General features: G+C 38.7%; 1 protein-coding gene across 1 annotated transcript; it reads right to left on the bottom strand.

Annotated features, from left to right (window-relative positions):
- Nucleotides 1-34,355: 34,355 nt before the first annotated feature.
- Nucleotides 34,356-65,579, bottom strand: pcsk6 (proprotein convertase subtilisin/kexin type 6). Its single transcript, XM_030129791.1, has 21 exons — nt 65,252-65,579; nt 62,678-62,782; nt 58,284-58,394; nt 57,986-58,129; nt 57,135-57,211; nt 55,996-56,084; nt 54,950-55,122; nt 54,645-54,857; nt 52,941-53,041; nt 49,156-49,259; nt 48,914-49,031; nt 47,349-47,537; nt 43,617-43,753; nt 42,814-42,978; nt 41,361-41,463; nt 39,749-39,945; nt 39,145-39,232; nt 38,301-38,404; nt 38,072-38,201; nt 37,261-37,373; nt 34,356-35,096 (listed from the first exon to the last, which is right to left on the bottom strand). Exons 1-21 carry the CDS (start codon nt 65,414-65,416, stop codon nt 34,999-35,001), a joined length of 2,724 nt encoding a protein of 907 aa, XP_029985651.1. The 5' UTR covers nt 65,417-65,579; the 3' UTR covers nt 34,356-34,998.
- Nucleotides 65,580-72,089: the final 6,510 nt, after the last annotated feature.

Raw genomic sequence — 72,089 nt, 5'->3', positions numbered from 1 at the left:
TCTGGGGAGAGGGAAGTCTGGGCATCCCTGCTTAGACTGTTACCCCCACGACCCAGCCCCGGATAAGCGGAAGAGAATGGATGGATGGATGGATAAAGTCATTTTGAATACAGCTAAAGTCATTTAAATATAGATAAAGTCATTTTGAGTACAGTTAAAGTCATTTAAATACAGTTAAAGTCATTTTAAAAACAGTTAAAGTAATTTATATACAGTTAATGTTAATATAGTTAAAGTCATTTAAATACAGTTAAAGTCATTTTAAATACAGTTAAAGTTAAAACAGTTAAAGTAATTTATATAGAGTAAAAATCATTCAAATACAGTTAAAGTCATTTAAATATGGTTAAAGTCATTTAAATACAGTTAAAGTCATTTAAAGTCATTTACTTTTTAGGAACATTCTGGTTCTTCTTTTAGAGCCTTTTAAATGCTGGTGGTGTTTTATATTATATGTATGTTCTTGTTCAGTGTTTTATCTCTGCTTTTAGAACTGACTGTGTATTTTCTGTATATATTTCAGTCTATTTTTCATATGACTGTATGTTCTATTGTCCTGATCCTCTGTCTCCTAAACCTAAACCTAAACCTGTCTGGGACACCACACTCTGGAAAAGACATTTTTAATCTCAATAAGCTTCTTTCCTTTTTAAATAAAGGTTATAATAATAATAATAATAATAATAATAATAATAATAATAATAATAATAATAATAATAATAATAATAATTCCTACACTAACACCCTTCTACCAAGTGAGTACAAAATACACACTAACACATTTAACATTTGACCTAGACCCAAAAATAATAATAATATGAACCAGTGTTGGTGTTAATCACTGACAGATAACAGGAGGACCAAATAAAAATAAATTACTAATACAATTTTTATGTAGTATTTTCAAAAAAAGAAAATCAATTGTTTCAGATTCAGATTCATTCAGATTCAGATAAACTTCTTTGATCCTATCTGGAGGGTTCATTTTCAGTTTACCACAGACATCAGCTCACATCCGAAGTGCAATGTGACAAACAAAAATGAATAAATCAGTGCACAAATACAAGATCATTGAAAGCAACTACGAATAATGTATTTAAATTATCAACAATAAATAACAAATAAATATTTTTTTTTGCATTAAAAATATGGCTTGTTTAAATTACTAATATGTCATTTAAAGGGTTAAAATATTTCGTTTATTGACTTTTTCATATTTTTGTTTTTGGCTCCAGTTGATGAAATACCAAAATAATTAAAAAGTTCAAAACAACCTGTATGAAGAACATTTTGACATTAAAACTGTTGAGCGCAGATGATGTGCTGTAGGTGGTTCTAAAAGACTTCTATGATACTGACGCTTTAACACTCACCTGCATTTAATACAAGGAAAATAAATGCCAATAAACAGTAATACACATCTGCACACACCACTGCTTCCTCTACTGACCCTCAAATAAGGTGAATTTAACTGTTCACATAAATGTGTCTAATAGAAAAACCACAGTTTGACCCAAACTCTAGTTTTTCTCTGAATAGTTGTTGTTGTCAGAGGTATTTTTTCATAGTTAAATTGGTATATGACACAAAACTGTTATGGAAAGACTTTTGAGACCAACTACAGTCACATGACCAAAACAAACAGATGTTGATGGATGTTAGAACAAGAGAAGAAGAAGAGTTGAACCCAAACATGTGTGTGTATGTGTGGACACACCAGGAAAAAACATCATTTTAGAATTTAGTAGGAGATAGAGGGGGAACGAGCATTCTAGATTCAAAACAACACAGATTTCTGTTCATGTTTATGGAATGACTTCTACTGACGTCTACCAGAAGAAAGAAACTAATCAGCACATTTGGGATTGAATGGAAAAACCAACATTACAAACTTCTACTTTGAATGATGGACGATGGACCAAAGGGACAAGTGATAAAGACTAACTCTGACCCAGATTAGAGGATCAGACTGAGTTCAGGGGTCAATAAATAAAACACCACTTTGACCTTTAACCTTTTAAAGAACATGATGAAGACCAAGGATCAGCAACAAATGCACATTAATCAACATTTTCTGAGTCGAAACAAGTGATTTATGAACAAAAATGAAACTTATAGGATTGAACCGTGTCCAAAGTGTCCACAAACTGAAGCAGAGAAGTGACAGCTGAATGAAAACAGGTGAGAGGGGGTGGAGCGAAGAGGCTAACCACACACAGGTGAAACAGGAAGTAGAGACCAGAGCAGACGAGGAGATAAAAAACTGACAAAATAAAACAGGAAACAGACTGGAAACCACAACGGTACCGAGGGTCCAGACCCATTTTACCTCTGAGGGTCCAGATCCATTTTTCATCTGGTACTAATTGTCTTTTGTCTTTTTGTCTCAGTCATGTCCTAACCCTAAGCCCTAACTGTGACCCCTAAACCAAACCCTAACCTCTAATCCTAATCCTCACCTTTAACCTTAATCCTAACCCCTAACCTTAACCCCTAAACCCTAACCTTTAACCCCTAACCTTAACCTTTAACCCCTAACCCTAAACCTTAACCCCTAACCCTAACCTTTAACCCCTAACCCTAACCTTTAACCCCTAACCCTAACCCTTAACCCTAACCTTTAACCCCTAACCCTAAACCTTAACCCCTAACCCTAAACCTTAACCCCTAACCTTTAACCCCTAACCCTAAACCTTAACCCCTAACCCTTAACCTTTAACCCCTAACCCTAAACCTTAACCCCTAACCCTAACCTTTAACCCCTAACCCCTAACCCTAACCCTTAACCCCTAACCCTAACCTTTAACCCCTAACCCTAAACCTTAACCCCTAACCCTAACCTTTAACCCCTAACCCTAAACCTTAACCCCTAACCTTTAACCCCTAACCCTAAACCTTAACCCCTAACCCTTAACCTTTAACCCCTAACCCTAAACCTTAACCCCTAATCCTAACCTTTAACCCCTAACCTTTAACCCCTAACCCTAAACCTTAACCCCTAACCCTTAACCCCTAACCCTAACCTTTAACCCCTAACCCTAAACCTTAACCCCTAACCTTTAACCCCTAACCCTAAACCTTAACCCCTAACCCTTAACCTTTAACCCCTAACCCTAACCATTAATCCCTGACCCTAACCCTTAACCCCTAACCCTTAACCCCTAACCCTAACCTTTAACCCCTAACCCTAAACCTTAACCCCTAACCTTTAACCCCTAACCCTAAACCTTAACCCCTAACCCTTAACCTTTAACCCCTAACCCTAAACCTTAACCCCTAACCCTAACCTTTAACCCCTAACCCTAAACCTTAACCCCTAACTCTAACCTTTAACCCCTAACCCTAACCATTAATCCCTGACCCTAACCCTTAACCCCTAACCCTTAACCCTAACCTTTAACCCCTAACCCTTAAACCCTAACCCTTAACCCCAAACCCCTACCCTGTAACCCCTAACCCTTAAACCCTAATCCTTAATCCCTAGCCTTAACTCTCAACCCCTGACCCTTAACCCCTAACCCTAACTCTTAACCCCTAACCCTTAACCCTAACACAAACCCTTAACCCCTAACCTTAACCCGTTGACCGTTCTCCTCGTGGACCTTTTCCACAGCAATAAACAACCACAGTGAATCAGTTGAACCCTCCTCAGACAGAGCTGTCAGTCACAGGAGTGGGTTGGACTCCACTCACACTCTCATTAGTGCATCTGTCTGTCAGTCCGTCCGTCTGCTGAAGGGAAAACTCCTGTTTCCTGTTTCGTCCTCTGCCGCCGCCGTGCTCCTCCTCCCACTCTGCAGGAAAGTGACAGCCCATCTAATTGGGATTAATCAACTGGCAGATCCAGTTGAGTGGCGGCGTCGCCATCTGAAGAGAAATGGCATTGACCCAAAGACAGAGAGGTGTGGATGGCCCGGGGCAACGCTGGTACCCATTCATCTTCCTCAGCAGAACATGATTATTCCACCACAGAAGAAGAAAAAGCAGCAGAGCATGATTATTCCACCACAGAAGAACAAGCAGCCTCTGGAGGGTTCCTGGGTCAAGAACAAAAAGCAACTCAACTAATCAAAAAAGAAAGAAAAACAGCAGCACTTGACAGTTTTTCCCACCGAACAAGACATAAAAAAAGAAAAAGAAGCTACTGTTGAAGTGGCGGCAATGACGGAGGAGGAGGAGGAGGAGGAGGAAGAGGAGGAGGCGCTACATTATTCTTTTTTATTCTTTCTCTCGCAGCCATCGTTTTGAATTACAGAAGGAATTTTTCTGCTGAGAGTCAAGACATGAGGAGGAAAAATAAATAATTAATCTGAGAGAAATTCAGGAGGAGAAGGAGGAAGAGGAAGAAGAGGAGGAAGAGGAGGAGGAGGAGGAGGAGGAGGAGGGGGAAGAAGGAGAGGAAGAAAAGGAAGAGGAGGAAGAGGAGGAGGAAGAAAAGGAAGAGGAGGAACAGGAAGAAGAGGAGGAAGAGGAAAAATAATTAATCTGAGAGAAATTCAGGAGGAGAAGGAGGAAGAGGAAGAAGAGGAGGAAGAGGAGGAGGAAGAAGGAGAGGAAGAAAAGGAAGAGGAGGAGGAGGAGGAAGAAAAGAAAGAGGAGGAAGAGGAAGAACAGGAGGGAGAAAAGAAAGAGGAAGAAGAGGAGGAAGAGGAAAAATAAATAATTAATCTGAGAGACATTCAGGAGGAGAAGGAGAAAGAGGAGGAGGAGGAGAAGGTGGAAGAGGAGGAGCAAAAGGAGGAGGAGGAAGAGAAAGAGGAAGAGGAGGAGGAAGAAAAAAGAGGAGGAAGAGGAAAAATAAATAATTAATATGAGAGAAATTAAGGAGAAGAAAGAGGAAGAGGAAGCAGGGGAGGAAGAGGAGGGGGAGGAGGAGGAAAAGGAGGAAGAGGAAGAAGAGGAGGAGGAGGAAGAAGAGGAATAGGAGGAAGAGGAAAAATAAATAATAAGAGACATTCAGGAGGAGAAGGAGGAAGAGGAAGAAGAGGTGGAAGAGGAGGAGAAGGAGGAGGAAGAGGAAAGAGAGGAGGAGGAGGTGAAAGAGGAAGAAGAGGATGAAGAGGAGGAGGAGAAGGAGGAAGGAGAGGAGGAAAAGGAGGAGGAGAGGGAGGAAGGAGAGGAGGAAGAGGAAGAGGAGGAAGGGGAAAAATAAATAATCGGAGAGGAGGAGGAGGAAGAGGAAGAGGAGGAGGAGAAGTAAGAAGGAGAGGAGGAAGAGGAGGAGGAAGAAGAAGAAGAAGAAGAAGAAGAAGAAGAGGAGAATGAGGAAAAATGAAAAACTCATCTGAGACATTCATTATTATTTTAGTCATTTCCCTCACGGTGAAAAACTTTGAAAATGACTCCATCACAAACACTGATACTGGAGGACAAATACCAGTACACTGATACTGGAGGACAAATACCAGTACACTTATACTGGAGTTAAAGTGTGTTTAATATACTCACCTGGACACTGGAGGATTAAAGTGTGTTTAATAGATCTAAACACAGATTTTTACTGTAAAACTCCATTTCTGTTGTTGGTGTTTTCTGTTACAGATGTCACATCAGTTGTTTTTACAGTGTACGTGCTGTGTGTCGGCTGTGTTGATGTCTCCTTCATGGTGTACTGAAGAGACCCTTTACTCCCCGGAGGCCGTTGATTCGCTGCTGTCTCCATCTCTGTGTTTTTACTGCAGCATCATTTACACAAACGATTCCATTTCCGATAATTAGCAACGAGCTTCAAGACATAAAAGAGCAGAGTTTCCCTTCTTGAATGTGTAACAGTGGAAATGGAAACAGCGCCTGTTGTGTTTATAGGCTCGGACTCTTTAATTCTAATTTTTTAATTCAGTTACTGTCACAGTCACACCAGTGTCTGAGGAACTGGAACCTTTCATTTAATGGGTTAAACGTGTTCAGTCGAACATTGCTGTATGTGTTCAGTTTGTGTTGTGTAAACTAACCTGAATGGGTTAAATTTCTGTTTAAGTTCAAATAAATAAAATTTAATTATGAAAAACTTGGCTTCATTTGTAAATTTGTTGATTTTTTTTCCTCTCATATCTTGATTATATTACATTTTGTTAAAAAAAAAAAAAAAAAAAGCAACTACAAATGAGCAGCACTTTAATTCATAAATGTGATCTAACATATGCAAATATTAAACATATATGTTGTTTATGTTGGGATGAATTAAACATTTGTTGAGTATTTTAACATAAAAATGTTTAATTAAAAACCCCCAAATGCAGCGCATCCACCAGACCCATGAACACTGGCTGAAAAAACAAAATATGAACGTCACACAAAGGTTAAATCTATCTATCTATCTATCTATCTATCTATCTATCTATCTATCTATCTATCTATCTATCTATCTATCTATCTATCTATCTATCTATCTATCTATCTGTCTGTCTGTCTGTCTGTCTGTCATTCATAAAATGACTAATTGTCGTATTATCAGATTATATTAACAATAATCATCTTACAGATTTAACCAACTTTTTTGTAGCTAACATTAGCTAATGCTACTTTCAATACTAACTGGTTTCAAGTTAATGAAAAAGTTTTATGTCAGCATCCAACTATCTTGTTACTGTAATTGTAAACATATTTAAGTATATCTTATTTTTCAGATTTTGTAACAGTTAATGTGAAGGTTTTCTTTTTTTCAGCCAAATTTGTGTGAATGTTAAACTTTGACTATAACAAAAGGCTAAATTAGCCAGTTAGCTAATGTTAGCTGCTGTCTGTCTATCTATCTGTTAGCATGATTAGCATGGGTTAGCACTGGTTAGCATGAGGCTGTGTTTCTGTTGGAAGTTTCACTGTTGACTTTGACCTCAGCTGGAGCTTCACAGGTGAATTAATTCAATAAAATCACAGATGAACATGACTAATGGCTGTTGTTTGATAATCCAGTATGTTTTCATCATATCAGTTTCATGTGGACGTTGGTCTTGTTCGTTTTTATTTCGGTGAACTGACTGCTTGTAGCGTTCGTTTGAGTTTCTTCTGTTAAAACATTCAGACTCAGATGAAATCCATCAGGAGTTTCTCTGACCTTTGACCTTTGCCTCTGGTCCAGAGGAGTTGGATCTGATTTGTGTTTCAACTCATCTCATACTCAACCCGACTCCGCCGAGTGTTTCCTCTGATGAGTGCTTCTTTAATCCCGTCAGGTCGTCTGCTTCGGCGCTGAAGGGGGAGGGGTTAATGCAGGCGACGCCATCGCTGAGCGGAACAATTCAAGATTGCCGCTTTGAGGGCGAACACGAATGTTATTAACAGGAAATAAAGTGGTGGATCGACGGCGTCTCTTCTCCTCGATTAGACAAACTCAGTCATCTCACTGTCGGAATGGGCGTCGGCCTATCTCAGCCCGCCATCGCCGCCTCTCCAACCTTGGTTCTTCATAATCCATTACGCTGTGATCAGAATGCATCTGTTGATTGATTCAAATGTGTATTAGATCAGGGAAGCAGGAGGTAGATTTAGACTAATGGAGTCCCAGGTCCCGGTCCCGCCACAGATGGATGATGGGAACAGCGGCGGTGGTGGCGGCGGCAGCGGTGGGCCGTACGTCGACACCCGGCACTTCATCAGTCCTAACGCTCTGAGATAATATTTGAAGTGCGATGGATGTTCACATCCTCTCTTTGTGTTTTCACTTGTTTTTTTTTTTTACCCAGAGTGCCTCAGTGCGTTGGTCGGAGGCTGTTTTCCTCAGGTGGAGTGAATAGATCATGTTGTTGCTACAGTAACGAGGCTTGAAGAGAGAGGAGGAGGAAAAAGTGTTGAAGGAGGAAAAGGTGGAGGAGGTAGTGGTGGAGGAGGAGGAACAGGAAAAGGTGAAGGAGGAGGAAGATGAGGAGGTGGAGGAGGAAGAGGAGGAAGTGGTGGAGGAGGAGTAATGTGAGGAAGAGCAGAGGGTGGAGGATGAGGAAGAGCAGGAGGTGGAGGAGGAGGAAGAGGAGGAGAAAGAGGAGGAGATGGATGTGGAAGAGGAGGTGGAGGAGGAGGTGAAGGAGAAGGAAGAGGTGGAGGTGGTGGAGGAAGAGTTGGAGGAGGAAAAGCAGGAGGTGGAGGAGGAATAGGAGGAGGTGGGTGAGGGGGAGGAGGTGGTGGAGAAGGGAGAGGAGGTGGAGGAGGAAGAAGATGAGGAGGTGGAGGAGGAAGAGGAGATGAAGGAGGAAGAGGAGGAAGTGAGGAGGAGGAAGAGGTGGAGGAGGAAGAGGAGGAGGTGAAGGAGGAGGAAGACGAGGAGTTGGAGGAGGCGGACGATGTGGTGGAGTAGGAGGAGGAAGAGGAGGAGGCGGTAGAGGAGGAGGAGGGGGAACAAGAGCAGGAGGTGGAGGACGAGGAAGGAGGAGGAGGCGAAGGAGCAGGAAGAGGAGGAAGTGGATGAGGAAGAGGAGCAGTAGGTGAAAGAAGGAGGAAGAGGTGGAGGAGGTGGTGATGGAGGAGGAAGACAAGAAGGTGGGGGAGGAGGAGGAAGGAGGAAGAGGTGAAAGAGGGGGAAGAGGAGGAAGTGGATGCAAAAGAGGAGGAGGAGGAGGAGAATGAGGAGGAGGAAGATGAGGAGGTGAATGAGGAGGAGGAGGAGGTGTTGGAGGAGAAGGAGGAAGAAGGGAAGGAGGAGGAGAATTTATGATTTTTGATTTTGATTATGATTTTTTCTGGAACAGACTGAACAACATGGATTTGAATTTCGTCCCAGTAGTTTTAGTTTGGGCTTTTGTTTCTAAATCCAGCTGCTTTTTGGCACCTGTTTAACTCCATACGGCAGTTCCACTGTCGGAACAAAGGAAAAACAGTAAAAAAAGAAAAAAAAACATCACCACAAAACTGGAAACAACAGGACAAACAAAACATAACATGCGCGCACTTGAAAACCCTTGGTCTGACTCACCAGACTCAGTCCCAGCCAGTGTGGCTGAAGCTAAAAACAACAAGGAAAACGGTGTAAAAAAAAACAAAAAAAACCAACCAAAAACAAACACAAAACGTCTATTTTCATAGTGAGTCACTCTCACTCACTGCTCTGTTTGACCCCCCATTCCACAGGGGGCAGGGCTTGAACTGAGCATGCTCAGATGTCTATGGCAACAACAACATCTATTCTATCAACACGACTGGAAATGTAACTATTGAACAAACGGTTGAATTTCTACGGACATTTAAATAAATCCTCCCTTCAGAAGGTGTCAGCACAGACACATCAGCGGTTAAAGGGTTAAACCGAGGCCAAACCTTTACGTTTCCTAAAATGATGCCGATCCTGAGTTTGAGACACATAGTTTTAAAGTTGAGGAACTCAGATGTGTCCATTTACAGGAGGAGCATGAGGCACATTTGAGTCTAAATCTGTACTTTCACTTTCACTTTCCTTCATTAAACATTTGCTCTGGAGTCGTCGTCTGTGTTTAATCAGAGCAACTCCAATAAATCCAGTTAATTAAACTGGATTCAAACCCAACCCGGTATGAGTAAAAAACACATCTGTCTGTGGAGACGTTCTGCACTTTCTGGATAATTTCCTACAAATGACTGTTAATTATGTTGGAGGATAAACAATTAACGGAGGGAAACCAATCATGTTGAGGAGGTGGATGAAGATTTGCAGACGTCGAAGCAGCTCCGCACTCGTCCCATGAATAAAAATAAAAGCAGCCCGGCCTGAAAAACATCCATAATTCTGTGCGTCCTTATGTATTTATCAAGATGAATAATCAAGATGGAGGAGCCCCCCGCCGGCGAGCCGCCAGCCCCGGATCCTTCACCGCCGGTGGCTTCCACGCATCAATACTGGTCCGATCAGCGGCCCATGAGTAAACAGGAAGAAGCGCTGGCCTCGGCATATTTAAAACGCAAACGCTTTAGCGGCGCCTATTAACCGACCCACCCGTTATTTATTTCCCTTCCTTGTTATTAACGCTGGACGTGATATTATTCTAATTATATCAGGCCCAATCAGCAGTACGGCCGTGTGCGCCTCATTTCCATTAGCGTTGTCTTTCACACTGTGATACTAATTCAATGAGACATCAAACATTTAAATGGAGGCCAGATGCAGAGGTCAGGAGTTTGGCTTGTTTTTCTTGCCTCCTACTCTATTATTGCCGGGCTGTAATTGTGTTTGTCCCCCCACCGGATGACTGATCGAGCCCAGGACGCCGCCGCCGCCTTCATGTGTTGGTTCCCTCTGTAAAGCTAATATGTGTTTTTGTTTTGGACGAGGATGTGGACAAACCTGCATCCAGCATTCTGACAAAGAAAGACACTCAGAGGAGGAGAGAAGATGAAGAAACACAGACAGAAAACTAACTGAAAAAAATTAATATGGAAACAATAATAACAAATAAACAACACATAACAAAAAGATTAAAAAAAGACCAACAAAAAGAAAAAAAAAACCAAAATAACTGATAACAAAACAACAAAAAGAATAAAATAATCAACAAATCATCAAAATAATCAGCAAAATGAATAAAATAATCAACAAAATGAACAAAAAAAATGAACAAAAACAACAAAATAACTAACAAAAAGAACCAAACAACCAACAAAATGAAAGAACAAAAAAAAAAACTAACAAAAAGAACCAAAAGATCAACAAAATGAAAAACAAAGCAAAACAACTAGCAACCCCCCCACACACAAAATAACCAACTAGAAGCACTCGGAGAGCGCAGACCTCCGCCAAGGCTGATCAGTGGCCCCCCCCGTGGGCCCCCCCACCCCCGATCGCCACCAAAATTTAATAATTTCTTCCTTATCCCATTTCCAACAAACCCTGAAAATTTCATCCAACTCTGTCCATAACTTTTTGAGTTATGTTGCACACTAACGGACAGACAAACAAACAAACAAACAAACAAACAAACAAACAGACAAACAAACAAACCCTGGCAAAAACATAACCTCCTTGGCGGAGGTAATAAAATGAATTAAATAATCAATAAATAATCAAAATAATCAACAAAATGAAGAAAATAAACAATAAAATGAACAAAATAATTAACAAAATGGACAAAATAAACAAAATCAACAAAATAATCAACAAAATGAAAAAAATTATCAACAAGAAAGCAAAATAACAACAGAATGAATCACGTAACTAACAAAAAGAACAAAATAATAAACAAATGAACAAAACAATCAACAAAATGAAAACAAAATAACTAATAAACAAAATGAAGAAAATAATTTAAAAAATGAAAAAAAAATATTAACAAAATGAACAAACTAACCAACAAAATGAACAAAATAAGTAATGAAATGAACAAAATACTCAACAAAATAATGAACAAATGAACTAAATAACCAACAAAAGAACTAAATAACCAACAAAAAGAAAAAAATAATAAACACATGAACAAAACAATCAACAAAATATACAAAATAACTAATAAAATAAATAAAATAATCAACAAAATGAACAAAATAATCAACAAAAACAACAAAATATTCAACAAAATGAACAAAGCAATCTACAAAATAGCCCAAATAATCAACAAAATAATCAAGAAAAGAACAAAAAAGAACAACAAATTAACAAAATAGCCAACAAAATGAAACAAATAACCAACAAAAAGAACAAAATAATAAACAAATGAACAAAACAATCAACAAAATGAACAAAATATTAAACAGAATACACAAACTACCTAATGAAATGAACAAAATAGACTAAACAGACTAAAGCTCCTCCCACACATACAGACTAAAGCTCCTCCCACACACACTCCCACACAGACTGAAGCTCCTCCCACACACACACACACACACACACACAGAGACTAAAGCTCCTCCCACACTTACACACAGACTAAAGCTCCTCCCACACTTACACACAGACTAAAGCTCCTCCCACATTTACACACAGACTAAAGCTCCTCCCCATATATAACTCTGTATATAACTCCATGTATAACTCCGTATATAACTCTGTATGTAACTCTGTATATAACTCCATATATAAGTCTGTATATAACTCTGTATGTAACTCCATATATAACTCCATATATAAGTCCGCATATAACTCCGTATATAACTCCATATATAACTTTGTATATAACTCTGTATGTAACTCCGTATATAACTCCTTATATATAACTCTGTATGTACCACCATATATAACTCCATATATCAGTCTGTATATAACTCCGTATGTAACTCTGTATATAACTCCATAGATGACTCCACATATAAGTCCGTATATAACTCCATATATAACTTTGTATATAACTCTGTATGTAACTCCATATATAAGTCCATATATAACTCCGTATGTAACTCCATATATAAGTCTGTATATAACTACATATATAACTCTGTATATAACTCCATATGTAAGCCCATATATAACTCCATATATGACTCCACATATGAGTCCGTATATAACTCCATATGTAACTTTGTATATAACTCTGTATGTAACTCCATAGATAAGTCCATATATAACTACATATATAACTCTGTATATAACTCCATATATAACTCTGTATATAACTTTGTATGTAACTCCATATATAACTACATATATAAGTCTGTATATAACTCTATATATAACTTCATATATAACTCCATATATAAGTCCGTATATAAGTCTGTATATAACTCCGTCTGTAACATTGTATATAACTCCATATATAAGCCCGTATATAACTCTGCATCTAACTCCATATGTAACTCCATATATAAATCCATATAAAACTTTGTATATAACTCCATATATTAGTCCGTATATAACTCCACATATGACTCCACATATAAGTCCATATATAACTCCATATATAACTCCTTATGTAACTCTGTATATAACTCCATGTATAAGTCTGTATATAACTCGGTAAATAACTCCATACATTAGTCCGTATATAACTACGTATGTAACTCCACATATAAGTCTGTATATAACTCCATATATAACTCCTTATATAACTCCACGTATAAGTCCGTATATAACTCCATGTATACATCCGTATATAACTCCATGTGTAAGTCCGTATATAACTCCATGTATAAGTCCGTATATAACTCCGTATGTAACTCCATACATAACTCTGCTGCTCCACCATGTGTGGTTGAACTCCATTGGCTGCAGTGTGTGTCTGTGTGAAGGAGGGGGCGGAGTCTTCATAATAGTATTTAATTTATCACTTAAAGTGTCGAGCGACCTCTGGGCGTCCCGGTTCCTCCATCACCTCCTCAGCTGCTCCCTTTAATTGTCCAAGTAAATGAAAATCAACTGGCCTCGTAATGAATGGAAGCCATTACTCTGAACAAACCACACACACAAAACACCACACACACCAGAACACACACAAAACCACACACACACACACACCAGAACACACACACATACACAGACACAAAACACCACACACAAAACCACACACACACACACCAGAATGCAAACCAGAACACACACACACACACAAAACTACACACACACCAGAACACACACAACCACACACACACAAAACACCACACACACAACCACACACACAAGAACACACACCAGAACACACACAACCACACACACACAAAACACCACACACACAACCACACACACACAAAAACACACACCAGAACACACATAACCACACACACACACACACACACAAGAACACACACCAGAACACACACAACCACACACACACCAGAACACACACAACCACACACACACCAGAACACACACAACCACACACAAAACCACACTCACACCAGAACACAAACACACACACACACACACACACACACACACCAGAACACACAAACACACACACACCAGAACACACAAACACACACATACACACAAACACACACATACACACACACACACACACACACACACACACACACACACACACTAGAACACACTAATACAAATGCCAGAACACACACACACACACCAGAACACACACTAGAGCACACACATGAAAAACACACACACACACACACACACACACCTGCATGAGGCGAATTATCTTGTATTTTTACATTTGCATCGTTGTACGTCTTAATGTAAATGAGAGAAACATTAACTCATTAATACATTGAAAAGACGATGGTGAAAATCACACGAGAAACATGACAAGATGATGATGCTATACATAATGTTACATCAGGGTTTCAAACATATGGCACGTGGGCCAAAACTGGCCACCAAAGTGTCCAGTCCAGCCCAAAAGGGTCTAATCCCACCCCAAAGGCTCCAATCCCACCCCAAAAAGTCTAATCCCACCCCAAAGTGTCCAATCTCACCCCAAAAGGTCCAATCCCACCCCAAAGGGTCCATTGTGACTGCCAAAGGGTCCAAGTTGGGCACCAAAGGGTCCAATCCCTCCCCAAAGGGTCCAATCTAGACCCAAAGGGTTCAGTCCTGCCCCAAAGGGTCCAATCCCTCCCCAAAGGGTCCAATCCCTCCCCAAAGGGTCCAATCCAGCCCATGGGACAAATCTGTTAAACACAAAAATTACACTGACCAGGTCCAACCAAGACCAGCACCATCCCAAAATGGGACTATCCAGGACCAGGACCATCCCAGACCAAGACCAACCCAGACCAGATCCAACCAAGACCAGGACCAACAAACACCAGGACTAACCAACACCAGGACCATCCCAGATTAGGACCATCCCAGACTACAACTATCCAAGACTAGGACTATCCAAGACAAGGACTATCCTAGACCAGGACCAACCCAGACCAGGTCCAACAAACACCAGGACCAACCATCACCAGGACCATCCCAGACTGGGACTATCCAGGACCAGGACCATCCCAGACCAAGACCAACCCAGACCAGGTCCAACAAACACCAGGACTAACCAACACCAGGACCATCCCAGATTAGGACCATCCCAGACTAGGACTACCCAAGAGCAGGACCATCCTAGACCAGGACCAACCCAGACCAGGTTCAACCAAGACCAGAACTGACCAATCAATCTTTATTTTTAACCAACACCAAGACCATCCCAGATTAGGACCATCCTAGACCAGGACCAACCAAGACCATCCCAGATTAGGACCATCCCAGACCAGGACCAACCAGGACCAGGACCATCCCAGATTAAAACTATCCCTGACCAGGACCAACCAAGACCAGGACGGTCCCAGACCAGGACTGTCCCAGACCATGGCCGTCCCGGACCATGACCAACCCAGACCGGGACCATCCTAGACCGGGACTGTCCCAGACCATGGCCATCCCAGACCAGGACCATCCCAGACCATGACCATCCCAGACCAGGACCAACCCAGAACAGGACCAATCCTCCATCACGGTTTGGCGGCAGCAGATTTGTGGACAGTGTAATGAAAAGCTGAGAGTCTCTGTACTTAAGAGTTCATTACACGCCGTCATCAATCCTTCGTCTTTGTGAAGCTTTACATTCATCAGGAAAATTAAAAAAGTGTCATGTCTGCGGTGATTTGTATTCTTCCATCAAAAACACACAGCGTCGAGGTGCTTCCATTTGCATATTCTCAGGATGTAATAATAAGTCATCGGAGCAGGGATGAGACGGAGGCTCTCAGCAGGAGGTGGAGAGGAGGCGGACAAAACCACGACAACAGCCACGGCAACAACCAAGATGATGACCTTGGCAGTGACCATGACAACGACCACAACAAGGACCATGGCAAAAAGGACCACAGCAACAACCAAGATGATGACCATGGCAATGACCATGACAACAACCATAACAAGGACCACAAGGACCGGGCAACAAAGACCACAGCAACGACCAAGATGATCACCACAGCAATGACAACTACCACGACGACCACAACAATGACCACAGCAGCAACCATGGTGACGACCACAGTGATGACAACTATGGTGACAACCACCAAATGCAAAGTTAACATCAGGAAAAACTATTGTCAACTCTTGAACGTTCAACTTCAGCAGGTTTATTTGTGTCATCAGGTTTTTCTGTTTCAGATGAATATTGTTCAAGCAACTTCTGAAAAAGAAGAAAAACTCAACACAGATCTACAGTTTATAGAAACTTTATAGAATATACAGTTTACAGACAGTATATAGACTATACAGTTTATAGAAACTATACAGACAATACAATTTATAGAACTATGTAGAATATACAGTTTATAGAAACTATACAGACAATACAATTTATAGAACTATATAGAATATATAGTTTATAGAAACTATATAGAATATACAGTTTATAGAAATTATACAGACAATACAGTTTATAGACAGTATATAGAATATTCAGTTTATAGAAACTATACAGACTATACAGTTTATAGAAACTACATAGAATATACAGTTTATAGAAACTATACAGATAATACAATTTATAGAACTATATAGAATATATAGTTTATAGAAACTACATAGACTATAGAGTTTATAGAAACTATATAGAATATACAGTTTATAGAAACTATACAGACAATACAGTTTATAGACAGTATATAGAATATTCAGTTTATAGAAACTATACAGACTATACAGTTTATAGAAACTACATAGAATATACAGTTTATAGAAACTATACAGACAATACAGTTTATAGACAGTATATAGAATATACAGTTTACAGAAACTATACAGACTATACAGTTTATAGAAACTATATGGAATATACAGTTTATAGAAACTATATAGACTATACAATTTATAGACAGTATATAGAATATATAGTTTATAGAAACTATATAGACTATACAGTTTATAGAAACTATATAGAATATAAAGTTTATAGAAACTATATGGACTATACAGTTTATAGAAGTATATAGAATATGCAGTTTACAGAAACTATACAGACTAGACAGTTTATAGAAACTATACAGACAATACAGTTTATAGAAACTATATAGAATATACAGTTTATAGAAATTATACAGACTATACAGTGTACAGAAACTATATAGAATATACAGATTTTAGAAACTATACACACTATACAGTTTACAGAAACTATATAGAATATACAGTTCATAGAAACTATATAGAATATGCAGTTTATAGAAACTATATAGAATATACAGTTTATAGGCAATATGTACAGTAGAATATACAGTTTATAGACAGTATATAGAATATACAGTTTATAGAAACTATATAAAATATACAGTTTATATACAGTTTATAGAATATACAGTTCATAGAAACTATATAGAATATACAGTTTATAAACAGTATATACACTTTATAGAAACTATATAGAATATACACTTTATAGACAGTATATAGACTATACAGTTTATAGACAGTATATAGAATATACAGTTTATAGAAACTATATAGAATATACAGTTTATAGACAGTATATAGAATATATAGTTTATAGAAACCATAGAGACTATACAGTTTATAGACAGTATATAGACTACAGAGTGTATAGAAAGGCTCTGACATTGAAATCAGTGGAGTATTGATGTTACCATGGTGCCAGAGTAAGAGAAAGTCCTAAATTTCCTCATTGGGTTTTGATTGTGTGAGAGCAATGAACTCTGGGAGGGGTAGTCCACAGGCCTTTATGCCTTTAACTTTTCTATCCACATACAGATCATTTCTCATCTTTAAATTCTGCACCTGAAGGTATGTGATGATAAACACAGGGGGTGTCTGGTGGTGGGTGGAGTCAAGGGACGCGTCCTCTGGTCACCGGGGAGACGGGGTTATTACATCGATGATATATGTTTTGGAGAAGAGGATCAGAGATGGAGGACACGGACGACTGAGTCAATTTACATGACGGCTTTGTTAGAGAGTTAATGACAGATGAACCAAGGAAACCACAACGAAAAACCAAGAAGACGGAGGAGAATCTAGAGATGAAGGTGGAGGACAGAGACCATGAAGATGAAGGTAGAGGACCGAGATGATGAAGATGAAGGTGGAAGACAGAGACCATGAAGATGAAGGTGGAGGACCGAGACAATAGAGATGAAGGTGGAGGACTGAGATGATGAAGATGAAGGTGGAGGACTGAGATGATGAAGATGGTGGAGGACTAAGATGAAGGTGGAAGACAGAGATGATAAAGATGAAGGTGGAGGACTGAGATGATGAAGATGAAGGTGGAAGACAGAGATGATGAAGATGAAGGTGGAAGACTGAGATGAAGGTGGAAGACAGAGACGATGAAGATGAAGGTGGAGGACGGAGATGATGAAGATGAAGGTGGAAGACAGAGACCATGAAGATGAAGGTAGAGGACCGAGACAATAGAGATGAAGGTGGAGGACTGAGATGATGAAGATGAAGGTGGAGGACTGAGATGATGAAGATGAAGGTGGAGGACTAAGATGAAGGTGGAAGACAGAGATGATAAAGATGAAGGTGGAGGACTGAGATGATGAAGATGAAGGTGGAAGACAGAGATGATGAAGATGAAGGTGGAAGACTGAGATGAAGGTGGAAGACAGAGACGATGAAGATGAAGGTGGAGGACGGAGATGATGAAGATGAAGGTGGAGGACGGAGATGATGAAGGTGGCGGACGGAGATGATGAAAATGAAGGTGGAAGACAGATGATGAAGGTGGAGGACAGAGACAATGAAGATGAAGGTAGAAGATGGAGATGATGAAGGTGGAAGACAAGGACGAAGACGGAGACGATGGAGGTGGAAGACGGAGACGATGGAGGTGGAAGACGGAGATGATGGAGGTGGAGAATGGAGATGAAGGTGAAGATGGAGGATGGAGTTGATGAAGGTGAAGGACAGAGACAATGAATGTGAATGTGAAGTCAAAGAATCCAAGAGATTAATCAAGAAATAATGATGAAAAACAGAAGGAACAGCCCAAAAAATGTCAGAGCAAAACAAAAACAATTTAAAGATGAGATAAAAGAAAACCAAAGAAAAACATGAGATTAAATGAAAGAAAAATGATGCAAAAAACATCAAGACAAGACAAAAACAGTCAAAGATGATTGGATCAGTGCTCTATGTTCTACAGGGAGTGAACCCTTCAACGCCACTGCCTGTTGGCATCCTGTTGGTCCACCCCATCCTCCTTTTGGTCCACCCATCCTGTTGATTCACCCCGTCCTCCTGCTGGTCCACCCCACTCTCCTTTTGGTCCACCCCACTCTCCTTTTGGTCTAGCCCACCCTCCTTTTGGTCCACCTGTCCTCCTGTTGGTCCACCCCATCCTCCTGTTGGTCCACCCCATCCTCCTTTTGGTCCACCCGTCCTGTTGGTCCACCCCGTCCTGCTGTTGGTCCACCCCACTCTCCTTTTGGTCCACCCCATCCTCCAATTGGTCCACCTGTCCTGTTGGTCCACCCCGTCCTCCTGTTGGTCCACCCTGTCTTGCTGTTGGTCCACCCCACCCTCCTGTTGGCCCACCCCGTCCTCCTGTTTGTCCACCCTGTCGCCTCCTCCTGCCGATCCTCGTTCAAACACCACAGTCGACCTGTTTTTCTGTCTCTTTGTGTGAGTCCCTGTTTGTCGCTAATGGGAACGTCTTGTTGCATAATCCATGAAAAAGGCCTGGAGGTGAAGGAGACAACAGCTGTAACGGCTCAGCGTCCTCAGGGGATGAAGACGGTGGGAAAACACGGAGCTGAAGGCCGAGGCTGGAATGGCGGTGACTAATTTTATATGTAAAAAATGAAATACATTTAACAAAGCACTTCACAGACAGAAAATGACAAATAAATAATAAATAAATGTGAAAATTAAAAAATACTGAAAATCTTGTCGATGTCAGTGTTTTTCAACCCTCATGACTGAACCTGAGATGCGAACTGAACACAATGATATAGAGAAGCATCATGGGTAATTGACCAGCTGTCAATCAAATCATGTCTAATAATATAGTATGAAAACAGTTTTTTATTTGCTTTTTAAAAATAAATTTTCTAACCAACTTCAGCCCTGCTCAAAACAAAAATTTAACCATTTTCATGATTTTAACCCTTTAAATGCCAGTTTGATTATTTGAATTATGAATGATTTATTACAAAAATACAACAGCTTATTAGGGCCACATAAGAAAATAAAAACGCTTGTCACTAAAATAATAAATTCGTAAAATATCAAGGGTAGAACATTTAAGGGTTAAATACAGATAAAATACAGTTTGTTGACCAGAGGGTGGAACATTTAAGGGTTAAATACAGATAAAATACAGTTTGTTGACCAGAGGGTGGAACATTTAAGGGTTAAATACAGATAAAATACAGTTTGTTGTTTCCTGATTCTTCTCCTCCGTCTCTGTTTGGGTTTCCGTGTGGTTTTCATGATCATATTTAGCGTCAGATGGGATCTATCGCCGATCTCAGACGTGCTCTTGTATATTAATTGCTGCAGATGCTGAACATGATGATTTTCATCTTTGTTTTACTTCATTTTCCTTCTGTCGAATCCCCGTCTCTCATCGGGGGCGTTCGACGGCAAGCGTTTCGACGGTGCCTTGAATCCGTCGGCCCGTTCAGTTTGTTTTGAAGCGCCGAGCAGTCGCCGCCGGCAGTGACGGCTCACATTGTGCGTTTCCTTGGTTGGCTTTAATTTTAATGATGCTCTTCCTCAAGCTGAAGTCAAGTGTTCCACAGTGGAACCGCAGCGGCGTTAGTCCTTTGAAATCACATGCAAGTATATATTTAATTTGGCTGCTCAGTGGCTGCAGGCCAACACACACGCTCCCATTAATTGGCATCGCATCACGTTCCTGCACCTTCATTAGACTGAAATAAAAGTTTGTGTGGAAGACAAAGCTCCTCTGTGAGTTTTCTGCACTACTTACCTGAAAGTTTCTTGACTTTCTCCCACTCAGTGTAACTCAGCGGCAGCGGCGGCATTCACGGCGGGGAGCGCCGAATCCCTCGGTAAACCTCCAGCGGATGGCATTCCATCTAGAATGTAAATAACTTGGTGTGCCATAAATAATGTGTACAAGTATAACTCACTTCATATTTTCCACCGGAGAACTGGGAAAAAGATCAAAATAACCTTTGACCTTTTCGAGGGATTCATGGCCAATGATAAACAGTGGTTTTATTAACGTTCTGCTGCTGTTAGTTGATGGTTTTGCATATTTATAATATACACAATTTGCAAAACTAGAAAAAAAAAAAAAGAGCTGTAGCAGATAAATGAATACGTCCAACTGTTTTACCCCAGTATCAGGTCGCCATAAATTGTATATCAGCCATTTTTTATTTCACAACAAAAGCACTTGAACACGACACACTTGTAATTTCAAATTCACTCTTGGAAAGGCTCATCTTTCCGACAGGACCTGAAGGCATCATAAATGCATGGGGGACCTATGCATCCTCACAGGCCACCGTTCACAGCTGCTTCTGCTCGACAAATGCTTCCACAAAGGCTACGTGTGTTTGGCTGTTTGCCTCTGCGCCTTCATCTTTGTATGTTAATGGGAGAAAAGTACACTTTACAAAGGTTTGTCATTCTCCGCCGTCACTCGCTGACATCTCTGGGACACGTCAGGCGTTCAGCCGGATCAGCAGCGGCAGCAGGGACCACGCGCGGCGGATGGAGATGAAATATTTATGCTAATTGTCGCAAAACTTCCCACAAAAGACGACAAGAGGCGAGGTGACGAGGAGCTGTCAAGCGGGGCTGTCATTATGACGAGGAATCAAAGGGCCGCCGACGCAGCAGCTCCGGTCCCGGACGGCGCCCGCCAAGGTCGGAGCCCCTTTAAAAATATTTATAATGAAGGCCTGGCATCAGGAGCGTGTCAGGGCGGATTAGCCAACACAGGCGTCACCTTCGGGCTAACTCCGCTAACGTCTACCTGACTCCTCAACCTCTTCCATCGTCTGTGGAGAAGCCGAGGCCCCACATGAAAGCCAGGATGTAAACTCTGCATATTCCCCAAGAACAAACGCAAAAAACATTCAACATGTGCAACTCAGTCGGCGGGCATAAATAAAAATTTTAAAGTTCCAGCAGCGCCGCCGCCACCGTCATTTGCATTTTCTTTGGAACAGAAACAGAAAAGCATCGAAGTGATTCTTTTGTCTTTGTTTTGAGTTTCACAAACAAGTGTTTTCGGTCGATTTTTTTCATGTTTGTAATGATGATTCAACAAGGAAAGGCAGGAAATATTTGTGGTGTTGTGCGTCAGTGTCAGTTTTGTGTTTCTGTGTTTTGTCGCAGGGGGTTGATGTGTGCTTTGCCGGCGGACGGCAGTCGGTCCTCGGGCGCCGCCGTTATCAAAGCTCCGCTGTAGAACCCTCCTCCAGGGCCCAGACTCAAAGACGCTTGATCTCTGAGCTTCATTAGCAGCGTCTTAATTGTTGGCTTTGCAGAATGGGCGGGGGGGGGCTGTACATGTGGCACCCGGCATTCATCGCCATTCATGACTTGAAGCCGTGATTTGAGCCGATAGGACGCTAAATGATTTTCAAGAGCGTTGTCTGAATTATGCATGAATGATCTTTATCTTTACATGTTGAGAGAAAAGCCGTCTTCCTGGAAATAATGTGTCAGGTGTGAACTTCCGCTGCGTGACGTTCGTGATGACGAAATCACGATTCAGAATCAGAAAACTTTATTAACCCCAGGGGGAAAATATTGGGTTTTACAGTCCCTCCATTCAAGTAGAATAAAAAGTAGCAGGATCGAAATTATCAACAGAAAATAAAATAGAAAAAGTATATATCAAATATACATATTAAAACATTCTATTAAGACACAAACAGCAATTTGTACAATATATACTAGACAATATATTATTAATTTGATAATTAAAGAAAAATACATAAATAAGTGCAATAAATATTTATGTTTTATTAAAAATGATGCAGTCAGGGTGGTTTTTTAAAGTGTATTTCATTTGAAACATTTTCACACAGACATGTAGTATAACAAAATAAATATGCTGCACCTGACATTGTTACCGAAACAGTTATAATAAAAAACAAACAAACAAACAAAAAAAAAAACACTTTGCAGAGCTACAAATAATGACACTAATTACATCAAGTTCAACAACTTCAGCCTGTAGTAGTCAGGTATGTTTTTTGTTTTAACCTGGTTCATACATTAAATTATTGTCCTGATTGGAAACAGATGCACCTGTTTTTTCAGATACATTTATTTATTTTATGGAATGTCGTTGCAGTTGACTATAGAGAACAAAATGCATGGCTGGGTCTCAAGAGGATAAACTAGAACAGAATTAATTAATTAAAAAACAGGTACAATTAAAACACTGAATTTCAGTTACACAGTGATCGCATCTATGATTTAAACACAGATTTTGGCTTTATCCAGTGATGTCAGAGCCAAATAGTTCCACACTATAGTCCGGTGGAATATTCATTTTATATTTTTGAATATGTCACTGTTACACTGATCCCACATGGGAAACACTGATTCAAATACTTTCAGTTTAATATATGAATAAGTATATGTATGTATAAGTGTATGTATGTGTAATTATATGTATGTTTAAATGTATGTACGAATAAGTATACGTATGAATAAGTATATGTATGTATACGTAAATGTATGTATAAGTGTATGTATGTATAAGTATATATCTGTATAAGTGTATGTATTAATAAGTATATGTATGAATAAGTGTATGTATGTATAAGTATATGCATGTATAAGTGTATGTATGAATAAGTATATGTATGTATAAGTATATGTAGGTAAAAATATATGTATGCATAAGTATATGTATGTATATGTATGTATAAGTGCATGTATGAATAAGTATATGTATTTATAAGTGTATATATAAATATATGTATAGGTGTATGTGTAAGTATATGTATGACTAAGTGTATGTATAAGTATATGTGTGACTAAGTGTATGTATATGTATGACTAAGTGTATGTGTAAGCATATGTATGTGTGTATTTAAACACACCCTCTTCACTGTTTTTACACATAAAATCAGACCCTTCACTTTCTGCTCCCTTTAGAGAAAACAGCCATGTTTCTGCTCATTATCATTAAAACTAAACCCGAGGCATGATGGGGGGGGGGGGGGGGGGGGGGGGGGGGCATGAGGGTTAGAGGGAGGAGAGGGGTGGTCTTCCCCACAGAATAAACTCATTTTTGACAGTATTTATAAAAAATATATGTATGTGGTGTGGAATAACATGTACATTGTATGGACATAAATATTGGGACTCATGTCTCCAGCTGTCAGATGTTCTGCTCATGAGGATCAGACACAGAAACATCAATATTTCACTCTAGTTTAATGGTAGATTTTTCGTCCTCAGTCAGATGTGATGATAGTAGATGGTTAGACGAGGAAGAAAATTATTATTTACAGTCAGAGCAGGAAAAATATTAGAGACATTTAGAGAAAGAACACTGAAAATCATTCATGGATTAAAAAAAATAATAATAATAATATTGATATAAATGAAGTCCAAACCATCTCTGAGGCATTTCGGAAACAAAGATAACAATTGAAACCAAACTAACCATTAATCGTGTTCTTTTTCATACATTTAGTTCAGCACTGCTTCCTATTGGCTGAGAGCAAATGCTAATCGCTCAAATCCTCGTATTTTTAAAGGCTGGAGTTTCTATAAATGTTATTTCATGATGTGAAGAAAAGAAAGAAAAAAAACAACAAAATTTGCGAGCACATGTCTGACAGAAACTTTGACCATTGCTTCAATTTTAAGATAAGACTTTTTATCCGAGCGTTGGAAACATCACAGTTTAACAGGAACAACAAACAATCAAAAAGAAAAAGAGAGAACTGCCACAAACCAGTGAAAAATGGAATTAAGAGAAAATTAAGAAAAAAAATTAAGGATGTATTGATGTAAATGTTGGCGGTAAAAGTCATGACTTTGACCTCAGGGGTGTTCTCACCTTAGATGGTTTTGGTGTCACCGAGGTCACTGTGGTTGCTGTGGTCACTGTGGTCACAGCTGTCACCGTGGTCGCTGTGGTCACCATGGTCACTGTGGTTACAGCTGTCACCGTGGTCGCTGTGGTCACTGTGGTTACCATGGTCGCTGGTGTCACCGTGGTCGCTGTGGTCACCATGGTCACCATGGTCACAGTTGTCACCGTGGTCCCTGTGGTCACCATGGTCACCATGGTCGCTGGTGTCACCGTGGTCACTGTTGTCACTGTGGTCGCCGTGGTCACCATGGTCATCGTTGTCACCTTGGTCATCGTGGTCACCGTGGTTGCCATGGTCGCTGTTGTCGCTGTTGTCACCGGGGTCACCGGGGTCACCGTGGTCACCGTTGTCACCGTGGTCGCCGTTGTCACCGTGGTCGTCGTTGTCACCGTAGTGACCGTGGTCGCCATACAGCGCTGATGTAATTACTTCGGCGGTCTGTGGCTCCTGGTGGCATACGCGATGATATTTGGTTCATGTTGGAGTGGCGGTCGTGGTGATTTCTGCCACTGTCTGAAGGTCTGACGAGGCTGCGGTAGAGAGGGGGATGATGGGATTGAAAAGGAGAGGCGGCGATGGGATTATGTTGCCGTGACGATGGAGGATTAGCTCTGCTTTAAACAAATAACACTCGTGTAGGTCAGCAGATCATCACAGAAGAAGAAGAAGAGGAGCTGAGCAGAGTCTATTAATGCCAGAGGAGTCTGTTCAACAGTTCATTAAACAAACCAATGACTCATTGAACCGACGGTCGGAAACTGTTTACGATGTTTCAGGACATTGTTCAGCTAGTCCATTCAACAGTTCATTAAACAAACCAATGACTCATTGAACCAACAATCGGAAACTGTTTACGATGTTTTGGGACATCATTCCACTAGTCCGTTCAACAGTTCATTAAACAAACCTATGACTCAAACCGACAATCACAAACTGTTTACGATGTTTCGGGACATCGTTCAGCTAGTCTGTTCAACAGTTCATTAAACAAACTTACAACTCATTGAACCGACGATCGGAAACTGTTTACGATGTTTCAGGACATCGTTCAGCTAGTCCGTTCAACATTTCATTAAACAAACCTACAACTCAAACCGACGATCAGAAACTATTTACGATGTTTCAGGACATCATTCAGCTAGTCCGTTCAACAGTTCTTTGATGCCACCTTGTGATGATGTGTCGAGAACAAATTGGGAGAAAAGAAAGACGTCATTTAACAAAGAAACGTCTGCGCTGTTTTAGAGCAGGGGTGTCAAACATACGGCCCATGGACCGGAACCGGCCCCAAAGGGTCCGATCAGGTCCACGGGATGAAGACATTACACTGAAGATATGAAGAATCAGTGATGTTCTAGAGCAGGGGTCACCAACCCTGGTCCTCGAGGGCTACTATCCTGCGTGTTTTAGATGTATCCCTCCTCCAACCCACCTGATTCAAATGATAGGCCTATCATCAGGCCCTGCAGAAGCTTGATGATGACCATCAGGTGTGCTGGGAGAGGGATACATCTATAACATGCAGGATAGTAGCCCTCAAGGACCAGGATTGGTGACCCCCATTCTAGAGGATGCTCAGGCCTTGGACAAACTTTCAGATCGAACCTCAGTCTTGTTCAAATCCTGTCACATTTTGTCTATTTCCACAAACAGCAAACAGATCATCATCTATTTATGATTTTGAGTTTTTTCAGCACAATCATACAAACACATCTACATTATAAAAGCCAAGTGGCCTCTGTGTGTGTGTGTGTGTGTGTCCGTACACAGCTGACTGCTACAGTTTGTCATCCTTCTGTGTTTTTGCTCAGTGAACAGACTAGTGTAAACAGTAAATTGATCGCACTAATATTTTGGCAGATATGAGTCATTTTTAATACAGTATCCCTATAATCACGTTGCTATGTCCAGAACTCTTTGGCGGTGATTGCTGGACAAATGCGGCACAGCATGTACGAATACACAACAGCATAAAAACTAGCTCATGTAGAACCTGTGGAACCCCACAGGTCAACGCACTCGTTTTCACATAAATGTGCATCATCACATTGGTTTCGTACTTGACTGTTCCACATGAAAAAGACCAGGAACTGTGATGGAGTTCTGGGCGTCGCCATATTGGGGGGGTTTTTGGAGCTGAAGTGACTATATTTGGACAAAAAGGAGCAGTGCCTAAGGGGTCAGAGGTCAGCTAATGCTAAGTGCTAGCTTACTGACCCTGTAAAGCTTTTGTTCATTGAATAAAAAATTTGTTTTATTCCTAACAAACATGTTTAATAAGTTTTACTAATTGGATGTAAAGTAAATATTTTGCAGAAGTGTTTGATGAAGTTGATCATTTTATAGAATCAGTGCATTAGCATTAGTTCACCTGTGTCACTTCTGACTCCAGAAAGTTAATGCAGAAATGATAAAATGATAAACAATAACAGTTCACAAGCCATGAGTCTGTGTTGATATCAACCAAATAATGTTTTTTTTTAACCCATTGTTAATGTTCTAGTATGAGTATATTAAACACACTTTAAATCCTCCGGTGTCCAGGTGAGTATAATAACCCTTTCATGCATGAATTATGAGAACCTTAATCAAGATTTTTTTCTTAATTCCTCTTTGGACATTAAAAAAACAGTGCGATTATTATTATTATTATTATTATTTTTTTTTTTAATGAAGCTATTTTTCATGGAGTTGCAAAAATGTCCACCAAGCTGGACACCATGTGTTTAATTTCTGAAGCAAAGAAACATGTATTTACTGATATAATGTGTGAAAACTATGACATAAAAACATTAAATGCTGCTAATTTGATGCTTTCTCACATTTTAACATAAACTGCAAACAAAAAGTTATGGATATTTTTAATTTTTGGGCTATTTTTTTCAGTTGGGATTCTTGCACAACGCTTTTTACTTTTTTGTGTGTGAACTGAAAAACATTTTTTTAATGACCAGACATAGTTTTATTTACAAATGGCAAAAATCTTTAAAAAAAAAAACAAAAAAAAAAATCCTTAACTTTTTGTTTGTACTGTACTCTAATACTAGTAATGACTCACTCCATGGACATAATATGCAAAAAAAAAAAACCAAAAACAAAAAACTTTTGTTGTTAATTACAGTCTAATAACAATACCAAGGAACTGATTTACACTCGAACATGTTAGATCAGGTTTATCAAGAACAGCAAAGTTACAGTAATGTTTTCAATGTCAGTGTATGGGATGATGCATTAGTGTCCAATGTGTTGGCTGATATGGAACTAACACAACAAACCCATGAATATACAAGAGAACAGCTGGAGAAGAACTGTCCACTGTAGTGACCAGTATGCATGAAAGGGTGAAACACTGTTTACCCCCCCGGTGTCCAGGTGAGTATACAAAAGACACTTTAACCCTCCAGTATCCAGGTGAGTATATTAAACACACTTTAGCCCCCAAGTTTCCAGGTGAGCATATTAAACACACTTTAACCCTCTGGTGTCCAGGTGAGTATATTAAACACACTTTAACCCTCTGGTGTCCAGGTGAGTATATTAAACACACTTTAACCCTCCGGTGTCCAGGTGAGTATATTAAATACATTTTAACCCTCCGGTGTCCAGGTGAGTATATTAAACACACTTTAACCCTCCGGTGTCCAGGTGAGTATATTAAACACACTTTAACCCTCCGGTGTCCAGGTGAGTATATTAAACACACTTTAACCCTCTGGTGTCCAGGTGAGTATATTAAACACACTTTAACCCTCTGGTGTCCAGGTGAGTATATTAAACACACTTTCCACTTCCTGTTACTGAAGCTCAGATTATTTTAATTCAACAGTTGTTCATTTGTGTCTAACTGTTTAAATTCTGATCCATCCACTAAATCCATCCCATAATAAACAGTGTTAAATTTCTCCACTAACACCCTTCTACCAAGTGAGAAAAATACACACAGTTGACAGGGGGAACTAAGAAATAAATAAATAATACAATTTTTATGTAGAATATTGGGGTGAAAAAAACAAAAGTATTTAGTGTTTTTTGCATCAAAAATATGGGTTAGAATGTGCCAGTTATTGAGTATTTGGTATTTTTGTTTATGGATCAAGTTGATAAAGTAAAAAATGTTTCTAAAAAAGTTAAAAGCAAACTGTATGAAAAACATTTGACATGATTACAATCAATCCCTGTTTTTTAATGTCATTTTCTATCAGGTGTTTGATTCTGATAATGAAACAGTGAATAATATATAATGAATAATAATATATGTGAACAATATGTAATGAATAATAATAATAATAATAATAATAATAATAATAATAATAATAATAAGTGAATGATATATATATATATATAAAATCAATAATAATAATGATATAAGTGAATGATACACAATCAATAATAATAATATAAGTGAATGATATATAAGTAAGTAAGTAAATTTTATTTATAGAGCACTTTTCACAGACAGAGTCACAAAGTGCTTTATCAATTCAAATCAGAATCAAATTAAGTTTACAGAGACCCAACAGAATCCTTCAGGAGCAAACACTTGTGATTGGTGATATAATCAGTAATAATAACAAGTGAATGACATATAATCAATAATTATATAAGTGAATGATATATAATGAGTAATAATATAAGAAGTGAATGATATATAATCAATAATATAAGTGAATGGTATATAATCAATAATAATAATAAATAATCAATAATATTATAATTGTGTCCTGTTTTCATTGTGTGTGTTTCTGCTGGGTTTTTTTTTTTTTTTCAGTTTTTTTATGAAAACAATAGAACATGTGTTTTCACTAAATGCAAATTACCGCCTGTAGCTGGAGGTTAAATTAACACTTTTAATTAAAAAATTAGTGTCAAACAAACAATACAAAACATACCAACCATTAAATAAAAACAACCCGAAGCAGCGGCGGCAGCAGGAGCGTTGATCTTTGATGTGACTTGAGTGGATTAATGATCAAATATTCATTAATTTAAGACTCACATAAAACACAAACATGAGTCAAATGAACAAACACTGACTCTGATGGAACAAAAATCGTGCGCGCACACACACACATTATTATTATTATTATTATTATTATTATTATTATTATTAAGCCCTGTAAAAAGCCCTGGTTCAATACATCAGTTTATGAATATTTATTTAATTATTATATTGATAATATATTGTCTAGTACATATTGTAAAAAATTACTGTTGTAATTGTGCCTTAATAGAGTGTGTGTGTGTGTGTGTGTGTGTGTGCGTGTGTGTGTGTGTGTGTGTATGAACAGTGTTTGTGTGAAATAAACCATATTAAATCCATGAAATGAAGCCGGCGCCTGTTTTCAGTTTGACTTCATGTCCAGTCGTTTGAACAGAAATAATCGTCCGTTTTTTTCCTCTCATCCTGACCTTTTCCTGGGTCCGTTCTGAATATTTCTCTGAACATTTCTGAATATTTCTGAATATTTCTCTGAATATTCATTATTTCAGAGTTTTTCACCATCACATTGGGTTCAGTTTTACTTATTTAAATGATTCTTGCGTCCGTAATAATAATAAAATAATCATCAAACCCTGACGTTGAACTTTCATTTCCAAACCCATGTGTGATTTTTCATTCTATTTTATACATAATTGTATTTATTATTTATTATTTTATCAACTCTGTAGTATTTAATTTGTTTCAAGGATACAAAGAGAAAAAGAAGAAAATGTGAAAGTATTTGCTAAAAACTTGTCAAAGTTGATTTTTTTTTTTTTTTAACATGGTTTTGGTCAAATTTCATACACAGTTCTAGCTTTTATTTTGACGTGAAACAAATGTCTCATTTAATAGAAATGAATAAAGTGCCATAAAAATAATGTCTGTTAAATATAAATATTTGGGCCTTTAATTCAGCTTAAACTCACCTGAACTGAATCTACAGAACATTATGAGGTCAGTCTCACTATTTTTCCCAGTGACTGAAGATTCAGTCAAAAGTAACGTGAACATTTCATTTGTTTTTTACACAAAGAAAAAGATGAAAATGTTTCTTGTTTTGGTGAAAAAATTGTTGGAATCAGTGATATTTAAGTAGGATTTGGTCAAATTTCAGACAGAATTTTAGTTTTTATTTTTGACTTGAAGCATAAATGTGTTATTTAATATTGTACAAGTGAATAAAATACAATAAAAATAGTAGCTGCATGTCTGTTAAAAATGACCGTCTGTGTTTCAAACTGAAGCTACACATTTCACTCATTATAGTTGTTGGTTTTATTTGGTTCCCACTGACTGAAGATAAAGTAAATTCAACATTATTTACTTTTCAGACAAAGTAAAACATTAAAATATTTGCAGTTGTCAAAGGGAAAGTTTCCAAATTGAAGTTGTTGATTTGCAGGAAAAATATGTATTAAAATATGTATTATTCTCAATCCTTTTCTCCTTTTCTACCGGTGTGAATAATAATACTAATAATAATAAAAGAAAGCCTGTGGCGCCCTCTGGTGGTCACCATAACAAATAGCATCACCACCATGTGGACAGTGTTTTATTCCTGAAGGTGAAGCTGCTCAAACACAACAGGAAACAACAGATTTAATCCAAACTGAAAAGATTTAAATACTGTCAAACTGAAATGAAGCTGACAGAGGCATGATGGGAAACGGAGTCCAGAGTGAGTATTCAGAGGCCGAACAGAGCAGACGCCCTCTGTTCTTTAGGATACAAACTATAAATAAATAAATAAATAAATAAATAAATAAATAAATAAATAAATCAGATACAAACTATAAATAAATTTAAAAAGGATACAAACTATAAATAAATCAATTTAAAAAAATGGATACAAAGTATAAATAAAGAAATAAATTTTAATAATAAAACAGACACAAACGATGAATAAATACATACATACATACATACATACATACATACATAAATAAATAAAAATGAATACAAACTTTAAATAAATAAAATAAATAAATAAATAATACAAACTATGAATTAATAATAATAATAAGAATAATAATAGGATATAAACTATAAATAAATAAATAAATAATAATAAATTTAAAGACGATTACAAAGTATAAATAAATAAATGATAATAATAAAAAACGATACAAACTATAAATGAATGAATAATAAATAAATAAATAAATAAATAAATAAATAAATAAATAAATAAAGATACAAACTATGCACTGCAAAAAAAGAAAAGTTAAGTCAACTCAAAATTTCAAGGCAAATTTTAAGTTTGGCAATTAAACTTACTATTTTAAGTTTTGCTTTTGAGTTTGCTCAACTCTGAACATAGAATAGAACACAGAACAGACACACACACACACACACACACACACACACACACACACACACACACACACACAGCATCCATCAGGTTAAAAACAGGATTAAAATCACACCAGTTCATCCTCATACACTGTAAAAAATGGAGTCGTTACACATTCGACTGGTTTTTCTCATTCATGCAGCCTTTCAATGCGTTTTTACAGTTTCACAACCTTGATTTAAATCCATAATCATAGTAACTTTCACTTTTAGTCTGTTTTACAAGCTTTTAGTTTATTTTAACCACATTTTAGTTTCGCCTTACTGTCTTTTTTTAACTGGTTTGACCATTTTGTATTCAGTTTGAACCATCTGTTGAATTAGTTGTAGTTTCAGTCCAGTCTTTATTGTCTTTTACTGATGGTTGAAGCTCCTCGTGCATCAGTTAAAGGGTTAAAGCAGATGTGTCCAATATGTTGATCGTGAAGGGAGTACAGGTGGATCCCATGGTATTGATAAAACCAGAAGTCAGTGTTGGGGTCAAATGGTGTCATTATTACCTGTCCTCCTGCTGGGGTTGGACGTCTGAGCTCCTCGGTTACCGACTGAATTCTCCATCTGTTCCATGTGTCTGTAGTTCAACCTTCTGTCAAATCTGCTGATTTATATTCATATGTCATAGGGAAGATCCTTTTGTTTTGGTCATTTTATCAGTGTGTTCGTCCTGGTCTATCCCCAGATCTACCAACCATCATGAGTGTCAGTTTTCAGGTGAATGGATGCACATGTGTTTCCACCACAGCTGAGGACCATTGTCCTGATGGGAGGGGATTTTAGGAGACACATGTAAAAATGGACAAATATGTAACTAGAAAAGCACTCGGAGAGCGCAGACCTCTGCCCAGGCAGATCACCCCCCCCCAAGTCACCACCAAAATTTAATAATTTGTTTCTTGTGCCAGTATCAACATTTCCTGAAAATTTCACCCAAATCCATCCATAACTTTTTAAATTTATCTTGCTAACAGACAAACAACTATGTCACTTTTGCTATACACATGGTGAATCAGTCTTCATTATCTTGTAGAACCTGTTGGGAACTTATTTTATATATTTTTTAACCAAACACTCTGACCATTCATTGTGGAATTACACATGCATATATTGAAAATATCCTTATCTGCCAATCATAAAGAATCCTTTTAAAAATTCCTGGATCCAGACAGTGATCCGGATCATTCCCAAAATCTAATCATTTGTTACTCGTCCCATTTCGGACATTTCCTGAAAATTTTTTTATCAAAATCCGTCCAGAACTTTTTCAGTTATGTTGCTAACTAATCATCAAACAAACAAACCCTGGCAAAAATATAACCTCCTTGGCAGAGGTAAAGATTGGATTAACTTAAATATATATGTCTGTAGACTTTGGTTAAAATGTCAGGGGATAATATCTGCTCATCCTTTTCATCAAGAAACTCAAATGTTATCTTTTGTCAGGGTAACATAAGTGTGGAGGCAGTGCCCCCTGCAGGTCAGAGGGAATAGTGTAAAAGTTTACAGCCCCTGGTACCCCCAGGGGGCAGAGTTAGAACCCTTTCATGCGTGAATTATGAGAGCCTGAGTGTTTTTATTCCTCTTTAGGCATGAAAAAACAAGGCGATAGACATTTTATTATGAACCTATTTTTCATGGAGTTGCAAACGTCCACTCAGCTGGACATCATACATTTAATTTTTGAGGCAAACAAACATGTATTTAGTGATATATTGTGTGAAATCTATGAAACAAAAACATATTTAATGCTGCTAACCTAACATTTTATCATACTCTAATACTAGTTATTGCTTACTTCATGGAGATAATATGTCAAAAAAAAAAAAAAAAAGAAAGAAAGAAAGAAAAGGAAACTGCTCATTACAGTCCAATAACAATACCAATCAATTGTTTTACACTCAAACATGTTAGTGCAGATCAGGTTTATCAAGAACAGCAAAGTTACAGTAATGGCATGAATTACAGTGTGTAGGATGATGCATGAACGTCCACTGTGTAGGCTGATATGGAACTAAAACAACAGAACCCATGGATATACAGGAGAACAGCTGGAGAATAAGTGTCCGCTGTAGTGACCACTATGTATGACAGGGTTAAAGGTGCATCACCATTTATTATTCATGTAAAACAAACAAACAAACAAACAAAACAACCAGATAAGAGGCTGATATCAGTCACACAAAGACAGTTTTTTATTGTAATTATACAACAACAGCACATTCATAACATTGCAGTTTAATCAGTGTTTGGTACAACACATATGCAGGACAGTGAATTATTTGCACACATTCTGCACCAAGTTTACAAAATATTCATTTTACAAAGATGCATTCAAATCACACCTGCAGTAAAGTTAATATGTGAACCTTTACCTGGAATCAGGGCTTAAAGGGTTAATTGCTCTGAAGTTGTGAAAAGCATGAATGAAAATCAACCAAAATTATGAAACTCTTGAACCACAGACAAAGACAACTCCTCCTGGAAAGTGAAAGTAAAACACCGTCTGCTCCACAGCTCCAAGTTCCATATCCTTGTCCTCATATTCATATTTAACTGGTCTACTCTGTGTCCAACAGTCTAGACACAGAGTAGACCAGTTAAATATGTCCACAGACTGATGGACACAGAGTTTATGAATTATACTATGAGGATAATAATGATATGTAAAAGTTCTGTGGGATCTAAACAGGAGCTCCCTGGTTTAGTTGACGGACATATGACCAATCACTGTCAGAGTAGAAACATGGCAGCGCTTCCATTCAAAAGCCATTGGGTGTGGTGGTGGGGGCAGGGGATGGGGGGCAGGGGTGGAGCCATCAGCCATTCATCAGACAGGTACGACAGCAGAACTGACGGTAAAGCTTCTTCTCACACAGACGGTTGGATTTGACCATCTCACAGAACACCTCATCAGCTGGAAGACGCATGAACAGACCCAGGATCAGTATTTATGAACACACCAGTCACATGACGTTTCACACTAGTCACATGACTAGGGATGCACCGATCTGATACCAGTGTCGGGCATCGGCTCCGATACTCAGTTTGTGTACTTGCACTTGTACTCGTAAAGTAATCTGATACAACTGCACCGACACCACTTATGGCCGTGTGACATTCACAGTTCAGTGCAGCAGGTACGAGGAGGAGGAGTAATGTGTGGGGAGTGTGAAGAGTGTGGAGATTTAACCAAAATAAATGATGGTGATAAAAGTAACGCTGACTGCAAGTAACGTTACAGACACAGACGGATACAGACGCAGCGTTCTGTCCGTCCTCTGCGTACATTCCATCTGTTTTCCAGGCGCTGGTAGATGCGTACCCAGACGGAGAATACTAGCGGAACCGTGGAGGTAGAGGATCTGTTCAAAGAGCCACTGTGGGAGTTAGAGAAAAACTACTGATATATTTAGGACATCTACCCTGGGCTGGGCCGGAGGTAAGGAGCGGTGTGGACCGCAGGCAGCGGAAGTGAAAACCGAACTTATCACTCACTAGCGGCATTGTACCCATGGTGCCATTATACCATAGCGCCCTTGCATGGTGCAACAGCGGCATTGCACCCATATGCCCTCCCGTGCTGCAACATCGGGACATCAATCGGACACACACACGTCGGACACAGAAACGTCCGTTATAGTAGAATTTCTCTTTTCTCTTCCTGCTGAAGCTAAACTTTTAAACCTTACCAGAGAAAACGCTGCAATATTAGTATCACATTAGTGTTACCTCTGTCGTCTCCATGTTTGTTATTACTGACTTTCTTCTTCTCATTAAACTTTACTCTTCTTCGTGGTATTTGTCCAGTATGATTAATTCAGAGCAGCGCCCCCTGGTGGATTAATTCAGAAACGCTCATTCCAACACATTAAATGTCAGTAGCAGCACTTTGTTCCAGTCAGACTAATGACAACAACAATAAAGCACATTTACAAAAGGAACTAAGAACTGGAATGGGATTATTAAATACTCGTATCGGTACTCTGTATTGGCAAGTACTCAGCTGTAAGTACTCGTACTCGGTCTGGAAAACAGTGGTATCGGTGCATCCCTACACATGACCTTTCACACCGGTCACATGACCTTTATTAACCACACATACTGTGATAATATTTCATTCAGTAATCAGATGATTTGGTTCATATTATAATAAATGTTGAAAAATATGGTTAAAATGTAGTTCACATTCCACATTCAGACCAAAATGATCAGAACCAGTCAAAGTAGAGCAGAAAAACCTATAAATAATAAATAAATAACTAATGACAAAAACAAATGTTCTCTTGTTTTAGTACAAAAAATATTTACATTTAAAAACCATCAAAACAAAAACGACGTGAATTACCTGAAAAAAAAGACATTTCTTTAAAAAAAAAAGTGCAATTTTAACAATATTCTGCCTAAGTTTATCATTTGTACATGTTTACTACAGATCAGATCTACAAAGACACAAAACATTCAATAACAGGCAGAATATTAATAAAATACACGAAATTTACTTTAGACATTTCAAGTTGTGAATATTTGTTCTAATTATTCACATTTTATTGTTAAAGGATAGTTTGTAAATGTCAATATTTTCATAATTTAATGGGGTTTCTTGCACTAAAACTAAGAGGAATATGTGAAGTTGTTATTATTTACAGGCATAATGTAATTTTTTTCTCACATTAAACAAAGAAGAAAATGTGAAGTCATTATTTATAGGTTATTAGTTGGGCTTTAAATCAAATTGGTCTCAGTGTAGGTTTGTCTCGTTGTTTTAGTGCAAAAAAACAACATTAAATTATGAAAATATTGACATTTACAAACTATCCAAACAAACAAAAAAAAAGAATAACCTGAAAAAACTAAAATTTCTTGAGACAAATAAGTGTACAGTTGTTTATGTATTTGGTTGTGAATATTTGTGAATATCAGGGCCCTTGACAGCAGATATTTATGAAAGGTTAGGGCTAGGGTTAGGGTTAGACCAGATAACCCTAACCCTATTAGACAGGGTTTGGGTTATCTGGTCTAATGCTAACCCTATTAGACCTGAACTCTGTTGCTGATAGTTTGAGTTGTCGCAGACTGACCGTTGTTACATGATGCGTTGACCATACACGTCCTACTGACCAGACTGTACCCGTCCTTACACTGGACACATGTGGACCCAGGTCCACTGCAGCTCACACAGTTGTCTTCACACCTGGGACAGATGGACACCACACCAGCACATTTATGAAATTAAAAAACACACAGAGCTGTCCTATTCTGATGTATTCGAATGCCTTGAGAAGGAATTCAGACATGGTATAAAAACGAAGGTGAACTCAGATACTTAGAAAAATGGACTTTATCAGGAGGATGTGAAGGAGTGTTCTACTATTCTGAATTATTGGATTTTTATTTGGTATTTTTTAGTACTTTAACTATTGTACTATGACTTAATACAGAACCTCACCACCCAGCAGAGCTCTGCCCACGTCCAAAACTCAAATAGTCCAAGGTCTTTAAGGATTCAAAACAAAGGCTAAATGAACAATTGGTGCCAGTCACAACAAGCCCCGCCCCTTGCATGTATTGTATCTTATTTTGGCATGGATCCAGCTGATGTCATCATGTCTACGTGTGTGCTGATGTCAGCGTAGACATAAACAGCGTAGACACATTTCACCCATTATAAGTAAATGGGGAAAAAAACATTTATTAAAAAATTTGAACTTTGAACTATTTTTCCCAAAATGTAACAACATGTATTCTGGGTCACTGGTAATCTACTAAGCCAGTTTGGCAGGAATTCAACCAATAGTTTTGCTGCTAAAGTGTACACAAACAAACCAAACCAAAAACAATAGCCCTTGCCTCCCCTTTGGGGGGCGGGGTCATAATATTTGGCAGACTCACCTGTGACACATGTGATGAGCGCCTCCTGCTGCTTCTCCAGAGTAATAACCTGGACTACAGCTGTGGACACACCCCCAGTCCTGCTGCAGGAAACCATCAGCACACTGGAGGCAGTCCTCCTGACCTGGACCTGACACACACACACACACACACACACACATACACATACATATACACATACATATATACGACGACATGAATAACATGAACTAAATCCATGCCCACTGACCTGTACACGTCCTACAGGATGAATGACATGAAGTGCATGTCATCTCCTCCAGGTGGAAGAAGGTCCCATTGGTGCATTCAGGGACACACGTCATCCCGGCCAGACTACCAACACAAAACACAATCAAATCGACCATGTGTCTCCAAACAGGCTGAGTACTTGAAGGCACTGCACACTTTAGTGGCTCAAATTCAATTTGGGGATTTTTTTTAAATACGTTTTTTTAAATTTCAACTTGGACAATTTGTCCAACCCAACTGGGTTAGGGCTATCTGGTTAGGGTCATCTGATTTTTAGGTTTATCTGGTTAGGGTTATCTGGTTTTAAGGGTTATCTGGTCTAACTCTGGTAAGGGTCAACCCTAACCCATTTGTGGAAGTCTGCTCATCTGATTCTTCCCTCATTTCACACATGGTCTTTACCACTAGTAGAGGTGCACTGCACAGTTTGATAGCTGAATTTCTATTTTAGAATTTGTCAGGCATTATTTACTTAATTCTTTTCTTATTTTACATACGTTCTTTCAATTGGCCGTCTTCTGTATTTTTGCATTTTTGGAAACATTTTTGAGAAGTTTTTGAAGACACTGAAAGTCAAGATTCAACATTAATACCTGAGTAGGCGGGGCATCGGTGTGGAGGAGGGGCTAAGTGTTGTGTGACTGGCCAGGTGTATTATTAAGCTCCGCCTACCTGTATTATTTTAGCAGTATAGTTTATGTTAATGTGATTCACGTTATGTTTACATGAAACTATTTCAAAATAACACCTTTATTTGCACATACTGTATTTCCTTAAACCTCAGGCTGAGTGAATGTTGCAGATACATCCGGTTTATGGCGTACCTGTATCCTTCATTGCAGCTGGTGCATCTGTCTGCATCCCTCACACAGCTCTGACACTTGTCATTACACTTTTCACACTGTCTCTGACCTGCATCACAGAACACACACACACACACACACATACACACACACACACATACATGTCAATAGTGGGAGGAAAAATCAAATACATACTTTTGTGTTTTTTACTTTTAAGTAAAATGTGTGGAATACAATTACTCCCCTTTCAGAGTGCACAATTTTCAGGTACATCATACGACTTCACAAATTACTTCATTATTTCACTTAAATTTCTTTAAACATTTCAGGTCATTCGCATTTTAGTATTAAAGGACAGTTTGTAAATGTAAATGTTTTCAGAATTTAATGCTATTTTATTTTCTTTACACTGAAAGTTTGAAGTCATTAATTATAGGTTTATTATTTTACTTTAGATCATATTGGTCTGAATGTGGAACCTCAACTAAAACCAGTTCGACACCCTTGACCGTTCATATCCTCAGTGTCAGTTTTGCACTGAAGGGCTGATTTGGACCCTTTGGTGGCCGGTTTTGGCCCACGGGCCGGATGTTTGACACCCCCGCTATAGACATGTTGGACTTACTTTCTTCAGTGAAGTAACCCAGAGGACAGGTGTGGTCACAGCTGGAGTTGACTGTGTTGAGGTAAAGGCCTCTACGACAGGAAACACATTCATCTGCCCGTCGACCGACGCATCGTTCACAGCCTTTAAAACAGCGTCTACAGCGATGGGACGCCACATCCCCATAATGTCCCAGAGGACAGTGGCTCACACAGGTCCTGCAAACACACACACAAATGAGGCAAAAACAAAATTCACTGGAGAACTTTTTCAGGAAAAAATGAGGAAACGATGGGGCTGCAGAAGGGTCACAGACTGCCTGCAAACAGAAAGCTTTATATATTTATAAGGAAATATCCCGATTCCTGCCTAAGTTCTAGGTTCATCACAACAGGTGACACACAAATGCCACACCCATGATGCGTAATTTGCCGTGACCAACTAGTTAATGAGCATGAAACCTTCAAAACTGCTTTGGCACATCGATCCATGTTTGAGACAACTTCAAACCTCTGTGCATTCTGGATTCAAGTCAAAGCAGAATATGCGGACATCGCCACCAAAGCCCTGAAAGTCCTTCTTCCGTTTCCAACCTCATATATTTTTGTGGCTGGGTTTTCTGCGATGACAGTTACACAGTAATAGACCGGATATACGGAACACAACTGGAGTGTGTCTCCATCAGCCCCAGATAGAACCATCTAGTTGAAGGGAAACAAGTCTAGGGTTCCACTGGTTAGGCTAACCCTAACCCTAACCCTAACCCTAACCCTGCATTAGGGTGACTTGATATTCTACTGTAGAATCAGTGGAATTGCCTGATCTACAGTGTAAGTGTTTCAGATCACATGCTCTGAAGTGACAAAGGTTTTTGTTATTGGAACCCCCTCACCTCTACCCGGCGCATGCATGAAACTTGTCTGTAATACAAAAAAGGTTGTGGACCGCTGCTCTACAACATATGTTAGGTCAAACAAAATGCAACTGTGGTCACTGATCAGAATATCATCCACATGTGAGTTGTCCACTTTCAGTCCATGTGAGAAGACAAGGTCTACTGTGTGCCCCTTAATGTGTGTTGGGCCAGAAATGTGCTGTACAAAATTAAATGATTCAGTAATGGTTAAAAGCTCTGTAGCTGCATTAGACAACCCATCATTTATATGTATATTAAAATCGCCCATAATTAAAACCTTCTCCAGTTTGATAATAGAGGATAAAAAGTCTGTGAAGTCAGATAAAAACCCACCAGGTGGGCCAGGTGTGCCGTATATTAAAACGCAATAAAATGGGTTTTAACCATTTATCTTTGTTATTTGCTGCTCAAAAGAGAGGAAACAGTCAAAGTTCACTGACCTAGTTTTGAAGCTGTTGCAAAAAAAAGATGGCAAGTCCCCCCCCCCATGTCCATTCGGGCAAGGGGGGGTGGCAAAGGCGCAATCAAAAGGGCAAAGCTCCTTTAAGTGGATAAATTCCTCATGCCGCTGCCAAGTTTCAGTCGGAAAAATGAAATCCAAAATGTGCATTGAGAAGGGCCATCTTGGTCCCTGAAGGCACCGTGATGTCACCAACAGCTGACTGGAACCAGTAATGTGGTTTTTATGGTCATGTAAACAGGCTCAGTGTGTCGTACCTGCTGCTTCTCAGGTTTCCCAGGCTGAAGTGGATGCAGTTGAGGCAGTGGTCGGCATCGGGTCCATCACAGCCCTGGTCTCCACACTCACTGTGACACAGTCCTTTAGGAACAACACGACCGCTGCAGTCATCAGGATTTTACCCAAAGCAGAGAGCCCTAACGAATGCTAACCCACGGCAAACAGCCCTAACGAACCCTAACCCTAACCAAACAGCCCTAACGAACCCTAACCCTTACCAAAGAGCCCTAACGAACCCTCTAATCCTAACAGAGAGCCCTAACTGTGACACACTGTGTTTTAAATATGTATGTGTGTAATTTTAATTGTGTTTTATTTTAACAACTTTGTTCAGTGACCTTGAGTGTCTTGAAAGGCACCTGTAAATAAAATGTATTATTATTATACATATTAAGAATTTCCTTATTTTTATTTTTTTGCATATTTATGGTACTTTTTATTCTATCCTATTTACCTTTTATATATTTTATCCTTTTATCTTTCTGATGTTACAAACACTCAGACCTGGGTGACTGTATTTGGTTCTATCATGTATCATTGATGGAATAATATTAAAACTGAGTCTGAAACTGGCACCAGGGGAGGAACATTCACAAACACATCTACTCCAGCTGCTATTTGGAGATCTTTAATTGTATTTTTATATCTTAAATGTTCCTCAAATGTCGTGTCCACACATGTCATGAGTCTACCTTATGCTGCATGACCATTTCCTGTCAGTTTTAATGGGACCAGCTTTAACCTCCTGAAACCACAACAATTAAAGTTTCTATATTTTTGCATGAAACAAAATGTGTTGAGTGAAAGCAGCACATGTCAGATAGATTTTAAATTATTTGTAATGACTGTCCTTTGCAGTGGACAGATTTTTCTTTGCTTGTTTGTTTAATAAAGCTTGGAGGCTATGTTTACATGTAGTCAGTTTCTGGTAAAACAGAGATTTTTTTCTGGGTTTGTGCCTATCGTTCACACGACAACAATGGCCACACCCGCCAAAAATGATGGTTTCTAAAAACTCCAGCCAAAGTGGAGATTTCACCAAATGTCCGTTTTGGCATTTATGTGTAAACAGAGGGAAACAGAGATCTGGGATGGACATCAAAGTTACTACGGAATTACATTTGTGTCACGTGCAACTATTGGTTCATAAAGGAAGTAACGTTTTGTTGCATTTCTGTTCAGGATTCTGATCGGTCAGTGGTATTGGATGGTCTCATCACACTGCCATTTACAGGCTCTCGACAGTGTAGATGTCACACATGTGCAAGGTTTTTGTTTTAAACAGAGAGGGGAAATATCCGTTTTCCCGGATACGTGTAAATGTCGCCTGATACTCTCGTCCATAAACATGGATGGAAGTCGCCTAGCTAGGTCTGGAAAGTGAATAGATGATCATTTTGTGAACATATTCAATCTTTTGGATCTCCTGACCTTGGTACTCATCCTCCTCCTTCTCCTCCTGCACATCTGGTTCCTCCAGGATCTCCTCTGGACTTGGGGTCTCCAGGGTCCCGTTGTGGGAGTCCTGGTCTCTGTGGGGCTGGTATGGGTGCTCAGAAGTCCCATGAAGAATAAGCGTCCACTCTTTGAGGTTTCCTGTGGAAACATTTTAGGAAGGACAGCAGCATAAGCCAATGATGAAGATGACGAAGACGATGGTGAGATTAAAAAAAAAAAAATTGGGTAAATTTTGTGCTTAAACCTAATATTAACCTCCATTCTCATACTCCTGTGGTGTCCGAGGTTTCCTAAAATAAACATGCTTGTTATTTTCTGTGCAACAGTAGCTAATAACTTCTTTTCTGATGTGTGAATATTTGCACATAAACTGTTACTGCAGCTTCAAACTGAAGTCCACGTGGAAATATTTTTAAGAGTAACACTTAATACCAACACACGGCCACGGATTTACTTTAAACATTTCAAGTTGTTTGTATTTGTTCAGGTTATTCACATTTTATTGTTAAAAGATAGTTTGTTAATGTACATATTTTCATAAATTAATCTGTTTTTTTTGCACAAAAACAAAGAGAAACATCATTATTTAAAGACATTAGCACAAGCCCATAAACACAGTGGGACTGGAAACGAAACCACAGGTTGGTTTTTATGGTTTTATTCATGTTTTACTGTGCACTGTAGAACCACTTATGGCCAATATTACTTTAAAGGTTTCCTTGAATTATACCGTTCTGTGTACCTAAATATTACTTAAATGCATTGGTGAAGCTTACCCAGCACCTCTGGGTTGCGTAGCTTTGATGGTGTGTCAGTAACCTCCAGAGTCCACGTTCCCTCTGCCGACTCTCCCCAGAAATGAACCGACATGAACTCCCAGTTCCTGAAGCCTTCATTGGAACTGTCAAACTGCCTGGAACCACAACATCAAACTGAATATAGGCTGGAAAAGTTGAACAGAATAATATTATTGTGAGGGCGTTTTCCTTAATAAAGCTGAAGTAAAATATAAACGTCAGGGATCAAACTATGACACAAGATCACCTTAAGAAAAACATCCAAAGTCAGATTTTACAAAAGTAAACACTGGTTTTAAAACTGGAAATCAGAATTTCAATATTTCAAGATGATCTAAATGTCTGGAATAATAAATGAAAATTCATTTTCTCTAACATATAAAGTCAATAATGTCTTTCTAGGCTCATTCTGGTCTCCTCTGTTTTCTGATCTAGTCCATCTTTCAAACCTTGGGTGTTATTTAGATTAGGGATGTAACGATATGAAAATTTCATAACACGATTATTGTGACCAAAATTATCACGGTTATCATTATTATCGCGGTATTATTGAAACTGTGTTCAAAATGTTCAAAAAAGTACTAATACACACAATGAAATAATGTAACCAAATTGTATTTTGAAAAAAAAAAAACCAACAACAACAAAAACAAAAAAAAAACAAATAAAATAATAGGTGCAATGTACCTTCTGAGCCTATTTTGGCCGTTTTTCAGTACTTTTGATTTTGCCTTTATATACTATATACAGAAATGTTTACTATTCCAATGTTTGGTATCTTTTTTTCAGCACAACTTCATTTATATCATCTGTCTGATTTTTTTCACTTTAACCTACTATATCAACATGAAAGGACAAAAAACACAGAAAAAATATAAAATCCAATGTGAAAAATGTATATCATTTATTGCATAAATAACACACAGATGCTTAACGAACCTTTTCAAAGACTTTAAAAGTGAATATTGATTCCAAATCTTAGGCATATACAATTAAAATTGTAATAAATTAAAACTATACTCAAATATTTGACATAAAAGCAGATCTTTACATAGGGTTTCTTCCCCTTAAAGTGTGGTAATCAAACATGGTTATCATGATAATTAGAATTTACACGGTAATACTAACCGTCTGCAATTTTACTGCAGTTTATCGTTATACCGATAATCGTTACATCCCTAATTTAGATGTTTACAGTCAATAGAGGCTTTGGTGACTGACGTATTGGACTTTATTTATGGGTCTGTAAATGCAGTCAGACTGGAGTGACAGTTTCACTTTATTTACTAAAACACAGACAGAGCTCCTCTGGGTAGATTCTACTAAAACACTGTAGACTGACTTCATTATTCAATGCTGGATGAAGTTTTATCAGGTCAATAAGCTAGCATGTAGCATCACCCATGACCCCTCGGGCTCATGTAGTTCTTGTAGTTATTTTGGCTCCAAAAATCCAACATGGCGACAACCAAATCATGACCTCCTGGCTTCAGAATGTCAGTTCGTAAATCATTGGGTGATGCAACGGTTCCTTCATCTACAAATTTTGTAGAGATTATAAGCAACTTGTAACATATGAGGTTTAACAGCATCAGCCTTGACAAATAGAACTAACCTGATACTATACTATACTATACTAACCTGAACTAATGCAAAGCAACTTGTAACTGCTAAGTGCTTCTTAAAGTGAACCTGTGTTGGTCATGAATACAACATTAATTGTGCTTTGTGTTTTACTAATAAGCAAGAGAGGCGCAAATCACCATAAATGCACCACAGTGGACCTTTTTATTAGGTGAATTATTGGCAGGGCCAGAACCTATGGGGAGCACCCGTTATTGGGTGGAAGTGACATACCATCTGTTTTTGGGTGATAGAGTGAGTAAATTAAATATGTAAAAAAAAAAAAAAAAAAAAAAAAACAAACAAAAGGAGAAATGGAGTGGACATCAGACACTTAAAGAGGCAGTGTCGACAGGCAGAGCCACAGTGGAGAAAAACAAGACTTCAGGTTCACAATGACGAATACAACAAGGCCATTAAACAAGCTAGACAGTCTCTCTGTTGTAAAATCAAAAATGAAAATATTTAACCACCTGAGACCCAGGAAATGTCAGCAAAGTACCAGCTTTTTTTGTTTTTTATTAAATAAGTGCCTATATTGGAAACACCATGATGCAACAGTTTTTTCAGATGCAATTTTTGAAATTTTTGTGGAATGTCCTTTGTGGTGGACAGTTTTCTTTTCTTTTTCTTTTTTGTATAAAGGTGTGAAACTCTTGTCCACAAATGTGGACAGAAAACCCATAGCTGGGTCTGAGGAGGTTATTAATAGTAAAGTACTCTTCTCATCTGTTGACCGACTTGTTCACCCACCATCCACCGTCCCTTCAGAAATGTCCTCAGAAAAATGTGACCAATTTGCATCATTCTTTAAAAATAAAATCATTACTATTAGATAAAACCTTAGTGCCTTAACATCTCAAACTGAACCTGCCCTTCCTTTCTCCAGGAGCTCCACCTGGGTCATGTCTCACTTGAACGGTTTAGATCTGACAGAACTGGACAGTATTGTTGGTCAGCTCAGGTCTCCACCTGCTGCCTGGACCCTCTCCCACCTACATTCTTCAAAACTGTCTTGAACTGCTTAGCACCAGAGGTTCCTCATATCATTAACTGGTCTCTTCAGTCTGGTATATTTCCCACATCACTAAAAACAGCTGTCATCAAACCACCAAATTAAGGGGCTTTCTGTGACAATCAGACTCTGAAAAACTCATCCATGCATTTATACCAATCAGACTAGATTACTGTAATGGATTACTCACTGGACTCCCAAAGTCCAGTATTCACAGGTTAAAACTCATTCCAAATGCAGCTGCACGTATTCTCACTGATACCAAGAAATATCAACACATCACAGCCGTTCTAAAATCCTTGTACTGGTTACCCGTTAAAACAAGAGTCGATTTCCAACTCCTGCTCCTGGTTTACAAAGCCCTACATGGCCTTGGAGCTCAGTCCATCACAGATCTGCTCATCACTTACACCCCAACACGAACACTTGAGTCAACAGGCGGTGGTACGCACTGGTCCCTCACAGCAGATTCAAGAAAGGAGAGGCAGCATTAGTGAACATGCCCCACAAAAATGGAACACCCTCCCTGATACAATTGGACTGGACACATCAGTAGCCATTTTTAAAAACAGGTTAAAAACGTACCTTTTTCGACAGTGTTCTGTTGAATTGTGTGTGCATGTGTGCTTGTGTGGGTATGTGCGCAAGTGCGAGTTTAAGTGTGTGTACATATGATTGTTTACTTGCAACTGAACTTGTTTTTATGATTGTTTTTTTCATGTTATATACCTGTTCTGAAGCACATTGAGTCTGCCTTGTGCATGAAATGTGCTCTGTGAATAAAGTTGAATTGAATTAAACCAGTATCATTCAGTGAGACAGATTGAGTTAAAGTATGTGTTGGTGTTTATGTTTGGAACCGCTAGGATTATATGAGATCTATGAAATATAAACCAATGAACATTCACTACAGGTAGACTTTAATGTAAAACAATAATAACGTGTTTAAAGCCTAATTAATAACCTAATTCTAGCTCCTTTTATAAACATACACTTATAAAGCAGCACAATAGCCTCTTCCACAGTAAACATGACGTTTTTTATATGTGTGAAGCCCTCATTAGCCTTTTCACCTCTTGGCCAGTAGCTGTGACTTGGTCCCAGATGGAGAGATGAGGTTGATCTCCAGGTCTCCTCGTCTCTGGTGGACCATGATGACCCTCACCACCACATGTTCCAGGTAGGACACATGCTGTCCAGGATTCTCTGAACATCCAGTAGTGTTAATGCTGCTGTTCAGACTTTGACCAGCGTGGAAGTGTCTGAAGATCCACAAACACAAGCAACATGTTAGAATAACAACAGTGTCATTCCATACAGTTCATGACCAGGACGGTCATGTAAAAACAAGGCTCTAGACACAGTACAGTCATCTGTTTGGAGCTGAAGGGGAGGGAAAAAAATGAGGAAAAAAATACACTGGATTCCACAAAATGACAGAGAAGAGGCCTGTTAGCAGAGGTGGGTAATCCCAGGTTCATCAAGTCAAAGTCCTGCCGTGTATTGGTTCCAACCTGTTCACTGAACACAGGTGACCACTAATTAACCCTTCATCTACCTGGATGAGCAGTTGTGCTCATCAAAATGGGCTGGTTCTGAGAAATAAAAGTAAGAGTCTGAAATAATGTCATTTGATGCAGAAAAGTACTTAGTGGTAAAGTTTTATAGAAGCAGCACCTTCCACGGCTGGAAGGAGAAGCCAACATGGAAGTGTCAAACTCCAGTGTCCACTAGGGGTGGGATCTTAAATGGGCTATTTTACAACACAAGTAAACATGTTTCCAGCCCGGGACAAAAACTCTGAAGTTCAATCAGTAGTTGTGTTTTAGGAGTGACACTAACAAAACAGAAACAGGCTTCTGTCATGAAGTTCACTGGTATTTAATTATTTAATTACAACACCTGGTGGAACTTAGGTGCAACCAGACAACCATTGGAACTATTTTTAAGGTACAATGTTTTTTATCGACTCTGAGGTAAATTGTGTTATGTGTTGCCAGGTGTTTTTTTTTTTATCTGTCTGACTGTTGTGCTGTACCAACCCCCCCCCCCCAGGATCTTATGCTGCGTTTCCACTACATGATATTGACTCGACTCGACTCAACTCGACTTTCCATTACTAAAAAGGACCTGGAATCTGGTACCCGGTACTAATTTTTTGGTATCACCTCCACCGAGGTTCCAAGACTGGGGAACAGATACTAAAACATGACATGTAAACACTGCAGACCACTGATTGGTCAGAGAGTCGTCTCTGTGACCTGCCGTTTTACAAAAAATAGATGTGGAAGTTTCCAGTAAAAATAACGGTAGGTTAATCCACATGATGACAGCCCGTAAAACTACACCATGGTTTGTCGAGGAGGTTCAGACGTAAAATTTCAGCATGAGCTTGACGAGACAACATGCAACAAGCGAGTTTATCAGAAACTCTGAGCAGATGACACGGAAGTAACGCGCTGCATCGTTATGACGTCCAGGTACTGTAAAGTCGGTAGTATCCTGTAATGGAAACGGTCTCCAAGAATAGGACCTTGTACCTGAGTCGAGTCGAGTCGAGCAGGTTCCACGTAGTGGAAACGCGGCATTAATAAACACTGATGGGACGGTTCTATTGACTTGAAGGTGTTTGTTGAACCTGGTTTGTCTCTCAGGTATCTGGGTGCAGATATGCTGAGGAGGGACAGTCGTCCACTTGGAGGCCTCCACCACCATGGCCTCTGCATCCACCAGACCAAAACCATACAGATGGCTGACTGTAACAAAACACAACCTGGTTATAACACACAACACAGTACAAGTAGAAGCACTACCGTTCACTCAGAGTGACCCAGTCTAAACCAGTGGATCTTCTACGTTAGTACTGGTAGTAGAATGCACCTCTGTGTCCTGCAGCATTGGTCTTCCAGTCGTCAGCTTTCAGATGGACAGGTCTAGAGGTCTTCACCAGTAGATGTTGAACATCTCTCCACGTGAGAAGACGACTAGAAAATACAAAGACACAAAAAACCTGATAAAGGATGTCCACAGCCAACAAGAGATAGAGCTAGTCTTAAAAGTAGTGACACTGTGTAAAATATAAACAGAGTCCATGATTTCCAACTCTCATAAACCCATGTTTTATCTAATAGTACATAGAAACTATTCCCAACATTATGACAAAATGTACCATTTGAAGAAAAAACGGTAATTTGGATACCGATGGCAAAAACATGTTGGGACAGGGACAACAAAACCCTGGAAAAGTACATGGAACTAAAATAAACAGCTGGAACATTCTACAACTAATGTTCCAGATTGTTCTTTTTGGTTCTTTGGTGTCATTTGGATCCTGTTGATAGTCTGTGGTCACTTTGTGTCTAGTTGTAGACAGAGCCCCTCATTTCACTGACAAAAACATCCATCATCTGATTCAAATACACACACTGGATCTGTGTATGCCCTGGAGAGATCTGCATAGATATTTACACATATATGCAAATATAAACACATTTATAGAATATTTACACATCAAATACAACTATCAATCAACTATACAAACCACACAAATACACAGAAAAACAGGGGAAAGGCAAAAAAAAAAAACAGCAGTCGCTTTTCCATTGGACATTTGCACAAAACTTTACCAGTATTTACTAAATGTCAAAGAAACAGGAGTGCGTAATGCAATGATTTGTTTATTATCGTGATGACACGAGGAGTCATGCCATTAGCATGGCGACGAATGCAAATATCATGTTAATTTACAGATATATTCATTATTACTATAATATTACCCCTCTATCTCCTACTAAATTAAAAAATGATTGGGTTTCCTGGTGTGTCCACACATACCATGACATGTTTCTTCTAAAACTCTTCTTCCACACATGTTTTTGGAAATGTGATAAAATAATTGGGTTTTGGGAAATGGTGTGTAGAGTACTAAAACAAATAATGGGGTGTGGGATTCCAGCGTGCGGGAATGTACTGCATTTTTGTAACTTTTCTGATGGAAATGTAGCGGGAAACGACATATACTTGATTAAGGTACTTTTAGTGGCTTCCCTATTATAAGAAACTGGGGAAGGACAGAACCACCAACACAGGACCAGTGGATCGCAATTATTGATGGAATGTATACAATGGAAAGGGTGACTCATAGACTGCGACTACAGGAAGCCCAAATGGACAAAAAGTGGAACAAATGGACTGTTTACAGAGCTCAGAATGATGGAAAGACTGGGTAACGTGAATGTATTGGAATATGTGTAATGTACCCAAGCAATGTTGATTTGTTCGTTTTTTGTCGTTTTGTCAAATATATGTGTAAAAAATTTCAATAAAAACTTGTGAAAAAAAACCCTCTTCTTTTTTCGCTTGTTGTAACGTCCATCAACATCCATTTTTTTTATTCATGTGTCTCCAGTTGTGGAAAAAGGTCTTTCCACTGCAGTTTTACGTGATATACCATTTGCGCTACACCTGAAGCACCACTTCTTGCAAGAGCAAAAAAAAGTTTTTGTGATTGCAAAAATGTTCGTTTTTCCATTAGGTAAATTTTTATGCACGTTATATTCGCACAGTTTGAGGGTCAATGGAAAAGCGACTAGTGAAACTCAACAAAAACACATCAAAACACACTAGTAGAACCCTCTAGAACAGCACTATCACTATTATATACAATTATTTACAAGAATTCATCTCTAAAACAGCACTAAAAGTAATCAAAGTCAATTGAATGCCATAAAGTGTAAACTGTAGCGCCAGAGATACAACAGTCATTAAAGGGTTAAACATTCATGGCACACAACTGGTAAAATATTTTAAAGGTCCTGTACAGAGAATGTGTTTTCAGTGGATTACCGCAACACCTTTGGTCTGAATCGTTGGTGTTTTTAAGGGACACAGACTCTGTTTCCCATGAGCACTAGCTCCTACTGTCATAAGTGCAGAACTGTGTCCAAGGCTGCATTAGTTTGGAAGTTAATGACTGAAGAGTGGATCCTCTTTCCAACTCTGCATTTCTTTTTTCCACACAGTAACTTTCAGGTGCAAAATGACGTTTGAAACGAGACAACAAACAAACTTTATAAAGTCTGTTTGTGTCGTAGTTTAGTAACTAGAGTGAAAACCAAAGATAAACCAAACTGTTAGTCTGACTCCTGCTTCTATGTGTGTTTTCCTCTGGAGTTCCTCAGTGTTCCTCACAGACGGCTGTTTCAGACGGGTCCCAATAATAGACATTTGCTGTAGCTTTAACACAAAGTATTCAGTCCTTTTTCTAAATGACTTCAGTCCTTCTTCATCTTCCTCATTGTGCATTAGTTCAGTTCAGCTCTAGCTGCTTCAGCCTTCTGCATTCACAGTAGAATTCACTGGTAGAATTGTCTTGTTCCTGAAGGACAGTTTAGTACCCAGGCCCCGGCAGGAACATTCAACTCCATCCAGAACCATTTCAGTGGGACCTTCCAAAGCCCTTAGTTTGGACTGAACCAATGCTCCAAATCCAACAGATGAGCCCCATCACAGAGCTAGCCCTGTGGCTAACACACCAGTGTTTACTAAGTGTTTGACTGAGCTACCAACAGACACTAGAGTCCAATCCAATGTTCCAATGCATCTGTGTGAAGAACAGAAGCATTCTACACCTGTGGAGAAGGAAGAGGGACAACTGCAGCTCTGTTTTCATTCCTTAGTTCTATCCATGGGTTCAATGCACAAGTTTACCTCTGTTTTAGTCTGTGCTCGTTCACTCTACCCTTTAGTTTTCAGTTTTTTTCTGCCAGTCCAGCTCCAGTTCCAGTGTCCACCATTACAACTAACAAATCCAACTAATCCCTTTGTTTAGTTAAAGGACAGATCTGACTCCTCACTTGTTCATCTTACTTCTTTCTTCTAAACTCTGCCGGTAGGTGTGTTGTTGTCATAGTAACGTAAGTCTGCCATAAATCAGTCCAGTCTGGTCCGACCCGACCAGGGAAGATGGAACTAGCATTTGGAAATAACCTATTTTGGTGAAGATAATCTCATTTTAAACTGTGGACTACAATCAGACATATATATAAAAATGAGACATTTTTAAGATCATGCAGAAAGTCTGTACAGGACCTTTAAAGAACACCTCAACTTTCTTTACATGAAATACCTTTACTTTTAATGGTCTGCCTGATAATTGTTGATCAGCTGATTGATTCTTTTCCTGGCTTTATTGAAGCTGTATTTTACACCATACACCATACAGATATGGTTTATGGGACGAAGATCTGGGACATCAACGACCTGAAGACAAACATCACTGATGTCACTGACACCATTGATGAGGATATGATAAGACCAACATGGAACCAAACCCAGGTCCATCTAATGGTCCCTAATGGTCCCATATAGAGGTGGATCAAAGGAGGGAAAACAACTTCAGTATCTACTTTTCATTTTGTAATGATTTCTACAGTTGTCTGTTGATTTGTTTTAGTAATAAATGTGTTAAACTGAAGACAGACTTTATGGACACCCTGTTTAATAGATGATGTGCCTAACCCTAACCCTAAATAAATGTGTCTGTAAAAGTGGTTTATATTGTGTTCTTTCACTACGTCCACTGGACTGACTGTATTCAACCCATGGATTCAACAGTTCAATGTCACAGATTTGTAAGTGCCTGAACAAAAGCTATTGTGACTGACTTTGCCTCCAGAGTGAGAGCTACGATTCCAGCCACGATGGGAGCAGACACAGATGTTCCAGTGTGGCTGTCGGTGCAGCGATGGCGGAGGTCGGTGGTCACCTACATCCACAACCAAACAAAACAAGAAAAACACATGAGAGGGACTCCTACCATTAAAACACACCACCTAAACTTAATTTCAATATCTGTCCATTAATTATCATTATCATCTGCAATAAATGTTTAAAACAGTGTGTTATAGTAAGATATAAAAAAAATGTACTTGCATTTTTTTTATCATATTTATTATAAATGCACCTGTAAATGTTGATAATGAAACTTATTTGATTATATAAAAAAAACTTTTCCCCTATTTTCCATGTGTTCATCCATTTGAGTTTGTCTAGAGCAGTGTTTCTCAACCTTTTTTGAGCAAACACCCCTTTACATTATCAAGACCCTCCTAACCCCTCCTCCCAGCTAATCTTATCTTATCTTATCTTACCTTATCTTATCTTCTTAATTTTATGTTATCTTAATAACCAGAACTGTATAGTTGGCTATATAACAAATAAATGGGTAACTTATGGTTATTATTTTACATTTTGATTTCAACCACTTTATTGAGGCATACATACATATATACATTCATATATATATATATATATATATATATATATATATATATATATATATATATATATATACACACACACACACACTCATATATACAGATATACATACATACATACATACATACATACATACATACATACATACAGTATATACATACATACATACATTTATATATATAATGGTTTGAATGTCAACACAACATTAAACGTACAGACTTGTTGGTCCAACAGTCTTAATGTGTGTGACTTTAATGTTAGAGGCTTTCAGCTGAATATTTAAGGAGTTATTCTGGGATTCTAAAGCACTTCATCTAAATTCTACTTTTCTTTTCTTAGTATGAGTTAAATGATTGAATTTAGACTTTCTAAATTCCTGCTGGAGCTCAGAAAAGCCAGGTTTTATTTTTCAGTTTCACTTTGCTTTCCAGGGATTGTCCTCCACCCACATACTGAACCAGGACCATAGGGGTCAGAGGCTTTAACTGGACCTGAGTCAGTCCACTACCAGACCATAGGGGTCAGAGGCTTTAACTGGACCTGACTCAGTCCACTACAGGACCAGTCTCGGGTTTATCTGATGGTCTTTACAAACATCGTACTAACCATGTGTTTCCCCAGTTGTCATTTGTTTTTCAGTCACATGACACCAGAGATAAACCACAGTCTGAACAAACACAACCTGTGTTGACCTTGGATCCAACAGCCTTTAGCCTCTTTGTACAACTAGGACACACTCAAGTTATGACTTTTCATCTTTCATGCATGAGTAATGATGAAAATGTATCAAATTAAGATTTTTTGTTGGTTTGTCTGTTAGCGAGATAACTCAAAAAGTTATGGAAGGATTTTGATGAAATTTTCAGGAAATGTTGATACTGGCACAAGGAAAAAATGATTAAATTTTGGTGGTGATTGGGGGGGGGGGGCGCAGATCTTCCTTGGTGGAGGTCTGCGCTCTCCGAGTGATTTTCAAGTTTTACATATGTAAACACTGTTGTGCATAACGTATTCCATATAATAGATCTATAGATCACACTGAAGACAGTTTATATACCCATCCATCCATCCATCCATCCACCCATACTCACTATCCTCCTCTCATTAAACTCTCCACTGCTGTAGGTGGTTGCGATGATGGAACTGCAGGCCTCCAGGTACCAGGGTCTGTTTCCGTGCTCCGTGGTGCTGGAGATGGAGATGGTGTAGATGCTGCTGGTGTAACCATCACATGAGCAGTGATCACCCTGACGACCACCGTTACCCGATGCCCACACAAAAATGGAGCCCAGGCCTTTGCGACCCTGGATTAACATGAATACACACAGATCTTTAACACTGATCTGATGTGTTGCTGACATTATTTTACTGTGTGATAAATGTTTGATGATCCAACCCTCTTGATGCCTTGCTCAAAGGCCTGCTTTGTCAGGGGCCCTGGTCCGTCCACAGTTTTGCCGTCGTCTTTGGGCCCCCAGCTGGCACTGTAGATGTCGATATAATCAGGCCGGATGCCCAGGGACTTAGCTTCTACCATGTCAGTCACATCCCCATCCAGCATCCGGATACCTGTGTCCATGGCAACACCATGAGCTAAAAACACCACCTGCAGCACACATTCACATGCTCCAACATGGGAACATGTAAATCAGTAGAAGTAATTCTGTACAAAAGCAGGAAAATCATGTGTTTGCATGAATCCTGTGTAAACATCCACATGGCTGTTCATGTTCTGGTTTTGTTCAAAACTGAAAAACTTTTGGCAGTCTATATTTAAATGTCTTTCTGATGTACCAGGGTCTCATATTGAACCTGAGGCAACAATTGCAATATTTGGCATTACATTACATTTTTTTAACCAAAAACCTAAAAATCTAATTGCCTTCACCACTCTTCTAGCTCGTAGACTAATACTACTAAAATGGAAAGGTAAACAACCTCCAACATTTAAATCTTGGTTTCTGGATCTTTTACATCATTTAACATTGGAAAAAATCAGATATTCTATAAGAGGATGTGCCAATAGGTTTTCCAGTACCTGGCAACCTGTTGTGAATCACATAAAAGAGGTAGATCCCTCACTTAGAGTCTTATAAATATGAGTACGTGACTAATATCCATGTTCCTTATTTATTTATTTATTTATTTATTTATGTATGTATTTATTTATTTATTATCTTTTTTTGGTGCAACAGGGTGGGAATGTTCATGGGTTTGGGTTAAAAAACAAAAAACAATGACTGTATTATGCTTTTTCTGTGACTAGATTTGCAATAAAAACACTTTGACCAAAGAAATGGAGGAGGAAAAAAAAAAGGAAATAAAAAAACATCCACATGATTTGTGAATGTAACATCTGAACAAGCCTAACATCAACATTTGTTGGAGTTTCATGTGTGGAAAAAGCTTTTGTCTGTGAAAGTACTGAGAAAATAATTTTACCTCCTATACGAGCATTGAAGGCAATTCCCACAATGCAGTGGGAGTTATTAGCTGCAGCAGCCACTTCACCTGCACAGCGAGTTCCATGTCTAGTAAACAGAGAGAAATAGAGGGATTAGTCAAAGAGAAAAGCAGAAGACTGCAGAAGATCCACACATTTAGGGCAGGGATGTAAAACTTATGTTAGTTCAGGTTCCACAATCAGACCAGTATGATCCGAAGTGGATCAGAACCAGGACAATAAGGACAGAATAAACAACAAATAATGATAACTCCCCAAGTTTCTCTCTGTTGTACTTCAAAAAATAACATTAAATTATGAAAATATTTACATTTACGAACTATCCAAGTAGAATAGAATAGAACAGAACAGAATATAGAATAACCTATAAATGATGACAAATACACATGTAGTGCAAAAAACACCCAAAAAGCATTAAATTATGAAAAATGTACATTTACAAACTACTCAAACAAAAAAGATGTGAATAACCTGAAAAAAGAAAAATTTTAACAACATTATGTCTCAACTTATCATGAATACATGTTTATTACACATCAGATCTATAACGTCACAAAACATTTAATAACAGGCAGAATATTGGTCCAATTAAACAGAATTTTAATTTAAATATTTCAGATCGTTCACATTTGTTCAGGTTATTCTCACTTTATTGTTAAAGGATAGATTGTAAATGTCATTTTCATAATTTAATGTTATTTTATCCACTAAAACAAAGAGAAAAATTTGGAACTGTCATTATTTAAAGGGATAATGTAATATTATTTTTCACATTAAACAAGAAGATAATTTGGAGTCATTATTTAGAGGTTATTATTTTACTTTTATCATATTGGTATGAATATGGAACCTGAACTAAAACCAGTTTAACACCACTGACCACTAATATCTTCAGTGTAATTTTTGTATTGAAGGGCCGCAATGGACCCTTTGGTGGGACAGTTTTGGCCCGCGGGCCGTATGTTTAACACCAGCATTCTAGGATTTAACAGTGTGTGTCATTTATCGTCTATTCCTGCCAAGAACTATGGTCAAACACATGAACAAACAGGTAAACATTATAGTCTAATAGTTGACAGCAGTGCGATGGACACACTGGGCCTATTTTGTCTCTTACATGTTTTCATTGCGGAAGTCATAACGTGGTGTTGGGTCGTGGTCGTTCCCATTGATGTCATAACTGGCAAGATGGTCCTGATGGAAGACAAGGATGAGAGTAACAACTTACAAACTTATGACATAACCAAGGCAATTACTGATAGACAAAACCAACATAGAATATGTGTATAATAACAAAAACTAGGTTTAACTGAAATAATCAAAACTAGTTGCAGTGACCCTGTATGTCAGCGTCCTGTTCTATGTGGATCAGTAGGAACTAGACTGATATCTGGAACCATTTACATGTTCTAAACCATCAACATATGGACCAGTAGAGGGAAAGGAACATTTAGAATAAAAAATGCAAACATCTAAATTTCTCAAAACTGTGGACACACTTTGTAGATATTGTCCAGGAAATCAATCCAGAATGAAAACTGACATTATCATTATCATTATTATTATTATTATTGTTATTATTATTATTATTATTATTATTATTAAGCCCCATAAAAAGCCCTGGTTCAATACTTCAGTTTATGAATATTTATTTAATTATCATATTGATAATATATTGTCTAGTACATATTGTAAAAATTGCTGTTGTAATTGTGTCTTAATAGAGTGTGTGTGTGTGTGTGTGTGTGTGTGTGTGTATATACACACACACACATATGTGTATTTAGAGCTTTATACACATGTGTTTTTTTTTCTTTTTCTATTTTTCATTTTCTGTTGTATTAATCATTTCTTTCCTACTATTTCTATTCTACTTGAATGCTGGAACACCCAATAATTTCCCCCTGGGATTAATAAACTATTCAGATCCCGACTGTGATCCTGGTCCTGGTAACAGGTGACACATACATAGTTCTGGACCAGGTCCGGGTGGTTCCTTTCGATCCCATCGTCCATGATGGTGACCACCACATTCTTGCCAGTGTAGCCCCTCTGCCACGCTGCCATGACGTTCATGTCTGAGCGACAGGGACTGGTCCTGTCGTTACAGTGCTGAACAAAGACAAAGACACCAAAAAAGATGAAACAGTCACGAGTCTGATCAACCCACAGACTGACTCCAACATCTGCTCAGACGTGTCCATCCTCATCCTCATCAACTGATGAAGGGAACAGAAACACAGATCATCTGTGTGATTGTACTCACGATGTACCACATGTTGGACCATTTAGGGTCATTGAAGTGAACTGAGTTTGGTTCATTTTGGGTGAATCTCTTCACTCTGGGTTTGATGATCTGCTGCTGGGCCCATTCCACCTGAAAAACACACGACTTCAACATCAAACCAGGAACAACAGCAATAACATGTACTGATGAACTCTTTTCTACTTTATAACCTCATATATGTGTGTATATTTATTTATTTATTTATTTATTTATTTATTTATTTATATATCTGCCCAAATGGTGAATGCTGTTGCATTTTTGAGTGTTTATTTATAAATTAGAATTTGATTTATTTTTGTCTACTTATCCAGGTATTTGTATGACATTTGTACTTTTACTATTAACTGACATCACAACCATTTGGTAAAGGCCAATATTTTAAAAACCATGGGGTCTGTTGAAAAAAAAAATTCACTGGTTGTTGTTCTTACTCACCCAAAGGAATAAGAAATGCAAACAAACCTTTTTTAGGTTTTTCTTGGTGAATTACTTAAAGGGTTAAAACCCCACTGACCGTGACTTGCCCTGAGTCATGGGTGTGATGGCACCATTCATGACTAAGTGACCTCTGGGTGACCTCTAGGTGACCTCTCCACCCAGTCCACTTCACTTTTTATACATTTATGTGGAACAATTACATGAGTCAGATTCAATGGAATGATTACACACAGTCAAAGTTAAGGATCTTCCTCATTTGGTCCAAACCATCTGTGTGTAACTCATTTATTCCCACACCCACTGACTCAAGCTGCATTCAGCACTTCCTCTTTGTAACTTTGATCAGTTCATGATTGGTACAGCATTAAAATTATACAGTGACACGACTGTAGTCATGTTGGTTCACTTCACCACCACAGTGGTTAGGATTAGGATTAGGATTAGCCTGACCCTAACCAATAAAGTGTATGATTATGATTATTAGGATGTGATTGAAGTGTGAACTTTCAGCTTTAAATCAACAAGTTAAACAAAAAATATTGCATTAAATATTTAGGATTTAAAACCAATGTAGTCCTTGTAATTTCAGATGCTAAAAAGTAACTGGGCAAACTAGGATTCCTTTTTTTCTACTTGTATAAACATCCTTTGACTGGCTGAGGTCTGGAACCCATGAACAACAAATATTTGTCTTTGTCTTAGTGTTTGTTTTGTTTATGTTATTCGCTTTTTCAAAAAGGATAGTTTGTAAATGTAAACACTTTCATGTCTTTTTACTTTTTCACTCTTAAATATAGAGAAAAGTTTGGAGTTGTCATTATTATTATGCTATTATTGTACTGGTCTGATCCATAGTGGATTGAAAGTGGAACCTGAACTAAAATGATTTTAATATCCCTGCTTTATGTGACTGACTTGGTCACTGAAAAACATCCAACTTTTTCACCTTTAAAAGCTTTTGCAGGATGTTTTTGGGTCATTATCCATCTATAACATGAAGTGTCTTCTTTTCAGTGTCTGTCTATAGTCATTCTGGTTTGGTTTTTCTCCACTGATGATCCCATCCAAAAATTTCCCATCTTTTTGGATCGAATATGTTGTTACTGAGTTTGGATTAAATATAGGAAAATACCATATTTTTACTAAAAAATGCAAAACACACAGGATAATATTATAATATGTAGGAAAGGTTAGATGGAAAGAAAGAATAATTTGGAAGTCGCTACAAAATATTTCTAGGTCTTTAAGATTTAATAGCTGAGTTTTTTTAAAAGTACTTTATTCCCAGTTTCCAGATTGTAAGTGCTGTACGTGCACAAACTAAATTAAAACTTCAATTTTTGTCAGATATGTTTTGGTAGATTGAGCCCATGTTTAGACAGCAGGTAAGTACAAAACAGACTAAAAGATGAAATTTTTATTTAAAAATGTAGTTACATAAAGATGTATACCTGATTTTCACTGAAAAAACACAAAATCCAGACAATAATATTATAAGAAATGGTGATAAAAGTAAGAAAATAAGTAAGAAGTAATGAAGAAAAATTAAAGAGAGAGAAAAATGAATTTGCCACAAAAGCAGCTGTGGGTCTTTATCAATTAATGTTGTCTTTTGACGTCTTCTCTCGTAAAAATCACCACAATCACATGGCATGTCTGTTTCACTCTGATTTCTAATTACAACTGGAGTGGAATAAATCTATTTTGGGGAAAACGACCACTGCTGTTCTTCATTTCACTCAGCCTACATCTGTTTCTTATGAACTCAACTACTTTGTATTGAGACGTAACAATCCCACTACAATGACAGAATCAGCATTAGGGAAGAAGAGTTCAGGGTTAGGGTTAGCTGGTCTCATGCTAACCTAGGGCTGTGCAATTAATCGAAATTCAATTACGATTTCGATTATTACACGCAACGATTACAAAAATTATGTAATCGAGAAAAAACGATTATTAATTTTGAGTCGTTTTAATTCACGTGCACGCAAGCTCCCATGAGCTGCTCTGCCCCGCCCCCCTGTAAGCTACTGCTGCCTGCTAGCCGGCAGGTCCACCCCAAGAGGACAGTTGGACCTAGCGGTCTGGAAAAACGGCAGGAGAATCACAGCAGAAGTGCTTGGTAAACAAAAAAGGCAAGTCAAATTCAATTGTATGGAATCACTTTGGGTTTGATGAAGAAGACGAAGAGCAAAAACACATCACGTGCTAAAAGTGTTTGGTAGTTGTGTCCGCACCGACCGCTAACACAACAAACCTTTGTGACCATCTGAAGTTTAACCACCGCCACCTTTATCATAATCTTTATCTTATGAAAAACTAAAACGCATAAAAACTTCGTCCGCAATGCAATCTTCAGTCTCCGAATCTCTTTACGCTGCAACTCCCGTATTAACCTAACCCTAAACCATATAACCCTAACGTGCGTATTCTACAGGGTGTCCCATAAGTCTGCATACATAGGAAAAATAAACGTTTCTTGACATAAACCATTTTTATTTCTATAATATGCTCTATATGACTGCCATTTTGTCAGGAACACATTTCAATGCGTGTCCTCCACTGCTGAAGAACTATAAAGAAGAAATGTAAAGAAATACATGTTAGAACCATATGTATTATGTCTCCTATGTATGGAGACTTATGGGACACCCTGTAGATGGCTGATGTATACAGAAGGCCTGAACTGAAACCTCACAGCATGCCACTGAATTTACTATGTTTCATACTACATTGAACATACTTGAATTTATAATTTGCACTTTACGTGAGTTTTTTTTTTTTTTTATTGCTACAGTTCTATGGCAAGTCTATAGCAGTTTAATTCCAGTGCACTATTTGTTTACAAAAGGAAACACTTGAATTTACAGTACACTTATTTGATTTCAAAAATTTTTTTGTTTCGTACAAAAGTGAAAATACTTTGTTTTAGTGGTTAAAAGCTTTATTTATGTTTAAAGAGTATATTTTACATTGTTTTGCAAGAAAAAAATAAAAAACTTTAAGGTTAACAAATAATCGTTTTTAATAATCGTGATTTCAATTATTGCTAAAATAATCGTGATTATTTTTTTTTTCTATAATCGAGCAGCCCTATGCTAACCCTAGGGTTATCTGGTCTAACCCTAACCCTAACCCTACGGACATGTGGTCAAACCCTAACCCTACAGTGATCTGGTCTAACCCTAACCCTAACCCTAACCTTAAGGTTATGTCATCAAACCCTAACCCTAAGGTTATCTGGACTAACTATAACCCTAACCTGAGGGTTATTTGATCTAACCCTAACCTTAGGGTGTTCTGGACTAACCCTAGCCCCAGAGCACTGGTTTCAACAGGTTAGGGTTAGAGTTATCTGATCTAACTCTAGGGGTACGGGCCCAGGTGGAATTAAACGAAATGCAGGTAGAGGTGAAAAAAATAAAAGAATATTCATGGATGAAAATAATTGTCAGGACATTTAATGATGATGATCATCTATTTTGACTGTGGTTGACAGACGTCACTGAGCAGCACATACTAGAGATTTATTGATGGCGTGCGTTTTAGCCAAAACTACAGCCCTTAAAGTGAGTTACTGTGTAGACAACTCCTTTAATTAGGGGTCAGGTGCAGGTCTAATGTACGTGGATATGGACGGGGGCGGGTTTGCAGGCTGACACCCTGTCTGTTATCTCTCACTGAGGGGTGGGACTTTGGACGGTTTTCCCAGGTACCGTTGCGTCCCTACTTCGTACACACTGGGTTGGCATGGCTTGAACTGTCTTTGACTTCTGTGGATGGAATATGACATCCTGAAGACCACTGACTTCCATCCAATAATAATTCCTGCAGTAGCTGTGGTAGGGTCCCCAGTACACTGCTTTGCCCGGAGCCCATAATGCTGTTACTACGGCCCTGCTGACCGCCTCGTACGTTCCTCTGTGAATTCTCACCTCCGGGTCCATGTGGATGAAGCGGTGGGGACCCTTCTGGGAATAGGCAGCTCTTCGGACCACTCTGCTGTGGTGGAAATGGTAATGGTGGTCCAGACTTCCAATCTGTAACACAAACACATAACATTACAACCACCACATCTGTCTAATGTCGTCCGACTCCACAAAGTTCTCTACATTCCCAGCACATTGAAGCCATCTGGAGGAGGCCGCTGAATAAAAATGCATTTTCTATCTTGAGTTTGGACCAAAAATGTGAGCAGGAATCTCCAAACATGTACACAGCTGATAGTAATAATCCTCAACTCCATCCCTCAAACATACTTTCATATATCTGAACCAACAGCCTTTATCTGTGATCTGCTCTTTTTCCACAAGTAGAAAGTAAGAACAAATACTTTAGTAGCAGTAGTGGTTCATCAACAGAGGGCACTATAGCACCTGTCTCACATGAAGAAGAAGAAATAATTTCACACAATCACTAAAATATCAGGAATATACAATATTAATAATGTGGAATGACAGTTTTCCTTTGATATACAGGTGTAAAACATGTGGGCCCGTGGGCCAAAACCAGCCACCAAAGGGACCAGTTCAGCCCCAAAGGGTCCAATCCGGCCCCAAAGGGACCAGTTCAGTCCCACAGGGTCCAATTCAACCCCAAAGGGACCAGTTCAGCCCCAAAGGGTCCAATCCGGCCCGAAAGGGTCCAATCCAGTCCCAAAGGGTCCAATTCAGCCCCAAAGGGTCCAGTTCAGCCCCAAAGGGTCCAATCCGGCCCCAAACGGTCCAATTCACCTCCAAAGGGTCCAATTCAGCCCGTAAAATGCAAAAAGGACTGACCCACCCGCCCCCCCACCCGCTCCAGGACTGACCTCCCCCTTGGTCCAGGATTGAACCCGCCAGTGGCTCAGTGTTTTTTTTTTTTGTTTTTTTTTTTTCAACCTCCGCCAGGAGGTATTGTGATCACTTTGCTTTGTGTGTGTGCATGCGTGTTTGTTTGTTTGTTAGCAAGATAACTCAAAAAGTTATGGATGGATTTTCATGAAATTTTCAGGAAATGTTGATACTGGCACAACGAAGAAATGATTACATTTTGGTGGTAATGGGGGGGAGCATCTGTCTTGGCGGAGGTCTGCACTCTCCTAGTTCTTTTCTTGTTTTTTTTGTTATTGCTGTTGTGACCAAATAATTTTCTGCACGGATCAATAAAGTATCTGTATAATGTCAAATACAAATTTTTGTCTTTATTTCAGTGTAAAAAAAGGAAACTTACAAGAAAATAATTAGATAAAATTATCCTTTAACAATAAAATATGAATAATCTAAACAAATATGAAGATGAAATATCTTAATGGAAGTAAGTGTAATTTTAAAATCATTTTATTATTTTTTCACAAGTTTTTCTTCATTTTTGTGCATGTTTTGGTCTTATTGCTTTATTGGCTTTATCATATTTGTTTTTTTGATGGAGGGGCTGTTAATTGTATTCATGTTTCTCGAGTTTCTCAACATTATTAAATGTTCTGTGTATTTGTAGATCCACTGTGATCTGTAAATTATAATGTACATGTGGAAATGATAAACTGAGACAGAATATTGTTAAAGTTGCACCAATGTTTTGTAAGAAATTTCAGGTTGTTCATTTTATTCACTTTTTTTTAGGATAGTTTGTAGATGTAAACTTTTTCATCATGTAATTTTACTTTTTTCACTATAAAACACTGAGAAAAGTTAGGAGTTGACATTTGTATTCTATTTTATTTTACTGGTCTGATCCACTTCAGATCACAGTGGTCTGTGCACGGAACTGGAACTAACATGACTTTCACATCCATGGTTTAATCGTTTAATTTGACATATCCTTATCCTCATATTCATAATTAACTCATCCACAAATGTTCAACAGTCTGTGGACATATTTAACTGGTCCACTCTGTGTCCAACAGTCTGTGGACCCATTGAATCCAGGTATTTCTTTTCTAACAGGGGTCAGGGATGCATAATAATACTGACTAATGTCAGAATATAGTTTTATATTATGGGATAGATATCCTATTGATTATTAATATTGATGTTTCTGTGTCGGATCCTCATGAACAGGACATCTGACAGCTGGAGACATGATGTGTCCACATATTTATGTCCATATAGCTGATAAACATCAATATTTCACTGTAGTTTTATGGTAGATTTTTCGTCCTCAGTCAGATGTGATGACAGTAGATGGTTAGATGAGGAAGAAAATCATTATTTACAGTCAGAGCAGGAAAAATATTAGAGACATTTAGCGGAAGAACATTGAAAATCAGAGTCAGGGAGAAAAAAACAGAATGAATGTTGATATAAATTCAGTCCAAACCATCTGTAAGTTATTTTAGAAACAAAGAGAAGAACTGAACCCAAACGAACCAATGCACTGATATCTATCCCATAATGTAAAACTATATTCTGACATTAGTCAGTATTGTTTTGGATCCTAGACCCCTGTTAGGGGTTAGGGGTACAGTGTTAGGGTCCACAGACTTTTGGACACTTGGTGGATGTGACATTATTGGAGAAAAACCCACTGACCTGACCCAGGTTGACGTATCCGTACTTCGCTGCCACCCTGTCGGCCTGTTGTGGTCCACCTGTGACCCGGACAGCCCAGTGGTTGGTGTAAACGTCCCCGTGTCCGCTGACCGCTGAGCGCGCGCACCGCGTTAACAGCACCGCGGCAAACAGCAACAAACGCATCCTGACCGCAGCGCGCGCACAAACCAAACAAGACTCTGGATTTTTTCTAGAATACTAAAGCAGCGCAGGTTTGCGTTAACTGTGTCCGTCATGAGTTCATTCTTTGGTTCAGGTGAAACTCACTGTCCGCTTAGAAAACACGGACCATTATGTAGAGGAGCGGAGCGTCACGCGCACACACCAGCCAATGGCGCAAAGAGGCGGAAATGCGCGAGCCTACGGGATGATGACAGTAAACCGTACAGTGACCTCCTTAAACCACAGGCGGGAACAACAGTCAAGTACAGACACTGAAAAGAGAGAGTTTAAAGCAGATGTGTCAAACACATGGCCCGCGGCCCAAAACCGGCCGCCAAAAAGTCCAAACCGGCCCACAAAAAGTAGAAATGGCACTTAAGATATAAGCAGTCAGTGGTGTTGAAATCATTTTAGTTCAGGACATTCAGAACAATATGATCTAAAGTGGATCAGACCAGTAAAATACTATCATAATAACTGATAAATAATGACAAATACAAATGTTTATCTTTTTTCAGTGTAAAAAAAAAAAAAAAAAAAAAAAAAAAAAAGGAAAGTTATATGACATTTTACATTTATAAACTTTCCTTTCACAAAAAATGTGAAAAACCTGAACAAAGATAAACAACCTGAAATGTCTTAGATTCAACAGATCAAATACCCTTTTTCCTCCAAACTGGTTCCAGGGCTGGTTCAGAGCCAGTGCCTGACATAGCACCAGTTCTTGGTGTTTCAACCACCTAAGCACCGGCCAAACCCATTCTGAAGTGGTTCCAAACAGGCTCCAGGCAAGCACCAACTTTGAGCTGGGCTAAACCGGGGCCAGACTAAACTGATGACGCGATCCCCTGCATCATCGGTGGGCGGAGTTACAGACCCAAACAGGAACAGCGAAAGCTATAGACCGGCATTTTTAAAACTACAACCTACAAAACTACAACAACAACTATCTGTAAATTATAATGTACATGTGGAAATGATAAACTGAGGCAGAATATTTTCATAACTGCACTCATTTTTCTTAAGAAATTTCAGCTCGTTCATGTTATTTACATTATTTTATTTTATTTATTTATTTATGTATTTATTTTTTATTCATTTTTAAAAAAATTTTTATTTACATTATTTTAAAGGAAAAATTTTAAATGTTAAATACTATCATAATAACCTATAAATAATGGAAGGGTTAGGGTTAGGGTTTTAATGTAAAAAAGGAAAGTTACATGACAATGTTTACATTTGCAAACTACCCATTAACAACAAAATGTGAAAAACCTCAACAAATATGAACTACCTGAAATGTCTATAGAAAATTAAGTCTCATTTTAACATCAATTTGTTAAAGGTCCTGAACAGAGAATTCATTTAAAGTAAATTTCAGCGGCACCTTTGGTCTGAATCGTTGGTGTTTTTAAAGGACACAGACTCCATTTCCCATGAGCACTAGCTCCTACTGTCATAAGGGCAGAACTGTGTCCAGGGTGGTTAGTGCGTTGTTGTCATAGTGACGTAAGTCTGCCTTAAATCAGTCCAGTCTGGTCCGACACGACCAGGGACGATGGAAATAGCATTTGGAATAAACCTATTTTGGTGAAGATAATCTCAGTTTAAATTGCAGACTACGATCAGACATGCATCTAAAAATGAGACTTTTTTAAGATCATGCAGAAAGTCTGTACAGCACCTTTAATGTTTCTCAAGTTTTTATTCATTTTTATTACCTCCTCCAAGGAACGGCGGAGGTAATGTTTTCATCAGGGTTTGTCTGTCTGTCTGTTAGCAAGATAAGTCAAAGTTATGGATGGATTTTGATGAAAGTTTCAGGAAATGTTGATACTGACAGAAGGAACAAATGATTAAATGTTGGTGGTGATGGGGGGGGGGGGGGGGGGGGGATGACGCAGAGGTCTGCGCTCTCCGAGTGCTTTTCTACTTGTGCATGTTTACCTCCGCCAGGAAGTATTGTGATCACTTTGCTTTGTGTGTTTGTTTGCATGTTTGATTGTTAGCAATTTTATGGGAAAACTATTCCAACCATCTTTACCAATTTTTACCCACAGATAGGCCTAGGCCCTGGGACCAACCCATTAAATTTTGGGCCAAGCAGGCCAAAGTTCAAGGTCACAGCAAGGTCACAAAATCTACAATTTTCCTATCTCTCATCATTGAGCAATTTTCCAAAATTCATAAAAAATTCAAAATGACTCCGATTAGCCTCCAATTTGATCCACCCGGAGCTTAAAACAATATCTTGTGTCTGGCAAAAAAAATTGTCCACATCCACTGTGGAATGTGGACTCTGTGGACATTTCAATTTAACATTGAAAATCCCATTTACCACACATTTTTCATTATAATTCAACAAATATTGATTGGAATTTAATATAATTTGACATACACATGACTGGTACTAAGCTTCAACTTTTCCTGCTGTATGGAACAACCTTGAAACTGTTTAATTTAAAAAGAAATAGTCGATCCACACATGCACACCGTTTGGGGTGCTTGGCAGAGGTTTGTGTTCTCTGAACACTTGTTTGCACTTGTTACTGCTTTATTGGATCATATTTATTTTTTTATTGTTCTTTTTTCTGTTAAGCCTTTAAGCCTTTTTTCCATTTTAATTCAGATCTAGACCAGGTCTGAGGAGGTCTACGTGGCCATATTAAAACCCCGTTGACAATGACCTGCCCTGAGTCATGGGTGTGACGGCGACGTTCATGACTAGGTGACCTCTCCACCTAGTCCACTTCACTTTTTAAACACTTATCTGGAACTATTGCATGAAACATTGGAATTATTACATACAGTGAGACTTAAAGATCTTCCTCATTTGGTCCAAACCATCTAGGTGTAACTCATTAACTCCCACAACTACTGACGCAAGCTGCATTCAGCGTTTCCTCAAGGTTCAAGGTATCGTTGCTATCCCCGAAGGGCAATTTGTTTTTGCAGCCAGCAGAACAATCAGCAAACAGACAACAGACAAAAACAAATACAATAAATACAACAATACAGGTATGAATAATTTAAAGTGTCATTAACCAACCTCTTTGTAACTGTGATCAGTTCATGATTAGTACAGCATTAAAATTATAAAGTGCCACATTTTTAGTCATGTTGGTTCTGTTCAACACCACAGTGGATCTAAAATGAAGGGTTAGAGTTAGGAGTAAGGCTTTTGGGAAATCTATTCAAAAATGCACAGGCACACAAAAACTGTCATTGTTTAGTTTCTTCATAAGATTCCTTAAAGGAGTAGTTCAAAGGGCTGTCCACCATTAATAATCCCAAGACCTCTAATTTCCGGTGGATGTTTACAGGTAAGTAAAAGGATGAGTGGGTGGGTTCTTTGTTCAGGTAGGTCAATCATCATCTTCTAGAAGCCAAGAGGGGTTGGAGTTAGGAGATAGGATTAGGCAGAGCCCTAAAAAGAGAGTCATGACACGCTTTGATGTCGTCGCTCTGGTGATGACGTGGTTCAGGTAAGCCTGGAAAGGTCCGAACGAACTAAGCGCTCCCATGTTATTCAATGGGATAAAAAGCAGTGAGCATGGTAAATATGAAAAATAAACCACACACAACTGTTGTGTCACTACTGTGTGTACTGTTGTGTGTGTTCTACTTCTGAGTAGTGGGGTTGACCACTGAAAGGACTGACTTTTTTACTGTGAAAACTTACATTTTGGGGGACAGGTTGGTGTTAGCTTGGGTAGGCTACGTACGTGAGTGGTGCTAACTTTACAAGTTCATTCATTCTGCAATTGTACTGTACTTATAAGGAGATGGACAATTTACCATTTTTAAGTTTTACTATTATAGGACTGTGGTCCAATCAGAAAACAGTGTTTATCTGTGAACACTGTGTGTGTCTGCCAAGCTCTGCTCTGATAACACACACAATGAGGTATTATTAACCACAGGATAGCATAGCAGCTAACTTATCATGTTAGCATTAGCACAGACCATAAACTCAGTAAAAACTCAACATTAACAAACTCAAACTTAACAGAATTCTTCTAGGATGAGTAAGATCTCACAAACGCCAAGTGACAGAAGTTTGTCCTCCTTTAACTCACGAATAATAACTTTAATGAACTTTTATTTATCAGAGCACAGCTCTACAGCAACTGTCCTCCTAATGATCACATGACCTCAGGTGACAAACTGAACCAAACACCACCAGGTTCAACAGAACAACTCAAATAAAACCCACTGATAGCAATATTTGTACTAACGTTACCTTACCACAAAAACTCTATAATTTTTGGTTCTAGTGGTTAAATCTCGACAGCTGTCCAAGGCAGCTAGCGAACTATAAGAATACAGCTGACAATCGAACGTAACAAGTGTTTAAGATATAAATTTGTACAAACCCAAACCCTAACCAAAGACAACTGAATTTACAACATGAATGTCCGCTCATACAGGAAATACACTCGATCATTTGAAAGATGACGATATCTGATTAACTTCCTGCTGGAGCTGCTTGATCAACTGCAATAGAAATGAATGTGTTCCAACAGCGTTACACTCAGTGTTTGGAACTATTGACCCCTCCATGACCCAGAAGAAGGTGCATATTTTTTTGACAGCGGGAGTCTATGGAAGTGTCACTACTCTGATATATTGAGAACTCTGGGATTAGGGTAAAGGGATAGGATTAGGGGGTGGGGTTAGGGTAGAATTAATTAGGGATAGGGTTAGGGTAGAGGGCTATGGTAAGGTTAGGGGGTTTGGCATAGGCTTAGAGGGTTGGGGTTAGGATTAGAGGGTTAGGGTAAGGGGGTTAGGGTTAGAGCAGGGGTGTCAAAGTCATTTTAGTTCGGGGGCCACTTTCAGCTAAATTTGATCTGAAGTGGGCCGAACCAGTAAAATAATAACATAATAATATATAAATAACATCAACTCCAAACATTTCTCTATATTTTAAAGTGAAAAAAGTCAAATTAAACAATGAAAATGTTCACATCTACAAACTGTCCTTTAAAACAATGAGAATAACTTGAACAAACCGAAAGAAAAAGTGTAATTTTAACAATAATCTGCCTCAGTTTATCATTTACACATGTACATTATAATGTACAGATCACAATGGATGAACAAATACACAAAACATTTAGTATCAGGCAGAATATTGTTAAAATTGCACTTATTGTTCTTAAGACATTTCAGGTTCTTCACATTTGTTCAGATTATTCACATTTTTTGTGAAATTATACTTTGTTCTAGTGTAAATAAATGAGAATATTTACATTTACAAAGAGAAAATGTGGAGAGGTGAGTATTTATAGTTTATTATGATACAATTTTACTGGTTTGATCCACTGGAGGTTGAATTGGTCTGCATGTGGAACTAAAATAATTGTTAATGGCTAAATATCTATTTTTACATTTCACAAATTCATCCCAAGGGCCAGATTGGACCCTTTGGCGGGCCACATTTGGCCCCCGGGCCGCATGTTTGACACCTGTGGGTTAGAGGGTTAGGGGGTTAGGGTTAGGGGGTTAGGGTTAGGGGATAAGGTAGGGTTAGAGAGTTATGATTAGGGGGGTTGGGTTAGGGTTAGAGGGTTAGGGGGTTAGGGTAGGGTTAGAGGGTTAGGGGGTTAGGGTTAGAGGGTTAGGGTTAGGTATAGGGATAAATGGGGGGGACTACATGCCCGTCTAATCAATCAACCAATCAACCAATCAATCAATCAACCAATCAATCAATCAAATTTTATTAATTAAGCGCCAAATCATGACAAAAGTTATCTCATGACACCAAGCCCGGATTAACCATATGGGCAACTGGGCAATTGCCCAGGGGCCCGCGATGTCTGAAGGGCCCTGGGTAGCTCGGGCATAACGAAAATATCTGGTTATCTTTTGCTTATAAATGAAACTGTCCGCTGTCCGGAGCTATTGCACTGCACAGAAACCCTGCTCCTGCTGTCTGTGACCGTGAGCTGAGACCCTCTCCTCATTGGTCAGTCCAAAAAGCAAATCAGCTGTGACGCAAATCAACGTGCGTGCACTGAGCGGGATGTGAGACGTCAATAACTATGCGACATACGTACGCGAATCAAAACGATGTTTACATTGCACTTACTTTAACTCTCTTGTTGAATTCTGAGGTGACAAGTGGATTTCTGTTTAACTCTTTCTTCGCCAATGACGAGATTTTCCGTCAATCCGTGTTTTCACTTTCATGCTATAGTTGGAGGTGTTGCGGATCATGTGAAATACTTTCCTTAGTCCAAAAACAAACAATTAAGCAGTTTTTTCGGAAAAATGAAGGACCGGGTTAAACGTTCTCGCACTGGAGTCTCCGTATCCCATGGCAACGCATCCAGCGGCAGTCACTGAATGAGGAAGTGCAGACTGTGCAGGAACCGCGCGCAGTTTCAAAAGCCTTAAAGATGATTATGGAGACAGAGTCTGACAGTTCAATATGTGATGGAGCTACAGAAGAACCATTTAGAGACAGGAACGGAGAAACAGAAGGTGAGGGAGACGGACACGGAACACGGGAAACACGGAGCGGCTCAGGTCCGACACAGAGATGGGATGGGGGGGGGGCACGGAGCGACACGGAGAAAATGACAGACAGGAGGAAGAGAAAAGAGACATTTCTAGGGGACATTCAAGGAGAAGACAGACAACCAGACGT

This window comes from Sphaeramia orbicularis, chromosome 3, assembly GCF_902148855.1.
Source record: "Sphaeramia orbicularis chromosome 3, fSphaOr1.1, whole genome shotgun sequence".
NCBI classification, from domain to species: Eukaryota; Metazoa; Chordata; class Actinopteri; order Kurtiformes; family Apogonidae; genus Sphaeramia; species Sphaeramia orbicularis.
The sequence above is the reverse complement of the archived record's forward strand: the minus strand, read 5'-3'. Positions and strand labels throughout refer to the sequence as shown.

Excerpts from the sequence above, each read along its gene's own strand:
- pcsk6 (XM_030129791.1), bottom strand. The coding sequence starts at position 65,416 with ATGCGTTTGTTGCTGTTTGCCGCGGTGCTGTTAACGCGGTGCGCGCGC. Across the intron at positions 55,123-55,995 it reads CTTCAATGCTCGTATAGGAG|GTATCCGGATGCTGGATGGG; the intron begins GTAAAATTATTT and ends CCATGGACACAG. Across the intron at positions 37,374-38,071 it reads GCTCATCACATGTGTCACAG|GTGTGAAGACAACTGTGTGA; the intron begins GTGAGTCTGCCA and ends CATCTGTCCCAG.